Source organism: Stigmatopora argus, chromosome 21 (assembly GCF_051989625.1).
Source record: "Stigmatopora argus isolate UIUO_Sarg chromosome 21, RoL_Sarg_1.0, whole genome shotgun sequence".
Classification (NCBI taxonomy): Eukaryota; Metazoa; Chordata; class Actinopteri; order Syngnathiformes; family Syngnathidae; genus Stigmatopora; species Stigmatopora argus.
The window spans coordinates 12404538-12476626 of record NC_135407.1 but is presented as its reverse complement, the minus strand read 5'-3'; the positions used below and the strand labels follow the sequence as shown (position 1 = coordinate 12476626).

Genomic DNA, 72089 nt, shown 5'->3' with positions numbered 1-72089 from the left:
GCATTAACAAAGGCATGCACATTGTTTAAAGGTCAAAAGGTCACCGTTCATACAGACAGCCAATATGCACACTACACTCCACATGTATTTGCTGCACAATGGAAGAGAAGAGGGATGAAAACATCCACAGGCAAATCAGTAGAACACACCGAACTGCTGAAACAATTACTTGACGCAGTACTACTTCCCAGCCACAAAGCTGTATGCAAATGTAGAGCACATACTAAAGGCAACGACAGAATCAGTAGAGGAACTGCCAGAGCAGATGCAGCAGCTAAAGAAGCAGCACAAACACTTACTGCACAGTATACACAACAACAACAAAACAAGTCGATCCCAAAAACAGTCTTAATTGATATGTAAAACATTGCACCACAAAAAGAAAAAGATGCTTGGCTACATGAAGGCGCAGAACAGTCTGCAGACGGCCTGTACACAGTTAAAGGCCTACCGTGCTTACCGAAGAATTTATTCCAAATGGTAGCAAAATTGAGCAATGGAAAGTCTCCTGTCTCAACAGGGGGGGATGGTGGACATGGAACAGCGTGTGTTCCATGTGCCAACAGGTCTAAATATCTACTTTAAAAAAATTGTAGGAACTGTTTAACTTGTTGCAGACATAATGTGCAAGGTAACTTCAGGCCCAAACAAGGCCAATGCCTGGAATTATCTAGAAGCAAACAGTATAAATACTGTTTAGTCTTAATTGACTCATTCTCTAAATGGACTGAAATAGTCCCTGCAAAATCACCAGACGCATTAACGGTGGCTAAAGCCATCTGTAAACACATAATCCCAGAACATGGGATCCCCAGAATCATCTGGAGTGACAATGGAGCTCATTTTGTAAACAACATAGTACAACACATGGCAAAACACCTAGGAATAAGTCTAAAAACACTGCTCGTACCATCCGCAAAGCGCAGGACTGGTAGAGACAACGAATGGTACAATAAAACTAAGGCTTAAGAAAACCATGGAAGAGATAAAGAAGTCATGGCCAGAATGCCTATCACTGGTCAAAACATTTATGAGGATAGTACCTACTAGCTCGAGGTTAACACCTTTTGAGATAGTTCATGGAAGACCATTCCAACTACCCCTATGGGAAGGTGAACCATGGGAAGAGACTAAGGGTGAGGCAGATCCACTCACACAGTGGATGGTAAAAATGTTTAGAGAAAAGCTTGTCCAAAGTACATGTAAGCTGCCGTTATCCCATTTGTCTCCCTTACAGGAGGTGGTGAAGCCAGGTGACCAGATCCTGATCTGAGTCATAAAACGGAAGTCCTGGTCCTCTCCATGCTGGGAAGGCCCATTCGTGGTTCAACTCACCACCCCCACAGCAGTAAAGATCGCTGAAAGGTCAACATGGATTCACCAATCCCAGGTCAAGGTAGTTCGAGACATAGGTGACTCTGACTAGACTGGAAGTCGGATAGTTCCAAAATCTTTGTCCATGAAAAACTCATCTGACGTCTGCTCACCTGCCACAAGCAACCCTCACCTAACCTTGACCTCCCATAGACTTTGCACCCCCACACAGAAGCCAAAATGAAAGCTGTTGCCACCCTCATCAGAGTGACTATACTGTCAGTGGCAGCCTGGGTGTGGCTGAATGCCCCCCCACAGAGACTCGAGTTGGAAAACGAGATGGTGCCATGCTCCTGTCACAGATAAAAGTGAAGTGGTATGAGAAGAACAATCCAAATAACTACTATGAAGAAAATGTGTGGTATAATTTCATGGTGTTCCAGAAGAAACTGACTGGTGTGAATGGAAGTTGTGTGTAGTCGCATACCTATTTCCACAGGTACCCCACCAGTATATCCCAAGCCGATTGACCCCTATGCCAACGACCCCGACACACCTCCATGGTATCCCGACATCCTGAGATCACAGTACCTAGACACTACACTTAAAACTATAGTTTATGGATGGATGTGGGTGTGGGTGTATGTTAAGTTCTCTCGCAACATTTGTCCAAACTATGCATCGTAAAGAGTTGAAATTTGTATGGTGGCCAGAAAAGGCTGTCGGATCCTACTAGACCAGGGGTCACCAAACTACGGCCCGCGGGCCGGATACGGCCCGCGGGCCGGATACGGCCCGCGGGCACATTTGGACCGGCCCTCTGAACAATACCAGAGACGCTATAAGATTTTTTTCCTATTTGGCCTTGAAGACTGGGACGTTTTACTCTTGTGTTTGGTTCATTGCACCCCTGCTGAGCCCACAAATCATCCCAGTGAAGCGGGCCTTCGCATTGCTTCTTTGGTGACACGTGCGGGGAGAGTGTTTGCCTTTGATGCATGCGGGCACTTCCACCGTTGCATGCGTGAGCAGAGTGTTAGCGAGACATCTGGACGATCGCAGGTGAGGGCGGAGCCCTGGTACCATCGCTATTGCGATGCTATTCAAGCATATAAAAATTGTGCAACCTGAACCTGTTTGAGAACGGAATAATGGCGAAAAGGTTAGTTAAGAGAAAAATTGATTCAGAATGCAGGGTATTTAACCTGCAGTGGACAAACAATTATTTTTTTGTTCAATGCAAAGAAAAGGCTGTTTGTCTCATCTGTCAAGAGACGGTGGCAGTATTCAAAGAATACAATCTTCGCCGGCACTATGAATCCCGTCACAAAGACAAGTACGATAGCGTGCAAGGCCAAATACGAGCAGACAAACTCTCAAAGCGAAAAGTTGGACTAATATCTCAGCAGACTACATTTCTACGTCAAGCTCAGCTGAACCAGGCATCCGTTGGGGCCAGCTTTTGGGTTGCTAAACTGATAGCAAGCAACGGTAAGCCTTTCACTGACGGAGAGTTTTTTAAGAAATGTATGGATGTTGTCGTGGAGGAAGTGTGTCCCGAGAAGAAAGATCCATTTAATGCCGTAAGTCTGTCGGCGAGTACAATCACGAGACGCGTTGAAGAAATTGGGAGTAATGTATATGCCCAGCTGCAGCAGAAGACGAAAGAATTTGACTTTTTTTCATTAGCACTGGATGAAAGCACGGACGTGCAAGACACAGCGCAACTGCTCATTTTTATTCGTGGAGTTAGCGCAAACTTTGAGATATGCGAGGATCTGGCAGCCCTCCAAAGTCTCAAAGGGACCACAATGAGAGAGGATATTTTTGACAAAGTGTGCCAAACCATGGAGAAGTTGGACCTGGACTGGTCAAAGCTGGCTAGCATCACGACTGACGGGGCTCCTAGCATGGTGGGCGAAACTCGCGGTTTAATAGGACGCATGAACCGGGAGTTGGAAAAAAGGGGTCTCACCGCCCCGCTACGAGTCCACTGCCTAATTCACCAGCAAGCACTGTGCTGCAAAGTGTTGACGTGGGAGTCTGTAATGAAGGTTGTGGTGTCGTGCATAAACTTCATCAGGGCAAAGGGAGAAGAGTGTGCATGGCACAACAGAAATTTAATGTTACATGGTGTTAGGTTCATCCAATTGTAGGTTCCTTAGGTTTTTCCAATTCAGCTTTCAATAAAAAAGGCATCTGTAGTCACATCACATTTAATTCTTGCAAGAAGAGAATACATCCGGCAGCTCGGCCCACCCAAGATTATTCTAAAGAACGGCATTATGTCCTGCCCATTTAAGGCTTCAAATCAAAACAATTACAAGGTTATTGATTCCATTTGCGTAAGCAAGAAACAAAACAATTCCATTTGCGTAAGCAAGAAACAAAACAATTCCATAATCAAGCAACCCAAGCGTCAACCTAGCGTCACAAATTAAAACAATATGCTTGATAGTCATCCGCTGACCCAACAACAATTTAAGCGTCCTTCACCGATCTTCATTGTGAAACTCGCATCTGGGGAAAAGGTTGAGGTGTATCTCCCAGTACTCAGTCCTCGGAGCAAGGACTCGGTGTATTGTTTTATGTCTTTGCCTTGTATCTCTCGCTGGAAACCAGCTGTCCTGGAGAGCGACCTTGGCGTAAGCGTTTGTCTTCGTTGGAAGCGATCAACACATATTTTAATATAGTTACACATTTAGGATGAGCATTACTATTCCTAATAAGCAAATATATTGATTAATATAGTAAGCATAATATTATAAGGCTTTATATTCATTGCAAACACATTTATAATAATGATTATTCTATCATTCCCCCCTATATTATAAATTTGCTCATGATCTCCTTAATAAAACTTCCTTTCAGCTTTATTCCATTAATTCCAAATGAACATATAGTAACATCCCAGAATTAACCCAACATTCCCCCCTTTTTTATTATATGTTCGTTATTTATTTTATGGCAAATCCAAGAAGAGAGGGATATCTCCGTTGGCTGTTTTAATTTTACCCGCTTAGGCCCTACTCGTTCGGCAGGTCTGAAAGCAGAAAACAAAATCATTTTCGCCATATTTTTCATCCTCGAAATTACCATGCTCTTGAAATTCACTGCTTCCCTCAGTATGTCTCATCAACAGAGGATATAATTCATGCAATTTAGAATTTGTAGGGGCAATCGCAGTGGTTATAAGTCGGCTCATCAAAGATCTTAAGCAGGGAATAATACAACACCCACATAATGTCAAAATCGTAGCAAAAAGGGCTACGGAAAATGCAACAAATTTGGGCCAAAATCCAAAGGACATGCCACCAGCTTTCAAGGGCGGATTCTCTGACTCCAGAATGCTCCTTCATATTGCGGTTGAGGGTCTGCAGGCCACTAATGGCCTGGGTGAGGGACCCACCGGGTGACGTGTTGTTCGGTATGAAGGTGCAACATTGATCTCCAAACATTGCACACACGCCCCCTTGCTCCGCAAGCAGCATATCATCTGCTATGCGATCCTGGAACGCCATAAGACTGGTGGCTGCCAATTGTTCCTTTATCGCCACAAATCCCTGTTCAGTATAGTTTCCAAGTTTTTTTGACATTGTAATGCAGGTAATTTATCCAATCAACATTTTGTTTGGAGTAATTAAAAGAAAAAATATACTCCCAACCTGCTGCGATCTGATTAGCCAACTTATACTCATCTGGTACGCACCCTCTCTCCATGCCGATCGACGCCGTCGCGAGGGGCCCGCCATCATACCGGATTTCTGTGCAGCCAATTGTATCTCCTCTACTGTAGATGGAAAAACAGACACTGGTAATAGCAGTGAGACCAAGGCACAAAGTCCTGCTGTCATTTTGGCAGGAGTCGTATAATTTGTTTTGACCCCACCACCACCATAGGTCAGAACGTGGTACCAGGGTGTAGTCGGTTTTAGGACGTGGGCACACCACGTCTCATTTATCGCCTCCAGCTTCAGACCATGCCCTGTAAGGTTTTAAGCAGGTAAAATGATTTAAAAGCTTACATTTTCATTTGTCATTATCTCCGTTACACAATCAGGAGTAATTTGCGCGGGCACTACTCGTAAGAGAGAGCGGGGCCCCATACATGTTATGCAGGTTTGATTTATAGTAATAGCTGCATTTTCCATCAACAATAACCAATTTTTCTTACCGCCTCCCGTTTGGGAACTCCCCGTTGCAGAAATGAATTCTCTGGTCATTTCAGATTTTAATTTTACTATGGCGGATCCGGGTGTTTCCATCTCTGACGACTTTCCTACCGTCTCCATAGACATTGTTGTTGAGACACAATTGTAGATTTTTTGTAAAAAGAGTCTTCTCCACCTGCCCATGGACTTAGGAAAAACGTCAGACAAGGATCCACAAGTTAATTTGTCAGTCTGAATAATGATTTGTAATGCCCCCACCGTATGGTTTAATTTTATCGAAGGCCTGATGGTTTTTTGCACACGGGTGTGTCATCCAAGCTTGCCAATCTAGACCAGTTTCTGCAACAAGGTTTCCCCAATCTGTTTTAGGACTGTTATGTACCACACATATTCTATAAAATCCATGTGTATCCTTTGAAATGGATATGTAGTTTTTGTAGCTTGACATAAGGGGGAATCGCCCGTGTTTTGGCCATATATCTGCATATAGATTGAATATATATAACCTCCCCCTTTTTGAGGCATGAAATTTACCCTGACTCAAAATGGTAGCCCTCCTAGATAAGTCTTTTGTTTTTGTTTAGTCCCCCAGGTTCCCAAAATTTCGCATTGCAGATATCAAAAAATTTCATTTGGCGAAATTCTTTTCTTTTTGTTTCTGTCCTACTCTGCCACCACCGTCCTTGAAAGGCTTATCAGCGATTTCAGAAATATTCCACCTTGATATTAGAATATTGATATATCTTGGTGGCCAGCCAATTAAAACACAAAAAAACAGACACTCATCCACGCTCGCACTCATCAAGGAATTTAGAGTGCTCCCCCAATCATCCATAATTTTGGTTTGTTGGAGTAAAACTGGAGTACCCAGAGAAAACCTACGAATTCTTGAGAACACCAGGAATACTCCACACTCCGGAAGGTCTGGATCCACTCCGCATTAGTAGATCCTCGAACCGCAAGATTGATGCCTGAAGAAACTAGATAATTAATGTATTAGATTCACATGCAGTCAGCATGTAGACTGCCATGCAAGTGGCTGTGATTAACTATCTATTCGCCGATAATGCAATAACGGAAAAGTTGTGACACATTGAAACACACACACACCCCCTTTTTGTATTTTAACCGTTTGTAAAAAACTTTATCTCATTGTTCTGCATTAAGTTACCCCCCTTTCAATGTTATCGAATTTTGCCCATTCTAGTCAACCCATCTACTCAAAACATTTCTCCAAGGTTGATATTTTATAATTTGGAGATGTTATTTTTAAAACATAGACATTATTTCACTTGTTTCACACCATGGAAGGCCCTACCAGACTTTGTTGTAGATATTCCCCTTTATCTAAGCTTGTTATTGCCCATCGTTATCACCGTAACATTCAGTTGTATTAACCCCATAATTGCAATGCAGTAAGTTTTGGCTAAATTCTTAATGTGTATGCCTCTAAAGCAATAGACAGTAATAACGTCCCAATAGTCATCAATATGCCCTATACCAAAGCATACGCCCCCTTCAGGTCAAACAAGGAAAGTCTTTTGTGCACCTAAAGACGCTCCATGTTTCTTCTAGGGAAACTATGCCTATCCTTAACCAATTATCTTATCTACCCCAGCCAGGTTCAATTTACCTAATAATTTGGACGAATGCCACGAAATTTCTCATGCCATTTCTGCATTGTTAAATTCATGTCTGATCTCTTTAACAACCAAATAACTCTTAATACCTAAAAAATAATTTGTAAATCACCCCATACTATGTTTACTTAAGATAAGAGCTATTTTTTATAGCTCTCCGTTACCACAAGGAAAATCTACAATAATTAAATTAGAGAAATCAACCTTTTACTAGGCATTTCCTAATTACAATTTTTTTCAATGCTTAATAAAGGACCCACAAATTGTAACCAATATGCCATAATATTGTAAAAAAAACAAAAACAAAATTCCATTCATTTTTCTTTAAACCAGCCAATCACCTATATTGAAGTATTTTGAACAAACCAACCATTCAAAAACTGTAATAATATCGTTTTATCCTCCAAAACTAGCTCTCTTCAATCAAGAGCCCTTTGAACTTCACAAGACAAAAAAATAAAATAATAATAATAGTATTTATTCCCAATTCCAAAGCTTTTACCAAATCAATCTTTGCCAAACAGATTTTCTATCACCTCGAAAACTATTTCTTATTAAATCCCAAAAATAAATGCGAAGATAATTGCGGAACCATGCATCCCTTGCAGACCATGATTGTTCTTATTCTGAAATGTTTAAACGGAAGCGCGCCCTTAGCCGCTGACTGTGACCTTCACGCTCGCTGCAGAAGCAGCTTATCAATGTTGACATTCCTAAGCGACCTCTTTTTCTTTCTGCGCACAATGTTTCACCTCCTGTGTACAATTACAACGCACAATATGCTGCAAGCACAACTATATCATAGCAAAACCCATTTCTGCCCTCAAGTTTGCTTCAGCGCCCTCAAGGCCAATAATTGTAATATTCTCCACGGAAGGGGTCCCCCAAAATTTTTAGTCGCTTGTCCGGTCCGCGCGCATACTGTATTATAATGTCCAACACCATCAAATCAGCCGCACCAAAACAGAGCGCTTCCCCCCAATCAACACATTATTTGGCAAGTTTAGAGTATGACAAAAAACGCAGTTTTGGCAACCCCGCTAAACATTTAATTTGCTGTTTTGTATTTCTGTTAACCAAAATATTCCCGCTGACAGGATAAAACCAAGATAATCCGCAATAAGCCATTTCATTCCATTAAATTGACAGTACATTTAGGTACTATTAACAAAGTATGCCTAGGACTTGGAAATAACCATTTTAATTGCCGTTTTACAACTTTCAGCATCATACAAAAAAATTCCAATTGAATTCATTCACAAAGAATGTGATCTCTGGTTTAAAATTTAGCTCAACATCCTCATTCAAATCATTTTGAGCAGGCCCGTCTTGTTTTTAGAATAAAACAGCCCATCGCCTCGCTCCTATCAACCAGCCGAGGACCGCTATCATTTACAAAACAGCACGTTTTGCCTTTCCCCGCCTCGTCATCAAAAACAATAATTAGTATCTGTGGAACAAGCCGTATCGCTTGTGTCTCCCTTCACATATTATATATAGATTACTTCTATGCTTAGTGCGTATTTTATCCCGCAGGTTTTAATATTTCATGCATATTTAAGCTGGCCAGCAAACCCATATTTGTTTATCCATAAATTTAGGTGTTTAACCCTTGTAGCGCTTTGATTTTCAAATTTCTTTTCCGCGGAAGGACACACGTAACACACGCAACACGTAACACACGCAACACAAATGTATACCCTAGCTTGATATACTGTCAGAGTTATATTTGTACCTTTCCGGACCACAGTACAGGACACCCCGAACTGCCCCAAGTTTTATAGACTCATGCTCTGTCTCGTTACCTGGCAGCGACTAGTATACCCAGGGTTTGTAACGCAGTCCCCTGGACGCGTGTCGCAGTCCCCTGGACGCGAGTCGCAGTCCCCTGGACGCGAGTCACATTTAAAAAAAATGGACTTACCAGATATGACACCAGATGTCTCTTTTAGAGTGTTAGTCGTCAACCGTCGAGAACCCAAGTCGCCTCGTCGAGTAATCCAGCCCGGAAAGGGTATTTAAGCGCCGTGCACGGTCTTTCCAGATATCGAACGGAAGCGACCTGGATTCTGCTCCGGTATCTTGACCACAGGCTCGAAGGACCAAATGTTAGGTTCATCCAATTGTAGGTTCCTTAGGTTTTTCCAATTCAGCTTTCAATAAAAAAGGCATCTGTAGTCACATCACATTTAATTCTTGCAAGAAGAGAATACATCCGGCAGCTCGGCCCACCCAAGATTATTCTAAAGAACGGCATTATGTCCTGCCCATTTAAGGCTTCAAATCAAAACAATTACAAGGTTATTGATTCCATTTGCGTAAGCAAGAAACAAAACAATTCCATTTGCGTAAGCAAGAAACAAAACAATTCCATAATCAAGCAACCCAAGCGTCAACCTAGCGTCACAAATTAAAACAATATGCTTGATAGTCATCCGCTGACCCAACAACAATTTAAGCGTCCTTCACCGATCTTCATTGTGAAACTCGCATCTGGGGAAAAGGTTGAGGTGTATCTCCCAGTACTCAGTCCTCGGAGCAAGGACTCGGTGTATTGTTTTATGTCTTTGCCTTGTATCTCTCGCTGGAAACCAGCTGTCCTGGAGAGCGACCTTGGCGTAAGCGTTTGTCTTCGTTGGAAGCGATCAACACATATTTTAATATAGTTACACATTTAGGATGAGCATTACTATTCCTAATAAGCAAATATATTGATTAATATAGTAAGCATAATATTATAAGGCTTTATATTCATTGCAAACACATTTATAATAATGATTATTCTATCATTCCCCCCTATATTATAAATTTGCTCATGATCTCCTTAATAAAACTTCCTTTCAGCTTTATTCCATTAATTCCAAATGAACATATAGTAACATCCCAGAATTAACCCAACACATGGCTTTTTTTCTATGAAGAACCCAGAGAGAGTTATTTAGATATTATTTATTTCATAAATAGTGTTATTTATTTCCTGTTTTTTTCTGTGAAGAACTCAGAGAGGGTTATTTAGTTATTATTTATTTTTTAATAGTGTTATTAGGGTTTGTTTCCTGACTTTTTCTGTAAAGAACCTGGAAAGGGTTATTTGGTTATGTGTGGCTTTCTGGAAAACAATACATTTTTTAAGCTCCCCTACGATCGTCACACTTTTTCTGTTACAAACTGACACCGGCCCCCCATCAGAGAAGGGAAAAGTTATGTGGCCCTCACAGGAAAAAGTTTGGGGACCCCTGGGTTAAAGCAACAGTCTTATCGACGCTTGTTTAATGCAGCAGAGCCTGCAGAACTGATTGTGAAGGCCTTGAGGCAGATTTCTGACCCTGGCAACAAATAATGGCTGAAATCTGATTGGTTGAATGCTTCAATATGAAAACACATCTGGAAGCAGTGCAACCATGGGGAAAGCAATGAAAGGAAGCTAACAGACAATTTGGAATTATTTAATAAGTATTGATGGACAAAATATAATATATGATTCAGATATTTCTTAGGCCAGCATAGAAGGCATTGAAGGCCCTGACGGCCCGCCACTGCCTAAAAGGCATACTCCTGCTTCTGTATACGTGTACAGTGGTACCTTGACATACAAATGCCCCGTTATACGAGAAATTTGAGATACGAGTAAAATTTTGAGCAAATATTTATCTCAAGATACGAGACAAATTTTGATATACGAGCAGAAAGCGGGCGCGAGAGGCTGCTCATAAGAACATCATGGGCACTGTCTCTCTCCCCGCAACTCCCTCGTGTAATGTCTCTCTGGTCGCAACTCCCTCGTGTAATGTCTCTGCAAGCACTGGGCAGAGCGGTGCATTTTTTCAGTGTTTTTTTCCCGTTAGTCAGTGCAAATGCCGTATATACTACTTCTCGTTGGCAAGTGGTCGTGCGTTATCCTATTGTGAGGACATTTGTGTGCATCATTTTGGGAATATTTTGAAGGGAATACAAAAGCAAACATCTAGGTTGCATCTGATAGTCAGGGTGGAGCCATATAGAGCCAACGCGGACGGGAAAAGAAAGGTATCAAAATTTAAAACAAAATTCGAATTAAGTTTAGTGTAAAGTTAGATTAATCTTATTTTTGAGTGTGTCTGCATCGTAATCCAAGTTCATTTAAATTTGTTTATGTTATGTTACGAGCGCGTTGCCGTGCAAAAAGTCTCCTCCCCTCTCCCCTACCTTTCCCTCTGTCCGTCTCTCTCTCCCCTCCGCGAAATCCGTCTAATTTTAGTACTATTAAACACATTTTAGTACTATCAAACCAGTAATTATTTGTTACTTTTTAATAGATGGCGATTATAACAAAAAAAATGTTTTTCCAATCCAATATCCTGTTTTTGGTGTTTTTTTCAGAGGGTTGGAACAAATTAATTTGTTTTTAGTTCATTTTTACGGGAAACGTTCGTTTGAGTTACGAGGAAATCGACATACGAGCTCAGTCCTGGAACGCATTAAGCTCGTATCGCAATTATGTACCACTGTACATAATTGTATAGTTTGCTGTGCTATGCGTGTAACTGAAATTTTACTTTCTCATTTAACCCATTTTTCGGTCGCAGCTCGTGGCCATAAATGGATTGGATAACTTTACTCATCCCGTATTCGGGAAATTTCATTGTGACAGTAGCAAGAAAAGGCATAGTTATAAGTTCCACAGTACAGTCGCAAAGGCCGCAGAACAACCAAGCAAAAGCACAAAGTACAAAGCAAATCAAAGTCAATGGGATCATTAAGAATCACAAAATCAAATCATTAAGACAGAAAGGCAGCAAAAACACAAAATGAGCAAGAGTGGACGGAGCTACCGCCACCGGCTGTCATTTGAACGGCGCCATCTTGGCTTCGGTAGCAAAAACGGATAGACTCAAAAAGACGTTGTAAAGTTGGACAAAAACTGGAACCACACACAGGAAGTCTTCCACGAGATGGAGAACTTCTGCAGACTGTGACCGAGGTAGAGAATATGCAGAGTCACTCTTCCAAGCTTATCCGCACAGTTCCTCAGTAGTCTGGAGCTGAAGAAAACAGCAGCAGGGCAGAACTCCTCGACTTCGTTGCTGGTAAGCGCCGACAGCTCTTCCATCTTATCCCACGATGGAATGGTTGGTCAGAAGCGTTGCCTCTTTTCTCAGCACTTTTGTCCAGCTCCGAAACTTCGGCGGCACCGAGGTGTTGCTCCTTCTGCTGCGTATTGTAGCAGCTAGTCCCATGTGTGTGACAGCGAAGGCATGGCTGAATGGTTCCAAAAAAGAAGTAGCCGAAAGAAGCCAGGCTAACAGAACAAGGAAAGTTGTAAAAACATTAAAGTAAAAAGTATAAAGTACAAAGTAAAGTAAAAAGGAATGTATTAAGAAATATTACAATGTAATTTAAAAAAGATAGAAGGGCTGTAAAACACAAAAAACATAAGAGTGTACAGAGCTACTTTTCGGCTGAGCTTATTCTTCTCCACGACGGACCGATGCAGATTCCGCATTACTGCAGACGCTGCACCGATCCAACTGTCGATATCCCGCTCCATTCTTCCCTCACTCGCGAACAAGAACCCAAGATACTTAAATTCCTCTACCCTGAGAGGGCACGCCACCTTTTGTGCCTGTATGTTCGGGTTTAGAGTAGCATCCCACCGTCTTCGGGTAGGGGAACGGGACCTAATTGTTGTTTGTGCGTATGCACCAAAAGCAGTTCAGAGTACCCACCGTTTTTGGAGTCCTTGAAAGGGGTGCTGGAGAGTGCTCCTTCGGCTCCGATGGTGGGGACAGATTCCCGTGCGGCCCGGTTGACCCAAACGTTTTGTGAAGGTCTGCTGGGAACGCCTGGCGGAGTCCCCTGTCAGAAGGAGTTTTAATTCCCACCTACGACAGTTTCTCTCATGTCCGGGAAGAGGCGGGGGACATTGAGTCTGAGTGGACCATGTTCCGCACTTCTATTGCTGGGGCGGCAGACTGGAGCTGCGGCCGCAAGGTGGTCGGTGCCTGTCTTGGTGGCAATCCCAGAATGCAGAAGCAGTGCACCATCAACATAATGTATAGTGGGGATAGGGCACAGCTGATCTCAACTTGGGATGTTGACCTTCTAGTGGTGTCCCGGAAGGACTCCCGCAGGAGACCTTCCTATCTTTATCGACACACCCAGACTCGTGCCATGGGAGGCACTTTCTGTTTCCCTCAGTTTAGGCTCTTTTTGGTTTCTTTTTTCTCTCACTCTACCCAGTACTAACGGCAGCTGGGTCTCTCCTTCGGTGAACTTGCCAGAATCCCAATAGCGAGTCTAGCGCTTCTGAGGATTACCGTCAGGCGCTTTGGGTGACTTTACTATTACTACTACTTGGGATGTTGTGAATCGGTGGGCCGAATACTTTTAAGACCTCCTCACTTCCACCGACAAACCTTCCCATGAGGAAGCAGTGCCGGGGGACTCTAGGGTGGACTATCTTATCTCTGGAGTTGAAGTCACCAAGGTGGTTAAAAGGCTCCTCGGTGTATGAGATCCATCCGGAGTTTCTAAGGCTCTGGTTGTTGTTGACATGCCTCTGCAACATTGCGTGGACATCGGGGACAGTGCCTCTGGATTGGCAGACCGGGCTGGTGGTTCCCCTTTTTAAAAAGGAGGACCAGAGGGTGTGTTCCAATTATCGGGGAATCACACTCCTCAGCCTCCACGGGAAGGTCTATTCTCAGGTACTGGAGAGGAACGTCCGCCCGGAGGTCGAATCTCAGATTCATGAGGAGCAGTGTGGTTTTTGTCCTGCCCGTGGAAATGTGGATCAGCTCTACATCCTCAGCAGGGTCCTTGGGGGGCATGGGAATTCGCCCAAACAGTCCATTTGTGCTTTGTAGATATGCAGGGTCCGGTCTCTTTATGATCGGTGTTAGAGTCTTGTCCACGTACCCGGCAGTAAGTCGGATCCATTTCCAGTAGGAGTTGGACTCCGTCAGGGCTGCCCTATGTCACCGATTCTGTTCATCACTTTTATAGAAAGAATATCTAGGTGCATCCGTGGCGTTGAGGGGGTCCGGTGTGGTGGCCTCAGAATTGCATCCTTGCTTTTTGCAGATGATGTGATTCTTTTGGCTTCATCAAGCTGTGATCTCCAACTCTCACTGGAACGATTCGCAACTGAGTGTGAAGCGGTCAGGATGAGAATCAGCACCCCTTCAAATCTGAGACCATGGACCTCAGTCTGAAAGAGGTGGCATGCCCTCTCTGGGTTAGGGATCAGGTCCTTTTCCAGGTGGAGGTGTTTAACTACCTTGGAGTCTTGTTCACAAGTGAGGGAAGAATGGAACGGGAGATCGACAGGCAGATCGGTGCGGCGTCTGCAGTGATGCGAACTCTGCTCCGGTCTGTCGTGGTGAAGGAGCTGAGCCAAAAGGCGAGGCTCTCTATTTACTAGTCGATCTCTGGTCATGAGCTGTGGGCCGTGACTGAAAGAATGAGATCCTGGATACAAGTGGGTGAAATGAGTTTCCTCCGCAGGATGTCCGGACTCTCTCTTAGAGATCAGGTGAGAAGCTTGGTCATCCGGGAAGGGCTCGGAGTACAGCGCTGCTCCTCCAAATCCAGAGGATCCGGATGAGTTGGCTCTGGCATCTGATCAGGATGACCCCTGGACACCTCCCTCGGCAGGTGTTCCGGGCACGTCCCACCGGGAGGAGGCCACGGGGCCGACCTCGGACACGCTGGGAGGACTATGTCTCCCAGCTGGCCTGGGAACACTTTGAGATCCCCCCAAAGAGCTGGATGAAGTGGCTGGGGAAAGGGAAGTCTGTGCCTCCCTGCTAAAGCTGCTGCCCCCACGACCCGACTTTGGATAAAGCGGGAGAAGAGGAAATGAGATGAGAATCTTGTAGTGGAGGAGTAGCTTTGTGTTGGAAAATTTTGGAAACTAAGGTGGCATCTGAATATTTAACTGTATTGTCCCAGTTCAGATGTTTGTGTTTTTTTTAATATCTGACAGTGGTAGTGGGTTTTTTGCTTTCTGTCCAATACTTTCAGAGCTTGGTTATAATTGGCTTCAGTGTTATTTTGCAGGCCGATGACCAACTTGTTAGGTAATATAAGTCATGTGTGATATGATCATTGTGGCAAGGTACTATAGTTTTGCTGACTCAGGTGTTAGATTGTTTCTCATGAACCTAAAATTGGACAAATTGAATTTAATTTTATTCTTAGTGTTTTTTTGTCTGTCATTTTAAGACAGGTTGAGAATCTAGAGTGATTCCTAGGTATTTAAAATATTGGACAATATTGATTCATTTTCCTTGATCAAAAACGTTGGGGTCACTGTTATTTGTTGCTCTTTTTGAGAAGTACATACAAAAAGTCTTAGATAGGTTTAAGTGTAGTTGGGAATTTTCAAGCCTGTTATTCACGCTCGTCATTGCGTCTGTGAGTTCCTGTGCAGCATGTATTTTGTCTTTCGCGTGGACATATAGAACGGCCGTGACGTTTGGTCGCCGGACGTTTGGTCGCCCGGACGTTTGGTCGCCCGGGTGAATATAATTTTGAGAGCTGGTTTCAACAGTAGATATTTAGATATTAAACTCTCTCTCTCATGAATATAATTTTGAGAGCTGGTTTCAACAGTAGATATTTAGATATTAAACTATCTCTCTCTCTCATGTATATAATTTTGAGAGCTGGTTTCAACAGTAAACTCTCATGTTGTCAAACGTCCGGCGACCAAACGTCCGGCGACCAAACGTCTGGCGATCAAAAGTCGGAGTACCTAGAACGGCATCATCGGCATACATTTGGCAGGTGACAATTGAAGGACAACAGCTTGACAGATCATTTATGTAAAGACTGAAGAGCAGTGGACCTAACACTGGCCCCTGCAGAACCCTAAGACTGTTATTGAGCGAAGTAGATTTTGTGTTTTGTATTCTGACGCACTGTGATCTTACTATGGTTAAATGCAATTTTAGCGTGCTTGGTGAGAAATTAAATTTAACTGAGCACTTCCAGGGTTCAGAGAAGAATTTCTTGCCTATGGATCTGTTTACAATAGTGGTTAATGAAGCTATGAGAGATTCTGTCTGGTGTTTCAGAAATGTTACATCCATATTAAATGCATCTTTTGCTTTAGAGATTTTGAGACCAGATACCGCTTTCTCAACTTGTGACTGTAAAACTATGTTCAGATAAAGAATGCGTTCATTGGTGTTTAGTGGTTGTGGTCGGTGATATTCTATTTGAGGGATGCTAAGTGTCAGTTCTTTAGTGGAGTCTATAAAGTAATCATTTAAAGTTGTGTCCTTTGGGTCACGGATTGTTTTCTCCTTCAATTTTAGTTCCTTTATTTGTTTGTGCTTTGAAGTGTTTCCTGCCAGTTTTTTAAATATTTTTCCAGATCTCTTTTGTGTTCCCTTTTGCGATAATAATTGTGTTTTTAAAGAAATTTGATTTTGCGGTTCAATTTTATTTTGCAATGTTTCTTAGAGGAGTAAATGTCTGTCATTAATCATTTTTGTTTTAAGTGATGTTTTGAGAGCATGGTCTCGTTTTTTCATTAAAGCCTGTATGTCTTCATTTAACCATGGGAGGTGATTCTTTTTAGATGGTTTTGTTTTATTTTTTCTTGTGAATGCAGACACTGTATCTTGGATAATGTTCATGAACGTGTTGCAGCTGTCATTAGTATGGTTATGGTAGAGATAATCATCCCAATTGCATACCTGTCAACCTCTGCTGATAACTGCCCTTATAAATGATTATGATTCCCCTTACAAACCCCCAAAAAACCTTACAAACACCGTACGACTCGTACAGTGTTTGTAAGTTTTTTGGGGGGTTTGCAAGGGGAATCATAATCATTTATAAGGGCAGTTATCAGCAGAGGTTGACAGGTATGCAATTGATTTTGTTTAACGCCAGATCTCACTTTTTGGTTCTCTCATCTGCTCTGAAATGTTTTTTGGGCGCATGTATATCTATTTTTAGGAAGCTTTCTTGTGAATAGGATGAGGTTGTGGTAAGATACACCTGTAATCATATTGAACGTCTTTTGGATCCTCTCATACTTATTGGAAAAGAGTAGATCTATGCATGTTTCGGAAGAAGGAGTTAGTCTAGTAGGACTTTTGATTAGTTGCCTAAAGTTAAATATAGTAAATTGTGATTTCAACTGTCTCCAATTTGATTTATCGAGCCAGTTAGTATTTAAATCTCTAAGTAAGATTTTTTGTGTCGCATTCCCTAAGAAGGGCCCGAAATTCTGTGTAGAATGTATTAGAGGCAGATGGGGGTCTATATATGCCTATCAGAGTGATTGACATCTGTGGGGATAGTGTTATTTTAAGGCTGATGCATTCAAGATTGTGTATGTTGACCCATTCTATCTGCTTACATTTAAGGTGTTCCCTAACATAGAACATCACTCCCCCGCCACGGTTTCCCTCACGGTCCCTTCTGAAGATATTTTAACCCGGTATCTACAATCCTGCCATCAGTGAATTTGCATTTAGTCAGGTCTTGATTAAGCATAAAAAATCAAGGTTTGAGTTACTTAATAGATGATGAATTTGGTCACACTCTGCTTCTGATATTTAAATGAGCACCGATGAGTCCTTTTGGTTTATGTCGCGGGTCCCATGGCGCCTTTGCTTGGTCAAGGGTGCTGTATAGATGACCAGTTCTTTTTTTCTTAAATACAATGTTTCTTAGACATAAATCATTCTGGGATTTACCCACCGCTGGTTTGGCTTGAGGAGTTGAAAGCCCGGGTAACAAACGTTTAGGTCTGTCACCATACTCAACTCGAGTTCTGCATCTAGGATGTAATCGAGTCTATTACTACTTCCTATACTGCTTACCTAATATGTTGACCACTTATTTATCTATTACTATTTAGCGATTATTTATTCATCATTACTATATATTGACTATCTATGTGTTTGTTTGTTTGTTGTGGCGTCCATAGACTAGTGTGAATGGTGCGCTCTCGCTCTGCTGACTTCATTTGGACTACTTATTTATTTATTTGTTATTTATTTGCCTGTTTGTTGTTGTCAATTGTGAACTATGTGGTGAAAGCTTTAAATCTTATTATACCTGTATAATGACAATAAAAGCATTCAATTCAATTCAAACCACTTTGGGACTTACCAACCCCTGGTTCAGCTTGAAGAGTTGAAAGTCAGGCTAACGTACGCGTAGGTCATTCTGAGACTCACCCATTGCGGCGGCGGCCCGGTGGGGCGAGTGGTTAGCACGTTGGCCTCACAGCTCTGGGGTCCTGGGTTCAAATCCAGGTCAGTCCACCTGTGTGGAGTTTGCATGTTCTCCCCGTTCCAAAAACCATGCATGGTAGGCTGATTGGACACTCTTAATTGCCCCTAGGTATGGGTGTGAATCTTCTTGTGCCCTGCGATCGGCGGGCCACCGATTCCGGGTGTCCCCCACCTCTTGCCCGGAGTCAGCTAGGATAGGCTCCAGCACCCCCGTGACCCTAATGAGGATAAAGCGGTTAAGAAAATGAGATGAGATGAGACTAGAATGTCATCGATATAACGTCTCTATAGCTGTTCCATTAGGTTAAATTAGTAATTAGTAATAAAGTTTGTTCACAGTGCTTCGGCTCAGTTTTATGAAAGCACTAACAAGAGCTACTTCCCTTTTTTTAAAATTGTAAACATAGTGCCTTGAACTTATTTGATTTTTATTTTTTGAAGTAACCTTTTTGTGGACAGACACCTTAGTACACTAACCTTTTGTTAGCCTCTGGCCGGAATCAGCTGGGATAGGCTACAGCACCCCCGCGACCCTAATGAGGATAAAGCGGTTCAGAAAATGAGATGAGGTTCATCTTGATTGGATTGGCGCCGCGATCTGGTCTCCTGACCTTTAATTTAAATTTATATTCGTTTTTAAGATGAAAATGTACAAAAGTTAAACAATTCCTATATTTGCAGCTGGAAAAGTACCTTAAATAAGATGTCAACATGTTACACTAAGACCATATAGAAAAATGTTTTCTGCTAGATCAACTTCTTAAACAAAGTTATCAATTTGTGATTTCAGTCCATGTAGCAATTGTATTATTTTATGTTGAAAAATATCGTGATTTTATGCTCAACTGACTAATTAACCCCAGGCATATTTTTTTAGAGTGCAGTAAACAAGTGTGCATTTATCTGTAAAAAAAAAATGCTGAAAGGAACTAAAATGTGACTTAGCTGTTCGATATATGGTGTCACCTACAAGTTCATAATACGTCTATTAGACCCAAGGATGCAAAAGGGAAATGAAGGAGGACAATAATTGGCTTGTATCACAAAGAGTGTACACGTCTAACGTGCACGTGTGCACAGATCGCTATAAAGTCGGCTGCTTTTTGTGGAGGGGGCGCATCAACAGGACAGATCTCTGAAGGGTTAGTGTAGCAGACTTAAAATGGACCACTGAGGACGACGCAGTACCTGTAGTAACACCGCGCGCGGCTTCTACATTTCATCCAAACATTTTTAGATTGGCTCCGTAGCTAGAAAATCTAATCATATATTACGGCGGTCAAACAGAGTATCTTAGTCTCGTTTGGCATCATGAACTTGCGGTTTTTGCCACTTTTTATGCTTTTCATTGCCGTATCCCAGTTTTTTTGTGAGGACAACGACCATCAAGAAATCGATGACTACTGGACGAACAACAACCAAATCCAGGTAATCATTTTTCAACCCACATACAGTATTTTAGTATTTACTCTAAAATATGTTACACAAAAATAAGGTGTATTAAATTAGATAGTATTACATTAGATAGTATTACCATAGATACAACAATTAGGGAGAGGGTGAAGGCGAAGGAGAGGGAGAGGTAGATCGTTCAGGGCTAGGGTTCTCCCCGTGCATGTATGGGTTTTCCTTGGGACCGCATTTTCCTCCCACCACATCCCAAAAGCATGAATACTAGCTGGTTTAACTCCTAAAATAGTCCCTAGGTATGAGTGTGAGTGGGAATGGTTGTTCGTCTCTTTGTGCACAGCGATTGGCTGGTTACCGACTCAGGGAGTCCCCATGCCTACTGCCCCAGGTGGCAGGGAGAGGCTCCAGCACCCCCGTGAACCTTGTGAGGATAAGCAATACGAAAATTGAATAAATGAATGAATTATTACATGTAGTAGTAAGAGCAGTAATATATCTAGAACAAGTTTAAGTATGACATATAATTATATTTCATGTAGATATGATTCTTAGTTTAAAAAAAAAGGATTGGCACATAAAAAACATTACTTTATCCCACTGTGGTTTACATCTGCTCTCTACAGGAAGGCTGGATGTCCAGTGGCCCATTGAGAGAAATACTTTTAAGAAGGACAAGAAAGCCACGGCCACATCAATTTATCGGCCTGATGGGGAAGCGATCAATGGGTAACAAGTCTTAACCATACATTTTTAGTGTTGTGTGCAGCCTGACACTGAATGCCTTTTCCCTGTTTTCAACTAAAGCAAAGGCAGAGATTCCACGCAAAAGTAAGTACTGATCAGACTAAGTGAAGGAAAAAAAAGATTCGATTATAAACGTCTCAAAAAATAATCAAACCTTAATACCCTCCAGTAATAGTAACTATCAGGTCAAACATATACACTTTCTAACCACGATTATTTGTGAGAATGCGCATGTATGTAATGCAAATGGACGCACAACCAAATAGGTTGTGACAGCACATTTTAAGGAGATAGACAACCAACAGTTACATGGTTTTATGCAGCGGGGAAATATTGTCTTTATTGATGACCAATAGTTCTACGGCTACTTTTCTCTCCTCCTTTGAATAGGTTAGCATTTTAAAACTACACAGAAGAAAATATGCAAACAGGCCCCTCTAACATTATATTTGTTTTTCTGTTAATGGTGACCAATGTTCCCTCTAATTTTTCGTTGATCTGAGCAGAAAGTCAACCTCCCTGAGCGCACCGAGTACCAGTGTGAGCGACATCATCGGTACTCGGATGATTCGCCTAAAGACGTTTCGCCGACGGACGTTTGACAGACGGGCAGGTCGCCGAATGAACGTTCGGCGGAACGTCCATTCGGCGACCTGTCCGTCTGTCAAACGTCCGTCGGCGAAACGTCTTTAGGCGAATCATCCGGTCACGACATCATCATTGCTCGCTATGGGCACACCAGTATCACACCTGCCACAAGCAGGTGCATGTCAATGTTCCCTCTCAAAATGGTCGCCGCCCGCTCCTCTCTCTTTGTTCTTGGCTAGCCCCCTTGGCTAGCCCCCACCCTTCCTAAGAAGGGGGCAAGCGGACGGACAGCTAGCGTCCACATCGAGGTCTCCCAACCAGATACGCCGTCCGTTCGGTCGGTGATGGTATTTAATAGAAGTTTAGGCGGAGACAAACTTTAGGCGGGAACACGAAAGGGGTGGGTTATATACAAAGTGATGACAGGCCTTGACCTGTAGGTGTCAGTAAAAATTATATTCTAGTTACTCAATTCATAAGAGTGCCGAAAGGTCCAAGATTAAATATAAGAATACAGTTCATATTTCACACACAAAAGGGGCGGGGGGCTTTGGTTTTTTTTCCACACAACGCACTCGTAAACGGAACAAACACTCCACCCTCACGTTCGCTATCAATGGGCTGTTTGCTGTTGTACTATTCCCTTCAAAATATTCCGAAAATGATGCACACAAATGTCCTCACAATCGGATAACGCACGACCACTTGCCAACGAGCAGCAGTCTTTTATCAGCGATCGCTCCGCTGCTCATGGGAGCTTCGGGGGCGCTGGCTAGCGGCTCCTTTTAGCTTGTAGCATCTGTGGTCGCATCCCCTCGAACGGCGCCTATGATAGAGTTGCTACCGGGGATGCTGTTGCGAGCCAGTGCCCCTGATGTTCTTATGAGCAGCCAACGAGCAGCAGTCTTTTATCAGCGATCGCTCCGCTGCTCATGGGAGCTTCGGGGGCGCTGGCTAGCGGCTCCTTTTAGCTTGTAGCATCTGTGGTCGCATCCCCTCGAACGGCGCCTATGATAGAGTTGCTACCGTGGTTGCTATTGCGGGGAGTTGCGAGCCAGTGCCCCTGATGTTCTTATGAGCAGCCAACGAGCAGCAGTCTTTTATCAGCGATCGCTCCGCTGCTCATGGGAGCTTCGGGGGCGCTGGCTAGCGGCTCCTTTTAGCTTGGAGCATCTGTGTTCGCATTCCCTCGAACGGCGCCTATGATAGAGTTGCTACCGGGGATGCTGTTGCGAGCCAATGCCCCTGATGTTCTTATGAGCAGCCAACGAGAAGTAATATAATACTCCTCGTATTAGATAAAAATAACAGGAAATGCAGCAGCTGAGCTTACCCACGTAATGATTGTGGGTAAAGTTTTATTCTGAGAACGAGTGCCATTGCCTGTTGGCGTTGTGTGCACGAGTATACTTCATTACCCAGAAAGCCCTCTTTTCCCCGCGCATGCGCGTTGTGCGTTTCCCGGTCTGAATAACTCATCCGGTGCTCGTAAATATTGTTATACACGAAAGATATGCAAAAAAGACAGTTCCATGGCCACCTGGCTTGGTCGCATCACGAAATTTTGATCGCATGACGGGCGAATTATTCGATCGAAATTTCCGTCGTAAGACGAGAATTTTGTATGACGAGCGGTCGTGTGACGAGTTACCACTGTAATTTGTATTTAGTTCATTTCTATGGGAAACGTTGATTTGAGATACGAGTAAATCGACATACTCAGCTCAGTCCCGGAACGCATTAAGCTCGTATCTTAAGGTACCACTGTATAGGGTTTTAAAAATAAAATTAAGTGTCTCCAGGGAAACGAGTCTGCTCAGGGAGCGCTATCCTTGCTCAAGAAGAATGGAATCAATTGTTTGGTGAATCTAATGATGATCAATCAGACTTTGAATTTTTTAAAATATTATGATGAAGAATTGGACTTTCAGGATTTAAAATTGTCAATTCCATTTGAGAATTGTGTTCATATTGGTAATAGTTAGTTTTACCAGGTTTCCATACAATATGTCGTGAATAAATGTTTTGTCATGGCGACATGTGTTCAGCATTTGCCAGTTACCAGTACTGGTGCAATCCTTGGTGTGAGCTGAAAAAAACTTTACAAAAAATGTATGCCAATTTTTAGTCACAAATCATGGATGTGTGTTGTACACGGGTGCACGTTAGACTCGATTAAATACTGTATCTACCTACATACCTAACCACATACCTACCCACATACCTACTCACATACCTACCCACATATCTACTACCTACATACCTACATAAATATATAATAATTGTTATTTCCAGATTTGGCTGTTGTCATGTGTGCAATTTTGCCATTTCTTTTTATTGCCTCTAATCATTTCATTTTTTTCCTAAGGGCATAAAGTCAACTCTTTTGTTGGTTTGATGGGGAAGAGAGACCAAGAAGAGCGAGGTAAATAATTGTGCCAAGAAATGATGTTAAACACAGAAATGCTAATACCAAAAAACATGTCTGGTTATGGATATAAACGCAACATCAATTTTACATCTGTCTATAGAGAATCAATCAAAGGATTGGAGAATCTCTATTTCAAGATTCTGAACTATTATTTTAATGCAAATGTGGGAAACTTGAGTTGAAACCATTGGAAACAGCAGTGGTTCAATCAGTTTACCTTCAGTTCCTCTGCTACCAGTAGTTTACCAACATTCAGGGACATGCATACAGTGGGGCAAATAAGTATTCACTTCCAATATTATTTGACCTCACAACAAAGCCGTGTTTTTCTTGATGCCAGCTGCCTGGTTCTTCCTTCTTTTTGGATTGACTAGGTTCCGTGTCTTAATTCATGGAGTAATGGAGACCAAAGATTTTTGGTTGTAAATACTTATCGTGTTTAAAATCTAATTAGTCAGCCTGACCTGTTTTAAATGATATCATTGGAACATTAATGTCAAAACACCTAAATCCCAGGACAAAAATGGCTACCTTTATATATACCATTACTACTTTAATCAAATGGGGTGTGATCATGGCAACATTGTAAAATAGAAATGTAAAAAGATTAATTTAGCTAGAATGCGTGTTGCAAATGGATCAATGTACAGTGGTACCTCGAAATACGAGCTTAATTCGTTCCGGGACTGAGCTCGTATGTCAATTCTCTTGTAACTCAAACGAACATTTCCCATTGAAATGAACTAAAAACTAATTAATTCGTTCCAACCCTCTGAAAAAACACCAAAAAAAGGATATTGGATTGGAAAAAATGTTTCATTTGTTCTAATTCGCCATCTATTTACAAAGTAACACATAACTAGGGGTTCAATAGTATACTAAAATGTGTTTAATAGAACTAAAATTAGACGGATTTCGTGGAGGGTACTGAGAGAGGGACAGAGGGGCGGGGGGACTTTTTGCACGGCAACGCGCTCGTAACATAACATAAACAAATTTAAATGAACTTGGATTACGATGCAGACACACTCAAAAATAAATTTAATCTAACCTTACACTGAACTTAATTCTAATTTTGTTTTAAATTTTGATACCTTTCTTCTCCCGGGTTGGCTCTATTTGCCCCGCATCCACCCTGACTTTCACATGCAAGAGGGGCTGTTTGCTTTTGTATTCCCTTCAAAATATTCCAAAAACGATGCACACAAATGTCCTCACAATAGGATAACGCACGACCACTTGCAGTGCTCGCAGAGACATTACACGAGGGAGTTGCGACCAGAGAGACATTACACGAGGGAGATGCGGGGAGAGAGACAGTGCCCATGATGTTCTTATGATCAGCCTCTCTCGCATCCGCTGTCTGCTCGTATATCAAAATTTGTCTCGTATCTCAAGATAAATATTTGCCTGAAATTTTACTCGTATCTCGAAGTGCACGTATGTCGGGCCACTCGTATGTCGAGGTACCACTGTATTTTCAGCCCACTAATTTTTTAAAGTCTGTCCTATTCACATGCTCAGGCAGGGAGAATGGGAATCTGAGTATATTAATAGGCTTAAGAGTTTTTATGAGCCACATAGAAGTTATTTGTACCCTGATTGTCGTTGTTTATTATCTGTTCATTATTAAGAGAATGCAAAGGTAATAGTTTTGGGGGACAGAGAGAATGAAAGACCAAAAGATTAAAATACATCACTGGATAAATACAGATGGTATCTATTCTAAAAAGTGGTGTTATTGTGATATGATTGTAGTTACGTCCACCTTTCAAGTTTTACCAAATGTGTGTTAAGCTTTCCTGTTTATCAAATGTTTCTTACAGATTCTTATGACTGGAGCATATGTCAACCGTACCACAAGCGCCGCTAAAAAAAAATCAACTCCTCACCTGGCTGTTTCTAATTTTGACATATATCACCTGTGATGAGGTTGTTCAATCCTTGTTTTTATAGTCTATATATTTTTAAGTTCTTCATTGTTGTTTAAAATAAAATACTATCTTTATTATCTTAAGTTTTTGTGGTGTTAATGTGCCTATGTACATATCCACCACCATTGATTTTAGAAAACATGTTTGGTCAGGTTTATTTATGTTGCGCTTTCACATTAGACTTAAGTATTGCAGCACACATGAAACAAAATATACAAAAAAAACACATGAAATAAAATAATCAAAAACAACATACAATCGATGAAATACATTGTGCAACACTTTCTGTCAATTCCTACATCAACTTTAATGATTAAGCATGCACTAAATGTTACATGTAGAAATTAATTTGGTGCTGAAATAGAGCTGTTTTTTGTTATTGTTGTTTTTGAAAGCATTTCATAGATATCCCACCCAAAACAATGCATCAGGGAATGGCCACTTTTTTCAGCAATTCTGGTTTTAATGTCAAAACCAGGATTGATGATCATGCAACCTTTTTAGCGCAGCGCTAGCATGTACATGCTATAAAAATGACAGAATGGCTGCATTGCAAGAAGAGGCGAGAAACCCAATGGATAACATGCTAGCAGACTGTGAAAATATGCATCGCCTTCTGTGCCTGACATCATCATCATCTGTTGGGAAATGTGTTTATTGGGTGAGGCCAGAGAAGGTGAGAAAGGACGATTAATTGACCTTTTTTCAAACTCTGCCCCCAAGCAGCAATTGACAAATCATACTCCTGTTGATTGAGCATGAACTGTCAAACTCTTGGATGAGCTGTTTGCTAATTGATTCATTTGGTTGAGATGGTGTACTCCCATAAAACTTTATGGAAGAAGACGAAAAGCTTAATCAAGTTGCGTTCGTCCAAAATGGTAAAATCAGACCGCATCAGTTTATAAGTAGGAATGTGGTTCTTTCCCTTTCCAAAGACAAACAAACAAGTGGGTTCCAACTGATTGAGCAGTGTGGAGGTACTCATAACTAGAAGGCACTAATAACAGACGATCCAGCAATGTGGTGGTGGGGGCAGCTGGCTTAAGTAGGCATCTGATGTTGAATGACACCCCCTGCCGCTGGTCCACCCATTTCATGTTGGTCCTGAAATTGGATGGCATGGGGCCTAACAAACGTACTGTACATATTCTTTAAAGTAAGAATTAGCTTACACGAAAGGCTAACTAGCTAGCTACTGCTTGCTTAACTTACTTTAGTGGAGGAAAAATAAAATTCATCATAAAACTGGATATCAAAGTTATAGTTACTGTTATTGAATATTATATCATACTAGAATGTCATCGCTATACCGATGACATTCTAGTATTCTAGCCCGGTGGCGCGAGTATTTAGCGTGTCGGCCTCACAGCTCTGGGGTCCTGGGTTCAAATCCAGGTCATGTCCATCTGTGTGGAGTTTGCATGTTCTCCCGGGCCTGCGTGGGTTTCCTCGAGGTATTCCGGTTTCCTCCCACATTCCAAAAACATGCATGGTAGGCTGATTGGACACTCTAAATTGCCCCTAGGTATGGGTGTGAGTGTGCATGGTTGTCCGTCTCCTTGTGCCCTGCGATCAGCTGGCCACTGATTCAGGGTGTCCCCCGGCTCTTGCCCGGAGTCAGCTGGGATAGGCTCCAGACCCTAATGAGGATAGTAAAGCGGTTCAGAAAACGATGAGATGAGACTAAAATGTCATCGCTATAACGTCTCTATAGCTGTTAGTTTAAATTAGTAATGACTCTTGCTTTGGCTCAGTTTCATTAATGCACTAACAAGAGTTACTTCGCTTTTTTTAAATCGTGAACATGGTCCTAATAAGTGCCTCGAACTTATCTTATTTTTATTTTTTGAACTAACATTTTTGTGGACAGACACCTTAGTACACTAACCTTTTGCCTGTCTTAGGGGTTGAACCTGTATGCTTTTGAATTGTATTGAATGCTTTTATTGTCATGATAGTATAATGAGAGTTAAAGCTTTACCTTGAAGTGCACAAATACATAATAATACACACACGCACACACAAACATACATACAGTAGAAGATAGCTATTTTTGTGTGTGCTGTAATGTACAGCTACTTTTTGCATTTTTTTGTATTCTCTCAGGTGGACAGAAGAAGGTACAAACTTGATTCCAAGACAATAACACAGTGAAAACAGAACATAGAACAATAACACAAATTAAAACACACAGACAGAACATTTGGACAATACATACTAGTATGGGCCCCCTCTCCTTCCACCCTTCAATGGCTTCCGGCCATGCTCTCAAGGCACGTCCACTTTAAAAGACTATATGCAAATGAACAAGTGGGTGTAACTCAAGTCATGTCCTGTTATAAAGAGATGAGTTGAGAAGAAAAAGTGTGAACTTCCCTTTCTCATCACAATAGCCAGGAACGTCTCCTTTCCGCCATCTTACCTAGGTCGGGGTGTGGCCATCTTACCTAGGGCTCTGCCGTCTAAACCTAGTTAACCGTGCTCTGACTGCCCAAACGCGAGAAGCCTTGATTTTGAAATAAAACAATTCCAATTGGATTTTTTTCCGTTTTATTTCTTGTTCGAAAGTGACAACTAATAGAGTAATACGAACCATTGAAAGAACTGAGATATATATTTTGACATTAGAAGCAATATGGCTGCCACAACATCTTAAAGTTCAGGTAAGAAAATAGTAATTTCTGTAATTAAAAAGCATCAGGTTCTCATCAAGACACATTTCTTTGTTCAAATTGAAGAATTTGATATTTTGCATTTACAAAGACAGGCATATTAACTTCTTTATGATATTGACCATAATGATGTGCTTTTGATTCTACAGTATTTCATAAATACTACGTGTGATGATTTTTCTTAAGATTTGCCCTTCAAAGTAACACATTTGTACTCCCAATTAAAAGCTACTGCCACTGGCTGCTGCGTGACAGCGCCATCTTGGAAACATTTTTTGCTACTACTTTGACATTGTGTGGACGTTGTCTTATCCCCTGCTCACGCTCTTTGTTCCTGGTGAGAGCATTGATATCCGTGGCTATGATCGATATGAAAATGAATTGGAGGAGATTGATTTTGTTCTTCCTTTTTCATACCTGACCGGCAGATAAGGGGATTTGGGGTAAAGAGCAGGCCTGCAAATTCCCCCAGATGGAATTATATTTGTCATAAAAATGAATTATTAACAGTGATACCTCGAGATATGGGGTTAATTCGTTCCGGGACTGAGCTCGTATGTCGATTTACTCGTAACCCAAATGATCGTTTCCCATAGAAATGAACTAAAAACAAATTAATTCGTTCCAACCCTCTGAAAAAACACCAAAAACAGGATATTGGATTGGAAAAACATTTTTATTTGTTCTAATTCGCCATCTATTAACAAAGTAACAAATAACTAGTGGTTTAATAGTACTAAAATGTGTTTAATAGAGCTAAAATTAGACGGATTTCGCGGAAGGCAGAGAGAGAGTGACATAGAGAGCGGGGAGAGAGAGACTTTTTGCACGGCAATGCGCTCGTAACATAACAAACAAATTTAAATGAACTTGGATTATGATGCAGACACTCAAAAATAAATTACAACTAACTTTATGTGACATACTAGAGTGTTTGATCTATTAGTGTGACATGCTAGAGTGTTTGATTTATTAACGATTGCATGTAAAGAAGGTATAACGAGTTTGGATTGAATGGGTGTATCAGTGTTCGATTGTTGATCCTTGGATCCACATGGCAAGTGTGGGGCATGTTAAAGAAGATCGGTATTCGATTATTGATGTCTTAGCAAATAGCTTGAGGCACGGGAGACGGGTTGAATCATTACAGTAAAAGTTGGATTGAAGAAATAACAACATCTCACTGTTCTGATTATTTCCCCGTGTGTCAAGGTATGCTGTTTGTTGTAAAGGCTGGTTGAGTTTGGGGTTTGTAATATACACTGTTTAGCGTGTGAGAAAAGAGATAATGGTTATTAATGTTTATTTACTTTTGAATTACGGGCGTGAATGTGAGAGTCTCGGGTCACGCACATGGAATAGCATTTAGCACGCTACCTTCGGCCACCATTATCCTGGACAGTGTCTATAACGGTCATAGAAAGGATGTTATATTATTGATATTGCATTGTTTGCCCTGTTGAATAGATGAGAAGTTGTAAAAGGAAAAGATATAACAAGTTATGACCGTGTGTTGAACGAGTGTGTGTGTACATTATGTTTTGGGTTCTAACGTGTTGATAATGTATATATATATATGGGTGTAATTGTATGTTATGGGTAGATGTGTTGAATCATGCCCCACAAGGCACAGTGCTCTCTCCACTCCTCTTCTCCCTCTACACTTCGGACTTTAAACATAATACAGACCTCCAGAAGTTCTCTGACGGCACCGCTATTGTTGGACGAGTGACGGACGGGAACGACCTGGAGTACAGGGGAGTCATCACAGCCTTTGTTGACTGGTGTAGGCAAAACCACCTCTACATCAACACCAGTAAGACAAAGGAAATGGTCATCGATTTTCGGAGGAATCCTCATATGTGCAAATATATAATTAAAAAGGGGGAGTGTCAGGATTTTATTTCATATATTACATTCATTTGCTTACAACTGTTTTAGGCGAAGGACACCAAAGCAGGCATAAAGACAGCTTTACTGGTGAGGGTGTCTCTTTATTGCAATTCACCCTGACAGATCGAAGGCATGAGGGAGTAGTGTAGGCAGGCCAGGGAGGCTGATGTGAGGGTCAAGAGCCGTGGCGTCTGTGGGAAAGGTCCAAGGCGGAGGTACGAGATCCGTGAGGTGAGAAACGTGGTCGTGGTCGGGATCTTACTCGTGGTCCTAGGGCAAAAACAAGAGGTCGAAGATCAGAGAAGGCAGAAACAAGGAGGTAACGCGAGAGGGTACTTTACAGTGAACTGATAAAGACGATCCAGCACCATGGTTCAGCTCTGGGTGGTTTAAATAGCTTCCTGGTTGTGATGAGCCGCACCTGCTGCTGCTTAGCCTATTAGGTGCTGGAATTGGATGACAGGCGCAACTGCCCACTTGTCTGGCCCTGACAGCAACGAAGAATATGCTTTGCTTTAACATTAAACTTACTTTGCTATATTTGCTTGCAATGAAGAAAATGTTTTGCTCCTGACAACCTTAGTTATAATAAACAAAGAGAAGCCAAAACACATTGGACTGCTTGGAGTGGACAAAATAAAGAAGATCTTGTCATTGTCGGATCGTCTGCTTCACTTCCCTTGCCATGTGTCTGCGTTACCTCGTTCCTCGATTCCCCGTGTTTTCCCTGGTCAGGTTTGGTTTTGTGATTTGATTTCTAAGTCCTGGTTATTTTCTAAGATCCTGCCTAAGTTATTAAAGTTTTGGTACGAGTACTACTTCCCTCGTCCTCGCCTGCTTCCCTGCGATTGGGTCCTATTCCTCGCATCCTTGCCCCGACTCTCACCAGAGACGTAACACGTGTTTAAAGATGAGCTAGGCAGCCTGCGAAGGACAACAGTGAAACTGTGGATCCCAACGCACAGCCACGCTTTTTCAAACCACATTCAGTACCTTTCGCCATGAAAGCCAAAGTAGAGGCAGAGTTGGAGAGACTGTGCGACGCCTGTGCGACGAGGAAACGGAGTCGTCTGAACACTTATGGCTCCGCTGTCCGGCCTTAATGACCGAACGCTACCATCGCGGCTTGGGCAACTCCCTGGATGAACTTATCCGTGTTCCAGTGGCAGCTCTAGCGCTGCTGAGGGTAATCCTCAGGCGCCTGAGGTGAAAAAGAAGAAGAAGAAGAACTGCAGCAGATAGGCGTCATCGAGCCTATCGAGTTCTCTGACTAGGCTCATTGTGCCAGTGCTGAAAAGTAATGGTGAAGTGCGCATATGTGGTGACTACAAATTGACAATAAATCCAGCCACTGAGCTCGACACCTATCCACTGCCCCGAGTGGAGGACCTGTTTGCTACGCTAGCAGGTGGTCAAACATTTACAAAGCTAGACATGAGTCATGCTTATCAACAACTGCTTCTGGATGAAGAGTCTAAGAAATATATGTGACAATCAACACACATAAGGGACTGTTTAAATACAACCGCCTAGTTTTTGGCGTTGCTTCCAGTCCAGCTAATTTCCAGCGTAAAATGGACAATCTTCTGCAAAACATTCCACATGTACGGTGGGACAAATTAGTATTTAGTCAACCACCAATTGTGCAAGTTATCCTACTTGAAACGATTAGAGAGGCCTGTAATTGTCAACATGGGTAAACCTCAACCATGAGAGACAGAATGTCAAAAAAAAGAAAATCACATTGTTTGATTTTTAAAGAATTTATTTGCAAATCATGGTGGAAAATAAGTATTTGGACAATACCAAAAGTTCATCACAATACTTTGTTATGTACCCTTTGTTGGCAATAACGGGGGCCAAACTTTTCTGTAACTCTTCACAAGCTTTTCACACACTTGCGGGTATTTTGGCCCATTCCTCCATACAGATCTCTAGAGCAGTGATGTTTTGGGGCTGTCGTATGGCAATACGTACTTTCAACTCCCTCCACAGATTTTCTATGGGGTTGAGATCTGGAGACTGGCTAGGCCACTCCAGGACCTTAAAATGCTTCTTACAAAGCCACTCCTTTGTTGCCCTGGACGTGTGTTTGGGATCATTGTCATGCTGAAAGACCCAGCCACGTCTCATCTTCAATGTCCTTGCTGATGGAAGGAGATTTTAACTCAAAATCTCTCGATACATGGCCCCATTCATTCTTTCCTTTACACAGATCAGTCGTCCTGGTCCCTTTGCAAAAAAACCAGCCCCAAAGCATGATGTTTCCACCCCATCCTTCACAGTGGATATGGTGTTCTTCGGATGCAATTCTGTATTCTTTCACCTCCAAACACGAGAACCTGTGCTTCTACCTAAAAGTTCTATTTTGGTTTCATCTGACCATAACACATTCTCCCAGTCCTCTTCTGGATCATCCAAATGCTCTCTGGCAAACCGCAGACGGGCCTGGATGTGTACTGGCTTCAGCAGGGTGACACGTCTGGCAGTGCAGGATTTAAGTCCCTGGTGGCGCATTGTGTTACTGATAGTAGCCTTTGTTACTGTGGTCCCAGCTCTCTGTAGGTCATTCACTAGGTCCCCCTGTGTGGTTCTGGGATTTTTGCTCACCATACTTGTTATCATTTTGATGCCACAGGGTGAGATCTTGCATGGAGCCCCAGATTTTTCTAATAATTGCTCTCACAGGTGATTTCTTTACACCAAGCATTTTACCTATTGCAGATTCAGTCGTTCCAGCCTGGTGCAAGTCTACAATTTTATCTGTGGTGTCCTTGACAGCTCTTTGGTCTTGGCCATAGTGGAGTTTGGAGTGTGAGAGACAGGTTGTGGACAGGTGTCTTTTATACCGATAATGAGTTAAAACAGATGCTATTAATACAGCTAACGAGTGGAGACCACGCTAGACCTCGTTAGAAGTTAGACCTATTTGACAGCCAGAAATTTTGCTTGTTTGTAGGTGACCAAATACTTATTTTCCACTCTAATTTGGAAATAAATTCTTTAAAAATCAAACAATGTGATTTTCAGTTGTTTTTTTCTCCACATTCTGTCTCTCATGGATGAGGTTTACCCATGTTGACAATTACAGGCCTCTAATCTTTTCAAGTAGGAGAACTTGCACAACTGTTGGTTGACTAAATACTTACCGTATTTTCACGACTATATGGCGCATCGTATTTTTAGCCGCAGTGTCAGTAACGAGTGCTATTTCTGTATTTTAAACACAAAGGACGCACCGTTTTTTTAGACGCATATATATTATATATGAACATCGAACCGCAGCGCTGGCTACCGGAAGCAGCCCCAGACTCTCTTTCCGGTTTCCAGTGCGCAGTGACTGCTGGGATGTATAGTTCTTGCACGCTAAACCCACACGCTAAAAACACGTTTTTAAAAAGGCAACGGAAGCAAAACTAATTTCGGTTGTACTTTATTTAGCCATTTTACAACTTACTCACGTCATCATCACCCACAAATCCATCAAAGTTTTCTGTGTCCGAATTGAACAATTGTCCAAATTAGTCATCAAAAACGCTGAGTTTTATACGATCGTCCAGGCGGCCATAATCCATTCGCAAATAGTAGCTAGCTAGTAGCTAGCGTAACTGGCCCGGGGCTGTGTTCCATGCTTCGCAAGGCTGTGTTGATGCCGATCGCCAGGCCACAATCTATTCGCAAATAGTAGCTAGCGTAACTAGCCTGGGGCTGCGTTCCATGCTTCGCAAGGCTGTGTTGATGCCGATCGCCAGGCCACAATCCATTCACAAATACTAGCTAGCTAGTAGCTAGCTAGTAGCTAGCTAATAGCTAGCTAGTAGCTAGCTAGTAGCTAGCTAGTAGCTAGCAGCTAGCTAGTAGCTAGCGTAACTAGCCCGGTCTGTGTTCCATGCTTCGCAAGGCTGTGTTGATGCCGATCGCCAGGCCACAATCCATTCGCAAATAGTAGCTAGCTAGTAGCTAGCGTAATTAGCCCGGCGCTGCCTGCCACCCTTCGTCAAGCTGTGCTGATGTCGATGTATACAGGCCACAATCCATTGGGTGTATTGACAAAAGAACTACATATCCCAGCAGTTACTGCGCAGTACTTTTTCCACGGGGAAAATTGTAGAGTCGGGGGCTGCTTTCCGTAGTTGTGAGAGATGGTGTACCCTATCGACTGATTTATTTTATTTTATCGTGATAACAATTTTAGTATTGGTCCATATATAAAGCGCACTGGATTATAAGGCGCACTGCACTTTGTTTTTTATGTCCTCATGCTTAAGCGTTTTTTGTTTGACCTCGTGTCAATTTTCGCACCTTTTTGTTGTGTGAAAAAAAATTTTACGGTGAGGGCTTTTCCTCGTTTTTCTCTCTCAATTTTGTTGTTACTTTTATTTTTAAATCCTGCAGATCATCTTCCTTCTTTTTAAACCACTTTCTTATCTCCCTACTGAGTCTCTCTTTCTTTGTTTTCAACAATATCCTGTTTTTTGGTGTTTTTTCAGAGGGTTTGAACAAATTAATTTGTTTTTAGTTCATTTCTATGGGAAACGTTCATTTGAGTTACGAGTAAATCGACATACGAGCTCAGTCCCGTCAAATTGCTTTTTTTGCAAGTCGTGGTTTTATGCGCATATAAGCTGTACCCTCGATTCAGTCATCATTTTTTGTCCGACAAAAGCGGCTTATATGAGAGTAAATACGGTACTTCACTTATTCCCTCAACCTCTCCAATTTCCAATATTGTCTTATTCATTAATAAAATACATTATTGTTGGTAACATGTTATGAAATAGTGTCTTTTCCTAGTAAAGTGAATGCCGTGTGGCAAATTCTAAAATTTTGATGTTTGTGTAAATTGTGCAGAACGCAAAATCTACTTACCTTTCTGGCGTGTGAAGAGTCTGCTGAGCTAATCTTCGTTGCGTTCTAGACTTTCAGAACAAATCACGTCGGGGTCGCCAATTTGTTAGTGTTCTTTTCTTTGCTCTGAAAGATTTTTGGACAGAACGCAGACAAGACACGGAGTTCAGTGGTCACTTCTCAATGGTTTATCGAAATGGGTTTTACAGTCAGTAATTCCAACATGTGTCACGCTGAAGTCGAACTTGCATGTTGTGCAATGTGCAAATGTCGGTCCTTTTGGCGATGGCTTCAACATGGGATATTTCGTCGAATATGAACCAATAAACTTCTGCGAGTGTCTGGGTTTCTTATTAGAAGTTTCATCCAAATTGCCATCCATCTTGCAATTAAACCGAGCAGGCATATTGATAAGACTTACCAGTGCTGTGTATGCCTACTTCCTTTAGAACAGTGGTTCCCAAACTATCTTACCTGACGCCCCCTTCTTGCTTCCAGTAGACCCGCACGCCCCCCCCCCCCCTCCCACTTCCTCTTTTGCTCATGTGAACTTATTTTATTTTATTGCATTTATTTCTTAGCATTGTTCAGGAAAACAGATCTCTGTTTGTATTAAATTTTAATAATGAAAGCCACTCAAACAAATAATACTACATTCCAGAGAGACATTTTTTCTAAGTAAACTAAACACATTTGGTTGAAAGGGAGCGAAAAAAAACTTTAGCAAACTGGCAAAATTGACTGGCAATTTTAAGAATCTAAATAAATTGAAAACATTACATATAATATTTGGAAAGACTCATGAGACTTAGGCACAATTTTATGAACTAATTTAATGAGATGGATGTTGTTGCTTCTTCCTCACGAGATCAGAAATCGCACAACGCAAGTCATTTGCTACATCAAGTCGGTTCCGCTGTTTTGTTTTCAGGACAACAAGAGCCGAAAACCCTGCTTCACAAAGATAAGTTGAAGAAAAGGGAAGAATCACACGAAGTGCTTCTTCACCTACTTTTGGGTACATGGGAAGATATTTCAACCAAAACTCTTCTAACTTCATTGTTTCAAAGTCCCTTTTCGCGCTCGAGTCACATTTCAAATCGATGGCTTCCTCTTGCAGTGAGTCCAGTAACAACTCCACATCAGTGTTAAATGGATTCTGCACCAAAGTCCAAAGAGAATTCTCCATTGTGACCTCTGGAAAATAGCGCATACATTCCTCAGCAAGGGAATCGAGATGAGATAAAACCTCTTTTGTGAAGTCATACTGCTCAAGTTTTCTCTTCTCAGATAAGAGCTCATTGAGATGTGAGAATATTGAAAAGTTCCCAACTTGTACTTTTCGTTTCCAAAGATGAATTTTTTCAGTGAAAGCTCTGATTACATCAGTGTGCAATGATGTTTGTACTTTTTCCTTGTAAATTCAAATTGAGGTTGTTGATAGCCTCAAAAAAGTCCACAAGGTATGCTAGTGAAAGCTGAAAGTTTTCCTCTGTGAATGCTTCATACAGTTTGTCTTGTTTCTGCCTCTGCAAGAAAATTTCCACTTCATCCTTGAGCTCGTAAAGACGACTCAGCATGTTTCCCTTGGAAAGCCAGCGGACTTCCGTGTGAAACAGGAGAGTCTTGTAATCAGTGCCCAGACCTGAGCAAAGAGCTTCGAAAAGCCTAGAATTCAAAGAGCTATTCTTTACAAAATTCACCACTTTTATTGACAAATTCAGAGCACTGCGTAGATTACCTTGCAGAGTTTTGCTTGCTAGTGCTTGTCTGTGGATAACACAATGAGTCCCAGTTACAGCAGGATTTTTTTCCTTCACCAGCTTTACGAATCCAGAGCAAGATCCAATCATTGATGGGGCACCATCAGTACAAACACCGACTACTTGTTCCCATGAAAGACCATGCTCTTGGAAAAACTCATACTTTTGAAAAAACATCGATATCGTAAATAAAATTTAATCACTAAAAGAAAGGTATGTGATCCAGAATTGAAGAGCGAAACAAATCTTTACCGTGGACAGGGTGAACATGTGCTCGGGTTGACGGGTTGCGAGATTGTGACGAGTCGCTCAGTAGCGTCAGTGTGGTTAGTATCAGTGACACGTTCAAAACGTGTAACAAAAACTAGCTTAATAGAAAACGGGTTGGACCGTTGGAGTGACTGGTATAATCATATTTTGCATGTATTTAATGGCAGATATTTGTTCTTTGATTTTATTATTCTTATAATCTATTTAAACATTTTTTTAGCAGATGACTTCACGCCCCCCTTGAATTCTCTTTACGCCTCCCTAGGGGGGCGTGCCCCCCAGTTTGGGAACCACTGCTTTAGAACAACCCGGGAAATTATAGGATTTGTTTCAAAACAAAAGACTGGTGGTTTAGTAAAATGAAAATGTTAAAACGATAGAGGCTACCTATGCAATCAATTCTGAATCAATTGCCACGCTGAAGTCGCACAAGACGAATGATTCATCAGAACTTGTAACTCGGATGATTCACAATGCACTAGTGTTACCGAATTCTTCCGGTTTACAGTGCAGTTGAATCAAGATGGTGGAAGCCGTAGCGATGGTGTGAATTTCGAGGCATTTAAATTGGAAATTTGGTACTTTTCCAAAATGGTTGCTTCAAAAAAAATGTATGTGGAAATTTTTGGGGATTTCCGGAGTTTAGGGACGTTGTCCAGAGTCTTGTAGTTTGCGTTGCATTTCCGAAGAAACTCCTGAAATTCCGGAGTAGTTGGCAGCCCTGCTAAACATTTGTTGAGGTAAAAGATTCTCAAGATGTAACACCTTTCTTTCAACCAAAGGGACATGATGTCTCGGCAAGCCAGGAATGATCAAATTATTAAAAGCTTCACAACTGCCAGAACACAGCTAAATTGTTTATACACCAAACACCCAGAACTACTTGCTGTTTTTCAAACATTGTTGTGAAGACTCTGCCCAGACACAATAATCAGATAGAAGCAATCACTTTAGTCTGCAAGCATGAAGCATCCTACATTCTGGCGGGAAAATATCTTTTGAATATGACCCAAACCTTTAAGTTAATTTTTATAGCAAATAATTCATAACAGTACGTAGATTATTTACTTGTGGCTTCACCTGATTTGGAGACTTGTAAAACAGACACTATAGCAATGTTGAATCATTTAGCCGAGGAAGGTCACAAACTGAACAAAATGAAATAACAAATGTGTAAAGAACATCTGAAATATTTGGGGCATGATCTCTGTAAAGGGGGTAGAACAATTTTGGAAGATATAAAATTGGCGATATCACAGGCTTCAAGACCTCAAACAAAGAGATGTTGTTGAAAGATGTTGTTTTTTTGGTTTGATAAATAACTAGGTCATGGATCCCAAATTACGTATACTAAAACAGTAGCTCCACTTTCAAAAATAATGAAAGTGTGAATCATCTGGAGTGACAATGGAGCTCATTTTGCAAACAGCATAGTGCAAAACACCTAAGTAGAGCGAACAAATGGTACGATAAAACCAAGGCTTAAGAAAACCATGGGGGAGATAAATAAGCCATGGCCAGAATGCCTAACACTGGCCAAAATGTATATGAAGATAGTACCAACTAGCTCGGGATTAACACCTTTTTGAGATAGTTCATGGAAGACCATTCCAACTTCCTCTATGGGAAGATGAACCATGACGAGAGACTAAGGAAAGAGAGAAACCTATCTAAAGAACATGTAAGCTGCCGTGATCCTTTTGTCTATCTTGCAGGAGGTGGTGAAGCCAGGTGACTGGATCCTGATCCGAGTCATAAAAGGAAGTCCTGGTTCTCCACGATGGGAAGACCCATTCGTGGCCCAACTCACCAACCTCCAGAGCAGCAAAGATCACTGAAAAGTCAAAGTCGATTCACCAACCTCAGGTCTAGGTAGTTCGAGACACAGGTGACTCTTGAGTAGACTAAGTTGGACGGTGTCAAAACCCTTGTCCGTGAAAAACTCATCTGATGTCTACTCACCTGCCACAAGCACCCCTCACTTAACCCTGACCTCCCATAGACTTTGCACCTCTATACAGAAGCCACAGTGAAAGCTGTTGCCACCCACATCACAGTGACTGGACTGTCAGTGACTGCACTGTCAGTGACAACCTGGGCGTGTCTGAACGCCCCACCCACAGACACTCAAGCTGGAAAACAAGATGATGACATACTCCTATCACAGAGGAGAGTGAAGTGGTATGGAAAGAACAATCTGGAGAACTACTATGAAGAAGACCTGTGGTATAATTTCATGGTGTTCCAGAAAAAAACTGATTGTTGCGAATGAAAGTTGTTATGTGTGTAGCCGTATACCTATTTCCACAGGTATCCCGATATCCTGAATTCACTGGGTCTAGGCGTCACATTTAAATCTGCAGTGGTGCAGATGGTCTAAGATGCATTCCTTTTAAGGAGAGTGAACATAACAGTAAGAGATCAAAATCAGTGCAAAATCAGTGCAATTCAAACCACGTGATTCAATCTGGGGCGATGATGTTCCTGTTGACCAAAAGTTGTGGTCCACCCCCCCAGAAAATCATACTGTCACTGCTTCCCCAACTTGGGGTGGATAAAGTTATGCTCCGTGTGAAGACATTGAACTGTTACACGAGTGTTCATTAACCAAACTGTCAAGGCCCTACAGGGTATAGCAGATTATTTAAAAGCCCTAAGGGAAATGGAGTTGCAGGACCAGATGATGGGAGAACACTGCTGCACCTTCACCCCAGATGAAACCAGTACATTATTCGTGCTGTAGCTGAAATAAAGGCCCTAGCCAACACCATGGCCCAGGATCATTCAGCCGTAGGTGTATCACTGTGGTCGTGGTTAATAACCGGGTCATGATTCTCAATTCTGTTTAAATTTGCAACCTTGCGGTTTTGTTACTGTTCTGTATTTTTTCTGTGTGTAATCCCCTGTATGAAAGTTATGATTCAAAACACAATCCAGCACACACTAGTAGCTTATAGTGACATACAGTATCACCGCATGACAGACCATACTGGAGATTCTCGCATTCTTTCAAAGTGTGTGACGAGTCCTCTATGCAAATGTACTTCTCTTGATTTAAAAATTAGGTTCGCTCATTAAGAGAGACAGAGGAATTTTTACCACTGAATACATCATTTCTCGCCTCTGCCTTGACATGTGATTTTGTAATTTTCCATACCCTGTTGAGTAACTCATACCTGTCAACCTCTGCTGATAACTGCCCTTATAAATGATTATGATTCCCCTTACAAACCCCCAAAAAACCTTACAAACACTGTATGACTCGCTTCATCCGAAGCATAAAAAAGAAACACTGGCACGACCCCAAGTGGGAATATCATTGCCAAGTGCTGCTTACCACACCGACATCCGTGAAAATATCAGAAAGAGGGACTTGGATACATCGTTCACATTGTAAGAAGGTTATCTCAAGTGAAACGCTTCAAGGCACAGAAGACAAAAACAATACCAAAATCACTGACCAAAATGGTTGCACCAGCATGGCTGAAAAGTTCCATAGCTTGTTGGGTAGTGTCATTGGGTATAGTGATACTATTTCTATTCATGTGGTTTTTGTGGTCTCAATATTCATAGGAAGAAAAAAAAGCGTTTTGGGGGAGTCTCAGCCTTCTTACATGTTGAAACGATCAACACGACTAAGACGATGGAAACTATCAACTGAAATTACATTCCCTACGAGAAATGACTTCTCAGCATGCATACAAGATGACAAGGCAATGAGTACTCAGACAATGATTTGTCTGCCGCACAATGTTACCACTTCATTTACTATCCCTTGGGAAAGAGTGAAGTTGGAAAATTCTACTGCAGTGGGTCCTAAATCCAACTAAAGCATCGGGGAGACAACAGTTGGAACCTTCACGAGGTGTCTCCCGAGAGGCCGCCCGTCGCGGCCTGCGAATCCAACAAAACCACCCAGAGCTGCCACCCAGGAACGTGGCGCCCTACGTTTTTCATCCAGCCGGAGATATTCGCACTGCCCCACACCTCCGGCTACCCCCTGGATGAACTAATCCGCGTTCCAGTGACAGCTCTAGCGCTGCTGAGGGTAATCCTCAGGCGCCTGGGTGGCCTAACAACAACAACTAAAGCATCAGACTATGGTAGAGATTTTTTTTCCAAGATGCCTGCACGAACAGCGGTCAGAGGCTCGCTCTACTTGTGCACTCTTTTCATGTGTTTTGTTTGTCTTGTCACCAGTTGTTTGTCAATTGTCGCCAGTTGTTCGTCAAAACCGGACTTTAAATTCAGCTATAACCATTTAGACTTATTAAACATCGGTTACCAGCAGCGAAATATGATTTCTAGCGTCTTTCACCGGGAAGATAGCATCCCAGAAGAGATCCCGACACTAGAGAGGTTTTATTGGTTTTACTATCGGGACTGGTTGGCGAAAGAGAAGGCTTCGGTAAAGAAAACAAGCGAGGCTGTTAAGCGGGCGTGGTGTGTAAGCTCAGGAAACAACCACTCAAACCTCCGCTCCCGAGCATATATCTCTCCCATGTCAGATCCATTGTTAACAAAAAGGACGATTAGGAATTAGAGCTTGCTGCCAATCACTACGTTCGCGAATGCTCCATGATAATAATCACAGAGACGTGGCTTCACCCACAAATATGCGACGTTACAGTGCAGCTAGCAGGATGCACGCTACTCAGATCAGACAGGATGTTCGACTCAGGTAAAAAAATAGGTGGTGGGCTTTGCATGTTCTGATTAGACAGTGTTCCCAATACATAGAATTCATGTCGGTGAAATGCAGACCGTTCTTTCTGCCCAGAGAGATAGCCGTTGTTATCATCACTGCTGTCTCCATCCCACCGGACGCTAAGGTAAGTACTGCTGTCTTCCTACTAATGTACTCAATAAACAATCACTAGAACGCCTACCCAAATGCCGCACACATAATTGCAGATTTTAATCAGACAAATCGCAAAAGTGTTCTGCCGAAATTTTACCAACTGGAATGTTTACTCGAACATCAAAGATGCATACAGAGCCATACCACGCACACACTTGGAACAGTCAGATCACGCCTCTTTGTTCATGGCCCCAACTTACACACCCTTTAGCCGACAATCAAAGCCACAGAGATGAACCATTATCACATGGCCTGACGACGCCCTCCCCCGACTCCAAGACTGCTTTGAACAGACAAAGTGGGAAACTTTCCACCATGAGGACCTGGGAACCTTCACAGACACAGTACGTGTCTTACGTCAAGTATTTCATGGCTACGGTCACTGTGGAGAAGACCATCCAGGTGTACCCAAATCGGAAACCGTGGATGACCAGCCAGGTCCGATTGCTCCTCTGGGCCCGAGATGCAGCCTTCAGATGACAGATGACAGTGCACTCTACAGCTCAGCTCACGCCAACCTAAAGAGAGGCATTAAGACTGCCAAAGCAGACTACAAGGAGAAGATAGAAGGGCAACTTGACGACCCCATACGGACCCTCACGAACTACAAGGGCCGAGCTGCGACTCTTGCGGACTCAGATGCGGCACTCGCAGAGGACCTAAACAACTTTTTTTCCCGCTTTGAGTCCCAAACCCACCACCCAGTCACACCACATAAACCTCGAGTACATCCCACACAAAGCTTGGGAAGAAGCCCTAACCCACTCATTGTGGAGGTAGTGGATGTGAGCAGTCAACCCCCGAAAGCCCACAGGACTAGATGGACTACCAGGCAAAATACTTAAGGCCTGTGCTGACCAACTAGCACCAATCTTCACGAACATTTTCAACCTTTCACTGGAACAAGCCTCCGCCCCAGCCTGTCTGAAATTGGCCACCATCATCCCAGTACCCAACAAGTCACCCGCTAACAATCTGGACGACTACCGCCCAGTACCTCTCACACCAATCATTACTAAGTGCTTTGAAAAATTGGTACTAAAAAACATCTGTCTTCCCCTCATCCATGACCCACATCAGTTTGCATCCAAAGATGCAATAATCACCACCCTCCACGCTGCACTGAGTCACCTTGAGAATAGAGGGTGCTATGTCAGGATGCTTTTCATCGACTACAGCTCAGCCTTTAATACCTTAAGACCAGACTTTCTTATCCCCAAGTTGGCCAACCTGGGGCTCCCACCTTCCACATGCTCCTGGATTGAGGACTTTCTAATCAAACGACCCCAGCACGTGAAGCTGGGTCGCCACCTCTCATCTGCCCGAACGCTCAGCACCGGCTCACCACAAGTACTGAGTCCACTACTCTACTCGCTCTACACACACAACTGCAGACCCACGCTCCCTGAGAACATCATTGTGAAATTTGTGGATGATACAACAGTGGTGGGGATGATCACAGGGGAGAATGAGACGGCCTTCAGAGATGAGGTCCTTAGACTCAGCAAGTGGTGCGCTCTCAACAACTTGGCGCTGAACGTCTCCAAAACCAGAGAACTCATCCTGGACTTCCAACGGAACAAGGCTGCTCCCTCGCCCCTTGATATTAATGGCTTTTTAGGAAAAAGTAAGGAAAACTGACGGTCAATTTAAAAAGTAAGGATTACGAATTTTACCTATTTAAGCAATATTTCGGTGTTATTTTTATTTAAAACATTGTAAACCAAAGGGAAAATATGACAAAAATAAAAACTCTCAAAATAGCGGTGCTGTTGCGTAGTTCACGCAACTAACTTCAAGCGGAAATGACTAAGCGGAAACACTGCAGTGTGCACTGAAGAAGGTATGGTTTTTCAAATCTGCAGAATGTAATGGTTAAAACTACCACAAGAGAACAGCAAGTTAACATATTTCTGGTCAGGCATACTCATCGATAATCCTTGCAAATGCTCAAATCTTGAGTTTACACACTTAGAGAAGGTAAAGAAATTCAACTTGTCTATTAGAATCCGACAGCCGTTTCTGGCCACCATAAAAAATATCAAGTCTACGATGCACGGTTTGGAAAAACGTAGCGTGAAAATGTTAACATAAAACATCCACCCATCAATAAATCACGCTTTATCTATACTATAATCCCTATAAATTGTGATTTTATGGTTGGATGTGTGGGTGTGCGCGTGTGCACCTGGAAACTCGCCGGCGGAAATTCTTCTGAAAATGACCTTTGTAAATGCCGTGGAAAGGCGTCCTACCTTACAACTGAATTGGGTCAGCGCAGCCATCACCATCATGTCTCGCAGAGTCTTCCCGGAACGAAAGGGTTTCAGGAAGCACCTGAAAACTTGCTGGCGGTAATTCTTCCGAAAATTACGTTTGTAACTGACGTGGAAAGGCGTCCTACCTTATGATGTGCGTTTAGGCCAGGGGTGGGCAAACTTTTTGACTTGCGGGCCAGAATGGATACTAAAATTTGACAGACGGGCCGGGCCAGGAGCATTTGGACACGCAATGTAATTTATCAAACCTGGGGATTGAAATATAAGAAAAAAGACACAATTGAAGGTGAAAATTTATTTTCAAATTTACTTTCAACATTAAGAACATATTATTATTCAACCAAAGAAAGCAGTCTTTAAATTGAGAGTGATGAGCGGCATGTTAATTAAGCTACTGTACTGCTGCTGTGCGTACATGTGCAAGTTGCTATTTTTAACACAGTAGAGAAACCAGTGGCGGGCGGTGCATTTTCTGGTAGCGCCTTCAACGTATCAATCCAACCCTCAAAAACTATTTTATGGCTATAAAACCTCAACTGCAGCTACAGCTGCGACACATAAAAATAATCAATAAATTAATGCACAAAAACGTGGTAAAATCCACTTCCTAGCAGCATTTCATGATTAAATACAAATACTGGAGCTTTTCAGACATTAAAACCAGGCCAGGGGGTGATTTTCCTGGGAAAAGACAGCGATGAACGTCAATGGCGTATGGGCGAACATTGCCCGAAAATGGGGCAAAATCCAGCCCAAAACAGCATTTATTGATTAAATACAAATACTGGAGCTTTTTAGACATCAGAACCGGGCCCGGAGTATTATTTCCCCGGTAAAAAGACAGCGATGAACGTCGATACGTCCATACGTGAAATGACAAAAAAATGCACTAAAATTAGGTAAAATCCACTTCCTAGCATCATTTATTGATTGAATACAAATACTGGAGCTTTTGAGACATTACAACCAGGCCAGGGGGGTGATTTTTCCCGGGAAAAGACAGCGATGGACGTCAATGGCGAAACGCCAAAAATTAAACTGGGGTAAAATCCACTTCCTAGCAGCATTTTGTGATTAAATACAAACACTGGAGCTTTTCAGATATCAGAACTTGGCACACAATTGAAATATTATTTAGGAATATAGCCATATTTGTAATTTTACTCACCAAAAATACTTTTTACACAATATCCATCCTCCTTTCTTTCTTCCTTCTTTCCTATCGCCATCGAAGCTAATGATGAAAGTCGAGCCTGTCCTGTCATATTTCCGGCATAGTCCGTTTTGAAAATGGCATTAAATCAACACAACAATATACTATTTGCTTGTGGAGCTAAGTTAGCGCGCTGGAAGTGCCCCACACACCATTTTCCCGGCTGTAACAGGCTTGCTAGCTTCGGAGTTGACCGCCCTTTCTTAATGATGTCCATTTTTTTCGTGAAAAAGTCCGTCTAGAAAATAGCTTTGTGAGCAAACAGAATCTATTTGTTTTTGCTTCTGTCGGCCATAGTGGGTGGAGTTTGCGATCTCGGCTGCCTCGGTACTGCTTTGGCCCGCCTACTAGCCAATCATAGTTTGTGAAAGCAATGACATGTCCCAGCCAGCAAAATGCTAACGCCTATGAAAAATCATTGTGGGGTTGCCAACTCGAAATCTGATTGGTTAAAAGCAACAGTCTAGTTTAATGCAGCAGAGCCCGCAAGAACTGATTGTGCAGGCTTTGAGGCAGATCTGATCTGGCAACAAATAATGGCTGAAATGTGATTGGTTAAATGCTTCAATATGAAAACACACATCTGGAAGCAGTGCAAACAGGGGGAAAAGCAATGAAAGGAAGCTAACAGACCATTTGGAATAATAAGTACGTATTGATGGACAAAATATAATATGATTCAGATATTTCTTAGGCCAGCAGAGAAGGCCTTGAAGGCCCTGATGGCCCGCCACTGAGAGAAACACATTTCAGTGGGAACTGTGTTATTGTTCTCCTTTTTTGCCAGTGCATCAAAATCTGGAGTTAGTGCGCCATCTATCGGGTAAACAAGGGTATTGCAGGGAAAAGGGAATGAGGTCATTGATTTTTACTATAATTTGGACAACGTCGGCGGGCCGGATTAAAAAGCCTAACGGGCCGTAGTTTGCCCATGACTGGTTTAGGCACATCATGTAAAAACAATGCTTCATACATCAACTCTGCTTTCAGCTTTAACAAATAAAAGATTGAGTTTGGACACTTAGAGAAGGCGAAGAAATTGCAACTAGGCGCTGAACGTCTCCAGAACTGTGGAACTCATCCTGGACTTCAGACGGAACAAGCTCGCTCCCCTCTGCTGACCTCACTTGGACTACTTATTTATTGATTATCTAGTGATTATTTGTCTCTACTATCTATTGATTTTCTATGTGTCTGCTTATTTGTTGTTGTGTCCATAAACTCAGCAAGTGGGTGACTTGGCGCGGAACGTCTCCAAAAACAATGGAGCTCATCCTGGAACAAGCCCGCTTCACTCTGCTGACCTCACTTGGACTACTTATTTATTGATTATTTATTTGTCTGTCTGTTGTTATTTGTGCACTATGTGGTGAAAGTTTAAAATCTCATTATACTTGTATAATGACAGTAAAAGCATTCAATTCTATTCAATTCAATAATTGTCAATTGAGTTCACCTGCCATTTCCTTGACCCTGGTGTCTCTCCTGCTCACTCCCGCTTGTGTCATACCAGGTGTTTTTGATTGTGTAGTCGACCCTGGTCTATTTTATCCCTGTGTAAATAAATAAAATCAGACTTAGGCTTGTCATCATCATTGACTAGACGAAAGCCTAATTGTCATACCCAGCTGCGTATGACGAAATTGATAGTGCTTCTCCACAAAGTGCGCATCACCTCCCGAGCGCAACCAAATCCCGGCGACTGCGAAAAGGTTTGCCTCACCGATGCCAACAAAGAATAAAATGGATCACTTACCTCCCACTGTCTTCTTACTAACCTTCAGTCAGCCAGCAGGAGGCAGATCACCGCCCAAGGTCCTTCATGTTTCCTCACCCCGAAGTTGTTACACAGAGGGGATTGTGTGTCGTGCTACAGCAAATTCAGAGTCCTGATGGCTGTGGGAAAGAAGCTGTCCTTAATCCTCTTTGTCCGTGCTTTGAGAGACCGGTAGCGCCTGCCAGAGGGAAGCAGCTGGAACAGGTTGTGACCAGGGTGGTCCGGGTCCCCAACAATGTTCCCGGCTCTGCTGAGGTAACGAGGGCTGGCAATATCCTCCAGTGAGGGCAGAGAGCAGCCGACGATCTTCTGGGCAGTGTTAATCACTCTGCATGGCCTTCTTGTCTGCTGCCATGCCGTATTTGTCTGTTCTTGTTGGAGCGGCGATTCAGTCCTGTCTGCGTTAACTGCCCATCTTCTGTTCTGTTCATGGTTGTACTCCGTGCTCCTCGGGCCCCTGGTGTTTTCACCGTAAGTTTAGTTTCTTTGTTTAGTTGTTAATTTGCCACTTTCTCTGTTGTTTTTATGAATTCCAAAGAAACAGTCCAATTCAAAAGCATCGCCCTGCTGAACGTAGCCGGGAAGATCTTCTTCATGGTGATAGCGAGAAGGATGTCCACCTACCTTCTAGAGAATGGCTATATCGATCCCAACTGCCAAAACGCAGGAATCCCGAGTTTTCCAGGGTGAGTAGAGCATTCTGCCATTATCTGGGACCAGATCCAGAAGGCCAAGCGGGAGAAGACCGACCTGCACGTCATTTGCCTCCATCTTGTCAATGCGTATGGATCTGTCCCACACCTGCTGATCAGTACGCCTTGGAGTGCTTCCATATGCATCCCTGCATCAAGAAGCTGGTAGGACTGTACTTCAGTGACCTGCAGATGAGGTTTGCCCTCCAGGAATTTACCACCGGGTGGCAGCATCTAGAAGTGGGAATTGCAATGAGGTGCGCCATATCTCCAATACTCTTTGTGGCAGCCTTTGAGGTAATCCTCATTGGAGCAAGACAAATGGTTGGATGAATCAAATTACCCTCTGGCCAGAGATTACCCCATTGAGGAGCTACATAGACGATGTCACCAGCCTCCTTCAGACAGCAGCATGCACATCTCGACTGCTGAAGAGGATGAATGAGTTGACATCGAGGGCCAGGATGAAGATCAAACCCTCCAAATCCCTTAGTCTGTCACTCAGAAGAGGAGTCAGAAACGACAACACCACCTTTATCGTCGGGGGAGAAAGAATCCACCTCCTCTCTGAGCAACCCATCAAAAGTCTAGGGAGGCAGCACACCGCAGAGCTGTCTGATAAACAGATGGAGAGGACCACCGTGAGACAATTTACTGATGGCCTGTCAAGGATTGACCAGAGCCAAGTCCCGGAAACTTCAAGGTCTGGTGCTACCAGTTCATACTCTACAGAAGGGTAATGTGACCTGTGAAATTGAGCAAGATCTCTGCATCCATTGTGAGTAAGATGTATGGAAAAGCCAATTCATTGATCAGAAAGTAGCTAGGTCTACCACGGTGCCTTTCCGAAACGGGCCTCTTTGGAAGGAATGCACTGCAACTGCCACTGTAGTCTATCAGTCTGGGCTACAGGCAAGAGAAGTCTAGGCTGGTTCTCGAGCTAAAAGAGTCCACTGACCAGTCAGTAAGGAATGCCAACATCAAGGTTCCCACTGGCGGGAGGTGGAACGCTCAGACCGAGGTTGACCAAGCCATCAATAGACTGCAGCATCAGGAGATCATGGGCAGAGTGCAGGCAGAAAGAGTAGGGCTAGGATGGGGAGAAGCACCATGATTCTGGTCGAGAGCTAACTGTAAGGAGAGGAAGGAGATGGTGGTGGTGGAGGTGACAAGGATGGGGAAGAGCACTACAAGATGAAGGCCATGTCGCAGGGCCAACAAGGAAGCTGGACAACCTAGGAGGGAGTTATCAACCGAAACATCAGTTGGTCCGACCTTTGGAAAAACCCGCAGGCAAGGATCAGCTTCCTCATCCGCGCAACCTACGACACGCTTCCCTGTCCTCGTAACCGCCACCAAAGGTTCGGGAATGAGGAATGCTGCGCACTTTGCAACGCTCTCAACACTAGCCTCCAGCACATCTTGTGAGGCTGCAAGACTGCAATTCTCGGGCGCTACAGATGGCGCCATGACCAGGACCTGAGGAAACTAGCTGAAGTGCTGGAGGGACGCCGACAGAGCAGTAAAGAAATCATCACCAGCAGTGAACCACGCCAACTTCGTCACGGAAGGAGGGGAAAAGAAATACAGACGCTCCCCTACTTACGAACATTCAACTTACGAACAACGGTACATACGAACATGTCTGCAAATTGCGTTTAAGTCCAAAAATGTTCGCAAGTCCAATTTTGTATTTCGCGTCTTTTTTGGAGTAGTACTTCTTTCCGCCGCTAATACGACGCCTGGCGCTGTGAGAGCTCAGCTCACCCAGCATCTACCTTCTTCGTTGCAATGCGGAAGTGCGTGAATGTATCTCCAGTGTGCAAAGAACCTTTTTCATTTGTATCATTAAATATCTCATGCATCCAATATTGAATATGGTTGGTAAAAAGCTAAAGGCTTCTATTGAGGGAGTTGGAAGGAAGAGGCAAGCCATTTCATTTGAAACGAGTGGCAATAATAACGAAGCTTGATGCGCGTCAGAAAGTGGTGAGCGTTGCACATTCAGTACCATTTATAAACAGAAAGATCGAGCAGCAGGACCCAAATATTGAACGTTGCACAAAGTTTGCAAATCAATTGAATGATGCCATACAGTGCTACTGCATCATTTATGATGAAAAAAAGAAGAAAACTGTGCAATCGTCATTAGGTCGCTTCTTTTGGCCAGTTTCTAATACATAAATCTCTCTCTCTCTCTACAGTACTGTACATATTCTCTCCATTTTATTAAATGTTTTTTTTTTCAGTACAAACCAATGCGTGTTACTTATACAAGCCTTAAACATACAAATGCACTTATATAAACCTTCAATATACTTATATAGGCCTTAAACATAAATTATAATACAAAATATAGCACTAAATCAACTTACAAACAAATTCAACTTATGAACAATCGCTCGGAACCAATTGCGTTCGTAAGTTGAGGAGTGTCTGTACACCAGGCCAAGCGAGACACGAAGACCCTTTTCCCATGGTCAGGAGTGGGACATGAGTGTTGACCTCAACAGGCATCTCCGATTCCCCACGGAGGTCATCACCACGTCACTCTGCCCAGACATTGTGGTATGGTCCTCCAAGGCAAGAGCAGTGTACCTCATAGAATTAACAGTACCATCAGAGGAGGGGATTGAGGCCACCTTCGAGCGCAAGAAGGCCAGATACTTGGATCTGGCATCTGAGTGCCAGGAAATTGGCTCAAAGTGCACCATCTACCCAGTCGAGGTTGGGTGCCGAGGCTACGTCGGGCTGTCAACAACACGCCTCCTGAGGGTGACAAGAGGCAACCTGAGGAAAGCCATAAAAGAGGTGGCAGAGGAGGCAGAGAAAAGCAGCTTTTGGCTCTGGCTTAGGAGGAAGGCCAGGAGCTGGAGAAACAACAGCTAACCCCAACAACGGCTGCAGGAGACAACAGCTATCAGCTGCAGGGAGTGACAGGGAGACATCGCTGTCACTGCTCCGCCACCAGGATATGTTCCAGGATTAAAGGAGCAAAACAGCAATGAATGATGGTTCCTGGCTGATGACCCTGGCGCTGACCCGTGGACACTGGAGGAGGTGCGACAGGCAGCAATGCCAAGCAGGAAAAACACCTACCTGTACATCAACTGTCAAGGTTGTATTTTTGTGAACATTTTTTCTATTAATAAGTATACGCTCTCCGCAATGCCTCAAACCTAACAACTCACTTCATTTTTATTATATACACGGTAATCCCTCAAATGTTGCGGTTATTGTAGACCAGACATGGCCGCAATAAACGAAAAACTGCAAAGTAGGATCATCCCCTTTATTACTACCACAGTACATGTTTTTGTGCCTATACAGAAATACAAGTACAATTATCAAAAAGTGTATATTTATCAAATATTACATCTATAAGCAAATCAAAAGACTATATATATACCGTATTTTCACGACTATTCGGCGCATCGTATTTTAAGCCGCAGTGTCAGTAACGAGTGCTATTTCTGTATTTTAGACACACAAAGCATGCACCGTTTCATTAGACGCATATACAAAACATCATAGGCGCCGTTCAAAGTGGCTGCTAGTTGCAGTGGCTCCCTAAACCCTCACTCGTATTCTGTGTTTTTAGGGCTTTTTTAGAGCTTTTTTATCCTTTATTTTTACATTTTATTGTCTCTTAAGATTTTACTTGTTACTTTGCTTTATATATTATATTCCAAACTTTAATGTTTTAAAACTTTACTTTCAAGACTCTACTCCGAGACTCAAGTTGTGCGAGAGGCAGTCTTTGAGCTATTAGTTTAGTTTATCTTTGGGAATTCTGGACATTATATTTTGACCCACTCAGCCATGCCTCAGCTGTCTTACACAAAGGATCAGCTGTTAGTGCTACGCAACACCTGGATTCCCCTGGACCTGGACCTCCCCGCTGAGTTAAAGAGGAAGAGAAGAGGATGCAGAGCTGGACGAAAATGTCAGGAGAGAAAGCAAAGCTTCAGACCCAGCATTCCATCTATTATTATGGGGAACGTAAGATCTCTCCCCAATAAGATGGAAGAGCTAACGGCGCTTACCAAACAACAACGACAATATCAGAAAACCTGCATTATGTGCTTCACAGAGACCTGGCGGAATGACCTAATTCCGGACTCTCTCGTCTCCTTGGATGGTTTTCAGCTGGTGAGGGCGGACAGAGATGCTGAGGAGAGCGGTAGGAAGAAAGGTGGGGGACTAGCTGTTTTTATTAATAGTAGATGGTGCAGCCCCGGGCATATTACTGTGAAGGAGCAACTCTGCACTCGAGATATCGAGCTAGTAGCTGTTAGCATCAGGCCGTTTTACATCCCCCGGGAATTCTCGCACGTTATCGTAATAACTGCGTATATACGTCCCTCGGCCGATGCGGCAGTCGCCCGCGAGCTGCTTCACGCCACTGTGTCCCGGCTGCAAACGTCACACCCCCAGTCTCTCCTTCTTATCTCTGGTGATTTTAACCATGCTCCCTTGGCTTCTACTCTCCCCACCTTCACTCAGTATGTGAAGTGCCACACCAGGGAACAAAAAACTCTGGACCTGCTGTATGCCAACACAAAGGAGGCATACAGCTCAGTCCCCCTCCCCCCACTGGGCCGCTCAGACCACAACCTGGTCCATCTGATCCCCACCTACATCCCTATGGTGAGGAAAATAAAACCTACCACAAGGATCATACAAAGATGGACCGAGGAGACCAGCATGGTACTGAGGGACTGTTTTGAGACCACTGACTGGGAGGTGCTGTGCAATTCACATGGTAAAGACATTGACAGCTTGACCCACTGCATTACAGATTATATTAACTTCTGTGTTGAGAACATTGTACCCTCCAAGAAGGTCCTGTTGTTTCTCCAACAATAAGCCGTGGGTCACCAGGGATCTAAGGGCCCTCCTGAACAAGAAGAGGGCTTTTAGGTCTGGGGAGAAAGAGAGCCTGAAAATGGTCCAGAAGGAGCTGAAGAGAGAGATAAGGAAGGGAAAGACCATCTACAGGAGGAAGCTGGAGAACCAACTCCAGAGAGGAAACACCAAAGAGGTCTGGAGGAGCTAGAGGACCATTTCGGGCCATGGAGGCAACAGCGAGAGAGACCCGGAGTCCGGCGGCAGGGAGTGGGCCAATGAACTGAATCAGTTCTTTAACAGATTCAGTCCTGCCCCCACTCCCCTGAGCCCCCAGACCAGAAGCAACGCTCCCCCTCGTTCTCCTCCTCCTCTTCCTCCCCCTCTTCCACCGGTCTCTGCATTACTGTCGATCAGGTGATAAAACAGCTAAAGAAGATTGAGGCAAGGAAGGCTACCGGTCCAGACGGCCTCAGCTCCAGACTACTGAGAGAGTGTGCGGATCAGCTTGGTAAAGTGATTCTGCATATTTTCAACCTCAGCCTCAGTCTGCAGAAGGTCCCCACCTTGTGGAAAACTTCCTGTGTGGTCCCAGTTCCTAAGACTGCGTACCCCAGGGAGCCAAACCACTTCAGGCCGGTAGCATTAACCTCTCACCTGATCAAGACATTGGAGAGAATCATCCTCAATCACCTCAGCCCCCTAATGAATGCAGAGCTGGAGCCTCTGCAGTTCGCCTATCGTCCAGGCATTGGTGTGGAAGATGCTACCATCTACCTGATGCACAGGTCTCTTTCACACCTGGAGAACGCGGGAAGCACGCTGAGAATGATGTTTTTTGACCTCTCCAGTGCGTTCAACACCATTCAGCCGGTCCTACTGAGAGGGAAACTGGAAGAGGCTGGAGTAAGGAACCACCTAGCCGCATGGATCATCGACTTCCTCACTGACTGACCACAATATGTGAGACTCCAGGACTGTACGTCTGATGTGGTAGCTTGCAGCACGGTGGCCCCACAAGGCACAGTGCTCTCTCCACTCCTCCCTCTACACATCGGACTTTAAACATAATACAGACACCTGCCACCTCCAGAAGTTCTCTGACGACACCGCTATTGTTGGACGAGTGACGGACGGGAACGACCTGGAGTACAGGGGAGTCATCACAGCCTTTGTTGACTGGTGTAGGCAAAACCACCTCTACATCAACACCAGTAAGACAAAGGAAATGGTCATCGATTTTCCGAGGAATCCTCAACAGACCACTCAGGTGAACATCCAGGGTACAGACATTGAAATCGTGGAGAATTTTAAGTACCTGGGTGTTCACCTCAACAACAAACTAGACTGGTCCACAAACATAGATGCCCTGTACAAAGGGCCAGAGCCGCCTCTACCTACTGAGGAGTCTACGGTCCTTTGGAGTGTGCAGGACACTGCTGAGGACTTTCTACGACACTGTGGTGGCATCTACAGTGTTTTATGCAGTGCTCTGTTGGGGATGCAGGAGCACGGAGAGGGACAGGAACAGGCTGAAAAGGCTGGTCAGGAGGGCCAGCTCTATTCTGGGCTGTCCTCTGGACTCTGTGGAGGAAGTGGGAGAGCGGAGACTGCTGACCAGGATGATGTCCATCATGGACAGCACCTCCCACCCCCTGCATGAGTCTGTGGAGTCCCTCCGAAGCTCCTTTAGCAATAGACTGCGGCACCCTCATTGCAGGAAGGAGCGCTTCCGCAGATCCTTCCTCCCATCAGCTGTCTGGCTCTTTAACAAAAAAAATGGCTGAGTGTTAAGACCTACCGTATGCATGCATGTACATTTATGTGTATGTATGTATATATGTGCTAAGCAACACGCTTATTTATTTATATATTTATTCATGTATTTATTTATTAACTTACTTATTACCTATCTATTTATGTCTAAAATGCCTTTTACTATTCCTGCATCCTCACCCTCTTGCTACTGTGACAACGAAATTTCCAGAATACGGGATGAATAAAGTTATCCAATCCAATCCAATATATATTATATATGAATGAACATCGAAACGCAATAGCGCTGGCTACTGGAAGCAGCCTATTTCCAGGTTCCGGTGCGCAGTGACTGCTGGGAAATATAGTTCTTGCACGCTACACCCACACGCTAAAAACATGTTTTAAAAAGGCAACGGAAGCAAAACTGAGTCCGGTTGTACTTTATTTAGACATTTTACAACTCACTCACGTCATCATCACCCACAAATCCCTCAAAGTCCTCATTTTCTGTGTCCGAATTAAACAATTGCCCAAACGAGCCTTCCAAAAAGCCGGGTCCCCTCTCTTCATTCTCAGAGTCACCGTCATTTCCATCAATCCATTCACAAATCGTAGCGTAAGAGGCCCGGCGCTGCATGCCACTTTTCGTGAAGCCAGGCATGGCATATACATATTATTTATGGGTGATTATCGAACCGTAATAGCGCTGTCTACGAAAGCAGCCACAGACGCTATTTCCGGTGCGCAGTGACTGCTGGGATAAATAGTCCTTTTGTCAATACACCCAGGTTAACGGCTGTGATAACTTTGCACTAATAATATCAATATACTACAATGGCGAACACACTAATTTGGTGCTACATGTACCAAATGCACACTACACCCGCACGCTAAAAACATGTTTTTAAAAAGGCAACGGAAGCAAGACTGAGTTCGGTTGTACTTTTTTTAGCCATTTTACAATGTACTCACGTCATCATCAGCCACAAAACCATCAAAGTCCTCATTTTCTGTGTCCGAATTGAACAATTGTCCATCGAAAACGCTGAGTTTAATACGTTTGTCTAGGCGGCCACAATTCATTCCCAAATGGTAGCCAGCTAGTAGCTAGCGTAACTATTCCAAGGCTGTCTTCCATGGTTCGCAACTGTGATGATGCCGATTGCCAGACCACAATCCATTCACAAATAGTAACTAGCTAGTCTTGATGCCGATCGGCAGGCCACAATCCATTGGGTGTATTGACAACAACAACAAAACTACATATCCCAGCAGTCACTGCGCAGTACTTTATCTACGGGGAAATAGTAGAGTTGGGGGCTGCTTGCCATAGTTGTCCGATCGGCGGATTTATTTTATTTTATCGTGATAAAATTTTTAGTATTGGTCCATCTATAAAGCGCACTGGATTATAAGGCACCCTGTCTATTTTGGAGAAAATTTCAGACTTTTATGTGCCCCTTATAGTCGTGAAAATACGGTGTATATATATATATATATATATATATATATATATACATACAGTGGTACCTCGTCATACGACCGCTCATCATACAAAATGCTCGTCTTACGGGGGAAATTTCGATCGAATAATTCGCCCGTGATGCGGTCAAAATTTCGTGATGCGACCAAGCCAGGTGGCCATGGCATTTTTTTTGCATATCTTTCGTGTATAACAATATTTACGAGCACCGGATGAGTTATTCAGACCAGGAAACGCACAACGCGCATGCGCGGGGAAAAGAGGGCTTTCTGGGTAATGAAGTATACTCGTGCACAGCTCAGCTGCTGCATTTCCTGTTATTTTTATCTAATACGAGGAGTATTATATTACTTCTCGTTGGCTGTTCATAAGAACATCAGGGGCACTGGCTCGCAACAGCATCCCCGGTAGCAACTCTATCATAGGCGCCGTTCGAGGGGATGCGAACACAGATGCTACAAGCAAAAGGAGCCGCTAGCCAGCGCACCCGAAGCTCCCATGAGCAGCGGCGCGATCGCTGATAAAAGACTGCTGCTCGTTGGCAAGTGGTCGTGCGTTATCCGATTGTGAGGACATTTGTGTGCATCATTTTCGGAATATTTTGAAAGGAATAGTACGACAGCAAACAGCCCATCGATAGCGAACGTGAGGGTGGAGTGTTTGATCCGTTTACGAGTGCGTTGTGTGGAAAAAAAACCCGAAGCTGATATCCGTTGTCAGGGTCTTCTCTAATGGCCTAAGAAATATCTGAATCATATATTATATTTTGTCCATCAATACTTATTAAATAATTCCAAATTGTCTGTTAGCTTCCTTTCATTGCTTTTCCCCCTGGTTGCACTGCTTCCAGGTGTGTTTTCATATTGAAGCATTTCACCAATCACATTTCAGCCATTATTTGTTGCCAGGGTCAGAAATCTGCCTCAAAGCCTTCACAATCAGTTCTGCGGGCTCTGCTGCTTTAAACAAGCGTCGACAAGACTGTTGCTTTAACCAATCAGATTTCGAGTTGGCAACACCACAATGTATTGTCGCGGGCTTGGGGATACGCCATTGCCTTCTCGCAGGCGTAGGGATACGTCATCGCTTTCACAAACTATGATTAGCTACCAAACTGTATCTGGAGCTAGCTGCACAAGCAAATATATTGTTGTGTTGATTTAAAGCCATTTTCGAGACGGACTATGCCAGAAATACGACAGGACAGGCTTGACTTTCAGCATTTGCTTCGATGCCGATAAAAAAGAAGGAAGAAAGAAAGGAGGATGGATATTGTGTACAGTTAAAAAGGATTTTTGGTGAGTAAAATATGGCTATATTCCTAAATATTTCAATTGTGGCCCAGTTCTGATATCTGAAAAGCTCCAGTGTTTGTATTTAATCTCTAAATGCTGCAAGGAAGTGGATTTTACCCCATTTTAGTGCAATTTTTGCCGTTTTGCCATTGACGTCCATCGCTGTCTTTTCCCTGGGAAATCACCTCCCTGGCCCGGTTGTAATGTCTGAAAAGCTCCAGTATTTGTATTTAATCAATAAATGCTGCTAGGAAGTGGATTTTACCCCATTTTAGTGCAATTTTTGCCGTTTCGCGTTGGACGTATCGCCGTTCATCGCTGTCGTTTTCCCGGGGAAATGATACTCCGGGCATGGTTCTGATATCTAAAAAGCTCCAGTATTTGTATTTAATCGATAAATGCTGCTAGAAAGTGGATTTTACCCCATTTTAGTGCAATTTTTGCCGTTTCGCGTTGGACGTATCGCCGTTCATCACTGTCGTTTTCCCGGGGGAAATGATACTCCGGGCCTGGTTCTGATGTCTAAAAAGCTCCAGTATTTGTATTTAATCATATATATATATATATATATATATATATATATATATATATATATATATATATATATATATATATATATATATATATATATATATATATATGTATATGTAGATATAGATAGATATATCTATCTATATCTAGATATAGATCGATATATCGATATATCGATCTATATCTAGATATAGATCGATATATCTATAAAGTATCCCTTAAAACAAGTGAAGAGTAGATATGAAAATAAAAAAGGAAAAATGCACTGTTTGTTCTGATCGAATTCTACTGCAGATGCAGCTCACCATCTTACCCAACCGGGGAGGTAGGTGTCAGGGATGATCCTCCTTGGAGTAAGGAAGGAGTCAGGGTCCATCGATATCAAGGGTGGCTCGTGTTACCTCGTACTCACAATACCATGTGCTCTTTTATTGTCCTGGAGGATTTCTTTAATAAAGACACGGAAAACAGAAATGGGATCCCAGGTCAGTTCTCATTACATTGCTTATTTGCAAGAGAAAACATGACCTCTCGAACTCTGACTCCAGTTTTAAACTCTCCCGCAGCCCAAAGTGGGCATTAGTTTTTAACATTAGTGGGTGTGTTTCTGTACCTATATAGACCACCAGAGTGTAGCGCTGAATAAACTATGTGTTTCAAGACAAGTGTGGAGTGTGTAACAAATACAAGACTTGAGTGATAATAGAAAAATAATATATAATTACTGTGAATAATGTCAATAGGGTTATAGGCTGGTGAGAATAGTCCAAAGCAGGGGAGAGTCCAGCATGTAACAAAAGTCCACATTTAAAAGCAACAATATTCAAAAGCTAGTACAGTCGTACCTCGTCATACGACCGCTCGTAATACAAAATTCTCGTCTTACGAGGGAAATTTCGATCGAATAATTCGCCCGTCATGCGATCAAAATTTTGTGATGCGACCAAGCCAGGTCTTTTTTGCATATCTTTCGTATATAAAAATATCTACGAGCACGGAACGATTAATTCAGACGAGTTTCTCATACGACCAGGAAACGCACAACGCGCGGCCAAAAAGACGACTTTCTGGGTAATGAAGTATACTCGTGCACAAAACACCCATAGGCAATGGCAACCTTTCTCAGAATAAAACTTCATTACCCACAATCAATTCGTGGGTAAGCTCAACTATTGTATTTCCTGTTATTCTTTCTAAGGAAAGAAAGTCCCGCGATCGTTCTTTAAAGACTATTTCTCGTTGGCAAGTCAAGTGGTCGTGCGTTATCCTATTGTGATGACATTTGTATGCGACATTATCGAAATATTTTGAAGGGTAGACCAAAAGAAACAACTCTTGATGCGTTCATTTTGAAGACTTCGGCGGAGCGGCCAGGTGGTGTCAACCCGTAGAACTACGTAATAAATCTCCTAATCATAGCTTTTCACACTGACAATACAGCAACTAAGAAGTTAAAATAAGTAGAATAGAGTAATAAGAGAAGTGATGATTGTTCTTTTAATTGTGTAGACAAATCTTTTAGGCCTTTTGAAGCATCAGTAACTTTAGGAGCTGTTATTGGGAATAAAAGTACAACATTGATCACCAAACATAGAACACACACCAACTTGTTCAGCCATTAACATGTCCAAGGCCATCTGGTTTTGTAAGGCGGTTAAGGAGGTACTACTAAGTTTTTCAGATATCCCTACTATGGCATCAGTTGTAAGGTTAACAGTATGTTGTGAATGGTAGTGAATGTAATTAATCCTATCAACATTTTTGTTAACAGTAGTAGGGGAAAGTGCTGATAGGTTCACCAATAGGCATTCCCCAAATGCACGCACAAATAAAGAGGAAAAGACAGTCTTCTGGAATTTTCACTTGCAAGGAGAACGAACAGTACGAACGGGTACTTCAGTTTCCTCTCACAATCCAAAAACATGCCAAGTCCCAACTTCGTTCTGACCTTACACATAAATTCTATTGTTTATTACATTTGAGGGCCCTGATTACAATATACGTCTCAACTCACTCTCAGGGGAGGGGTGGAAACAGAAGTGAGACGTCAATAGTCAAAACAAATGAAGTCTGGAAGTCTTGTGGCGTCGGTGGACGCAAGTGCTGTGTTCCCAAATCAGATTTACAGCACAGCAAGGCGTTCTGGATCGTCTTTGTTTAGACTAACTGAGGTTAGGAGCAAAGCATTTACTTCGTAGCAAGCAAACATACAATAATATGAAACTAATAGCAAAGTAAGTTTAATAGTAAAGCAACGCATTTCTTCATTGCAAGCAAATATATAATGATAATATAAAATAAAATCCTGACAAGTGCACTAAAAATTGGAAAATTTTCAATTCCTGCCAGGACTGGATTAACCAATTTATACTCATCCGGTACACCACGTGGATGTCCAATTGAATCCATATATGTGGGATCATTCATTTCAAATGTATTACAGATGTTTCACATTTCTCTAGATTTGGACACAATGTCTATTTCAGATCGATGATAGGTAATCACTGTAATAATGTAAGTGGCGATAGCGCATTGCCCCTCCCATTTTTTCGGGAGGGCTGAATAAAGTTCAAAGATTTCAGTGCCACAAATGAAAACAATATCTGCAATATTAGGCCACGTTGTTACATCAACAATGAGTACAACGAGGAAAGAATCCAAGAGAATCGGCACAAGGATGAAAAGCTTTTCAGGCGAGATCAGTGTTATTTTTACGGACAAGTGTAATTACCGGGCCAATTTATAGCACACATGGGTTGAGGCGACTTTTGATTAGGCTTTAACGATGTTAATTTTGAAACCACTTAGTTAGTTGGTACATCATCCCAACGCATTTCCATCAAACATTCTACTGAGTCACTCGATACCACCGGACCTGGAGCCGTACAGGGTTTGGGTTTTCCAGCTCCGCAGGCAATACATTCACCTATTTGATAAAGGTTAGTCATTTCTGTATGCATGCTAACCATAGGTTATCACCCAAAACCCTGATCGCAGATGTTAAGGCTTTAAACGAGTCCAGAGAAGTTGTATCAAAAACTTTAACTGTTTTTTTTGTTTTCTGGTCGACTCCAATTCGCTTATGACATGAGTTGAAGTTTTTTCTCAACAAAATTTATTTCTATTACCATACCAGGATCGTAACCAGAAACTTCCAGCTTTAATGTAAAATAAATGGAGGGTATGTTGCTATCTCCATGTGAAAAGAATTCAGATCTCTTCATTCGTGTGATGGTCAATAAAATTGGATAGATACCTTTACCTTGATCTAACTGACCTCTAGCCCATGATATCCGATTCAGTAGTTGTGGATACAATTTTCTCCATCTGTAATTTGGTTGCCAATTAACTGTGTACTTAAAAACATCAGGATGATGACAAAATTCAGGCTAGGAAACATTGTTGAAACAACAATCCAATGTATATTTCGAGATACAGTTATTGAGAGGTAATTTTGGAAAATCTTGATCATTTCCAGGACATATTGTTATACATAGATCAAATTGGAAAGTAGTTACCAGTTTTTCCAGATTCATATGTCAATATACGTGTTGTTTATCACATATGGTTGGATCTGGATTGTATTGAATTACATCAGGGGTTTGTATGTCATATAGTGCTCTTTTGGATCTTTTGGTAAATCTTTTGCCTGCATGCATGTCATTTTCAGGAGCATATTTAGCCGTAGAGGTTGTGTTGGTTGTCGTGGCCATTGCTTGTGAACTTTCATCTAGGGGGCGACCTATGACATGGCTGCCAGACACCCTCTGTAGCTCGGTGAAATACAGAGTTAACACAAAAAGGCATGAAAGAAAATGCAAGAGATAGGAAATGCATGACGCCACAAGAAACAAGGTTCTTTGGGTCAACATTAATCATGAGGCTTCTCACTCTCTGGTCTCGACTGCCGGTTGGCATTGAGACTTGTGGTACCATGTGGTACCTTTGCTTTCAAATTGGTATGCATGTGTGGTACTTGCAGTCACCACAAATGGACCATTCCAGCGGGGTTCAGACCACTTACGCTTGGTCACTTTCAGGTACACCTTCTCAGGAGGGTCCTCTCCAGTCAGAGCCTGTGTGAAACTAGCGAGAAAAGCTTTCAATTGATCATAGTAACTTCTTTGAGAAAGTGATGCAAGTGTGTAGGAGGACGCTCCTCCAATAGAACCAGGGAATGGAAGTCCCCTAGGAATTTCAAATGGACTTAGTTTGTGTGTGGAATTAATGGAAGCACGAATTATGATCAAAACAATTGGAAGAGCTCTTCCCCAATTTAATTTGGTCTATGCACAGCATTTAGCCAAATTTAGTTTAAGAGACGTGGAATGTACGAGACGCTCACAGTGAGAGGCGCCGAGCGAGTGTGGGCATACTTGCCCCCCAGCTCATTGCCTATATGTTGGGGTTTAGAATAGCATCCATATCCATATCCCTATATATCTATATCTATATACATATATATATATATATATATATATATATATATATATATATATATATATATATATATATATATATATATATATATCTATCTATATCTATCTATATATATCTATCTATATATATCTATATATATATATAGATCTATATATATATATATAGATCTATATATATATATATATATAGATCTATATATATATATAGATCTATATATATATATTTATATATATATATATATATATATATATATATATATATATATATATATATATATATATATATATATCTATATATATATAAATATATATATATATATAAATATATATATATATATATAAATATTACAAAGAGGGAATTGCGAGCCAGTGCCGCTAATGTTCTTAGGAGCAGCGAACGAGAAGTAATATAATACTCCTCGTATTAGATAATAAAAATAACAGGAAATGCAACAGCTCAGCTTACCCACGTATTGATTGTGGGTAATGAAGTTACATTCTGAGAAAGAGTGCCATTGCCTATCGGCGTTGTGTGCACGAGTATACTTCATTACCCAGAAAGCACTCTTTCGCATTACGGGCGAATTATTCGATCGAAATTTCCGTCGTAAGACGAGAATATTGTATGACGAGCGGTTGTGTGACGAGGTACCACTGTACTATACTCGCAGTGAAAACGTTCATCTCCGCTTGATTTAAATAATTATTTTTTTAAAAAAAGGTTATTGGGAGCTTCAGTCTAAGTCCTCTTCGTCAGATTCGAGAGGCATTGGATGATTGATGGAATCTTCAGGGGGCGCCGGAAGGTAGCTCTTCAGGAGCTGCTTTCTGCGAGGTTTTCCACGCACAAGGAACATGGCGACCGCTGTTTGTTTTCTTGTACAGATATGTTGTTGTACAAGTAGATGACACTGGCAAAACAACTGCAGAAGGGCTCTAGTTTTTTTTGCATTTTATTTCACAAATAACATTAAATTAATTTTAAAAATATGTCAGCAGTGTTTCTCCTATTGGACTAATATTTTGGATGAAAAAAAAAACCTCATATGAGCTGCCATGTGAGGCACCTTACCATTACCTTTTTTCCCAAGCTCATTTCATTTAATATATTCAAACATCACCTTTTTTTAAATCATCAGAAAATTGGTTGTTTCTAATTGCATTACACCGTATGCTGCAGAAATTTTATTCATTTCCATATGCATATTAAGGTCAAACAACTGTGAAACTTATGAAGGCTTAATATGAAATATTTTCAGCATTATTCACCCCAACAACACAACCCCCCAAAATACACCTATAAAAGCTCATACACTTGAAGACACGACAAAAGGGTAGTGCTGGGGAAAATCATGGATGACCTTTAAAGCTTCATTGTAGAGTTCCAGGTCTGTGGGACAGATTCACAGAATATAATCTTGATGTCAGCGTAAAGGTTAGGGGTGGGTTAGGATTATACATACATGCATGCATGCATACATACATACAAACACACATACACACGTGCGCAGTACGTACGTGCGTGTGCGCGTGTCCGTACGTACGTGCGTGTACGCGTGTCCGTACGTACGTGTGCGTGCGTGTCCGTACGTACGTGCGCGTGTCCGTACGTACGTACGTGCGTTCGTGCGCGTGTCCGTACGTACGTACGTGCGTGCGTGCGCGTGTCCGTACGTACGTACGTGCGTACGTACGTACGCGCGTGTCCGTACGTGCGTGCGCGTGTCCGTACGTACGTACGTGCGTACGTACGTACGCGCGTGTCCGTACGTGCGTGCGCGTGTCCGTACGTGCGTGCGCGTGTCCGTACGTACGTACGTGCGTGCGCGTGTCCGTACGTACGTACGTGCGTGCGCGTGTCCGTACGTACGTACGTGCGTGTGTCCGTACGTACGTACGCGCGTGCGCGTGTCCGTACGTGCGTACGCGCGTGCGCGTGTCCGTACGTGCGTACGCGCGTGCGCGTGTCCGTACGTGCGTACGCGCGTGCGCGTGTCCGTACGTGCGTACGCGCGTCCGTACGTACGTACGTGCGTGCGCGCGTCCGTACGTACGTACGTGCGTGCGTGCGCGCGTCCGTACGTACGTACGTGCGTGCGCGCGTCCGTACGTACGTACGTGCGTGCGCGCGTCCGTACGTACGTACGTGCGTGCGCGCGTCCGTACGTACGTACGTGCGTGCGCGCGTCCGTACGTACGTACGTGCGTGCGCGCGTCCGTACGTACGTACGTGCGTGCGCGCGTCCGTACGTACGTACGTGCGTGCGCGCGTCCGTACGTACGTACGTGCGTGCGCGCGTCCGTACGTACGTACGTGCGTGCGCGCGTCCGTACGTACGTACGTGCGTGCGCGCGTCCGTACGTACGTACGTGCGTGCGCGCGTCCGTACGTACGTACGTGCGTGCGCGCGTCCGTGCGTACGTACGTGCGTGCGTGCGTGCGCGCGTCCGTACGTACGTGCGTGCGCGCGTCCGTACGTACGTACGTGCGTGCGTGTGTCCGTACGTACGTACGCGCGTGCGCGTGTCCGTACGTGCGTACGCGCGTGCGCGTGTCCGTACGTGCGTACGCGCGTGCGCGTGTCCGTACGTGCGTACGCGCGTCCGTACGTACGTACGTGCGTGCGCGCGTCCGTACGTACGTACGTGCGTGCGTGCGCGCGTCCGTACGTACGTACGTGCGTGCGCGCGTCCGTACGTACGTACGTGCGTGCGCGCGTCCGTACGTACGTACGTGCGTGCGCGCGTCCGTACGTACGTACGTGCGTGCGCGCGTCCGTACGTACGTACGTGCGTGCGCGCGTCCGTACGTACGTACGTGCGTGCGCGCGTCCGTACGTACGTACGTGCGTGCGCGCGTCCGTACGTACGTACGTGCGTGCGCGCGTCCGTACGTACGTACGTGCGTGCGCGCGTCCGTACGTACGTACGTGCGTGCGCGCGTCCGTACGTACGTACGTGCGTGCGCGCGTCCGTGCGTACGTACGTGCGTGCGTGCGTGCGCGCGTCCGTACGTACGTGCGTGCGCGCGTCCGTACGTACGTACGTGCGTGCGCGCGTCCGTACGTACGTACGTGCGTGCGCGCGTCCGTACGTACGTACGTGCGTGCGCGCGCACGCACACACACATGTTCATTTACATATATAATTACAAGATATGACTTACCAAATGGAATTCCTTTCTCGTCTCTGAGCATGCTGAATGTGGTAGCCATGAGAGCTCCCTTATTCGACACTATACCAATGACTTCAACAATTCCAGACAGCTCTTCTTCAACCTAGAAGAAGAAAAGGAACTGTTAATTTTAACTGGTAAAATGCAGGTGACAAATGACCTTAGCTTCTATAAAGTTTTTTGAAAAAAATTTGAAGTAAATTTTGGGTTAAAAATAGTTGTTAAAATTGAATTATTGAAAAAATTATTTAAAAAAAATCTAATAACAGCTGATCCATAGCTTTCTCTACCAGGTATGCTTTGTCACCTTTGATACGAATGAATGAATGAAATTCTCTTAAAGTCAATTTACAGGAATCAGAAATGAAATGAGCCGAATACATGACCATCAAAAAATGCTGTAAACACAAAATATTATTTTTTTTCTAATGAAATCTGTTTGAAAATAGTAATTACTCGAATATAACGCGCACTCGAAAATAACACGCAGGTAATTTTGGGCCAAAAAAATCTGGAAAAACGCAGTACTCGAATATAGTGCGCACCTAAAATTTCCCGCTGACGAAAATCAGAAATCTTACCTTTTTTTCTTCGTTTCACGATTGTTTTGTTCAAACAAATTTATTCATTAGAATCCTTCAAATGAAGAGTTCCTCTCTCTCTTTGTCTGTCCTCTCATACATCTCTTCGTTGAGAATCCTATCAACGTCCACGCTTCCTTCATCCACTTCCTCTTCCTCCCACAACACATCATCCGATTGGCTTTACGAGATGACGTAAAATCCGTGCGTCAAAGTGAGTTTGACAATGCTTTTTTCGATCGAAAATTTGTAATTTATTTTAGTTATTGATTATAACACTGAACTGAGAGAGGGTGAACTGAGACGGGTACGAGGCTAGAGGGGGGCAGTGGTGGTCTCGGCTTTACGAGATGACGTAAAATCCGTGCGTCGGCTTCACGAGATGACGTAAAATCCGTGCGTCGGCTCTACGAGATGACGTAAAATCCGTGCGTCGGCTTCACGAGATGACGTAAAATCCGTACGTCGGCTCTACGAGATGACGTAAAATCCGTGCGTCAAAGTGAGTTTGACAATGCTTTTTTCGATCGAAAATTTGTAATTTATTTTATTCAATTCAATTTCAATTCAATTTATTTGGCAAGAAAAAGCACCAGGCTAAGGGCCATGTAACAAGACACAAAAAAAAAAAAAAAAAATTAAAAAAATAAAATAAAAATAAAAAAAAAAATAGTTATTGATTATAACACGCACCCCCAACTATTGGAATTAATTATATAGCAAAAATATGCGTGTTATATTCGAGTAATTACGGTAAATGCTGATGAATGGAACAAGGTAAGAATGAGTGTTGAATTGTTGAGGTACAGGCATATAAACTCTTTAGGTCTGTAATTTGAAATATTGTTATGGATGGGGTATGAAACGTCAAGTGTTGTCGTCACAACTTGAAGCCCAGTGTCTTCACTGCTTTCTGGCCCACGCCTACCACTATATACGTCAGTCGGGTTTTCATTTCAGCAAAGAACAATAACAAAATGCCTTTTAATATGAATATTTCCTGGATCCCAGAATACACTAAACAACATTTGATTTAAAATACCCCAAAAATAGGAGAGGAAGACTTCATTAGCTTGCTCGCTCGCTTACTCTCTATTGTCAGCAGCCTGCCCAAGGCCAAGTCCAGGTAGCCATCCCGCTGTTGATGGACGGTGTGTTCCACTTTTGGGTTCAGTTCAAGTTCAGCTAAACTTTAGTTTGTGTGTGCATTAATTAGGTATGGTGGTCGTTTTACAGTAATCCCTCGAATATCGCAGATATTGTAGACCAGATAGTCATACCTCTACTTACGAATGCCTCTAGGTGCGAAATTTCCAGGTAACGAAAGCTTTTTATATGCAAATGTGTGCCTCTAAATAAGAAACATTTCCAAGTTACGAAAAACCTCAAAAAGTACATGCATTCCTTATATTTTATTTTGAAAATATTGTTGCGGATGCATTGCATTGATTCTCGCTTTAAAAGCTCACTCCACCATATACTGGGCTCTCATTGGCTGTCTCACAACAACCGTCCATTTTCTTTAACCCATTGTCTGCTTAAACTTATTTATGCTTGGGGAAGCTGTAGTCGACTACCTCGACCTGAACGGCATCCTTCGCCGGGTTAAATTGTGCTGCGGGGGCAAGCGATGGGCCGTGTTGTCAGTAATAAGGACGTTGACGACTTAGTTGGTCGATGTGCACCAAAACGGACGCATGACTAAATGCAACGCTCGGCAATACACGAGGAATTCAACGAGGAGGCAGCCATTGCAACTGCACAGATCTGGGAAAAAAACGGGGGAGAAACATACTTTCCGACTTAGTGAACAAAAACATCATGAAAAAGTTTTCACCAGTCTTGCCCACCTTGACAATGTTCGTCTTGTGCATTTTAGAAACATTATTAAAAGTCCTCAAAGCCAATCGTCTTTGTAGTTTTTCTTTTGTTCGTCCTCCTCCACCGCTGCACACACCGCCGTTAGCCGCTACTGTCTATCTCAAAGGTAAAAACTCCATACAGTACTGTACATAATAATGTCACATTTTATTGCAGAGCATCACCACCAGAGTGGCTCTCGAGAAGTATGTTCATCTCCTCCACCGTCATGTCTGAAAATCTTTCGGTGGCTACGAAACGTGCCAGCATCACTGCCTGATCAACAGGAGTCCTTAATCTCCTCAAGAGTGAACCCCTTAAAGTCCTCAGTGACTTTATGTGGCCACAAACTTTTCCAGCTGGAAATTATGGTCTGCTCCTTCATGTCCCCAATCGCACTCAGGATGTTCGCCAGACATGCATGCAACAATGTTGTATATACTCGTGCACACAGCCGATAGGCAATGGCACTCTTTCTCAGAATAAAACTTCATTACCCACAATCAATACGTGGGTAAGCTCAGCTGTTGCATTTCCTGTTATTATTATCTAATACGAGGAGTATTATAGTACTTCTTGTTCACTGCTCATAAGAACATCAGCGGAACTGGCTCGCAATTCCCTCTTTGTAAAATTTCTGGTCGCAACTCTCTCTCATAGGCGCCGTTCAAAGCGGTTGCGACCAGAGATATTACAAAGGGGGAGTTGCGAGCCACTGATGTTCTTATGAGCAGCGGAGCGATAGCTAATATTACAAGACTACTTCTTGTTGGCAAGTGGTCGTGCGTTATCCTATTGTGAGGACATTTGTGTGCATCATTTTCGGAATATTTTGAAGGGAATAAGTAGTACAACAGCAAACAGCCCATTGATAGCGAACGTGAGGGTGGAGGCGTGGCAAACAACTAACCCGGCCAGAACGAAGGTAAAAAAAAAGATTAAAACAAAATATGAATTCAGTTTTGTGTAAAGTTACATTAAACGTATGTTTGAGTGTCTGTATATATTAATCCAAGTTAATTTAAATTTGTTTTTTCCGTTTACGAGTGCAATGTCGTGGAAAAAAAATGAAATCCCCCCCACCCCCTCTGTGCGTCTGTCTCCCGTCTGCGAAATCCGCCCAATTTTAGTTAGAGTAAACACATTTTATTACTATTAAACCACAAGTTATGTGTTACTTTGTTAATAGATGGCGAATTAGAAGAAATAAAACATTTTTTCCAATCCAATATCCTGTTTTTGGTGTTTTATCAGAGGGTTGGAACGAATTAATTTGTTGATTTTGAATTTGAAACGTCCGCTCGAGTTACGAAAAGCTCGTCATACGATCTCAGTCTCGGAACGGATTACGATCGTATGTCGAGGTACCACTGTATATAAAAATGTAAATACTTAAAATATTGCACCTAGTCAAATACCCGTAATCATTCGAGTATATCGCGAAAAATGTTGTACCAAAAAACTGAAACAAAGATTGGGAGCGCGCTATACATGGTCTCCGCTTTTATGACCAATCGCCATTTAGAATTTTCCTTTCTCAACCCAACTCTCGTCAAGCCCGAGATTTCAGGCGAGAAGAGAAGATGCCGGACTACACACACACACCGGCAGTTCTGTGAAAGGAGACGGACAACCATGCACACTCACACCCATACCTAGGGGTAATTTAGAGTGTCCAATCAGCCTAACATGCATGTTTTTTGGAATGTGGGAGGAAACCGGAGTACCCGGAGGAAACCCACGCAGCACATGCAAACTCCACACAGATGGACGTGACGTGGATTTGAACCCAGGACCCTAGAGCTGTGAGGCCGGCGCACTAACCACTCACATCACCGGGCCACCCACTTTTCACCAATTATTCCAAAAAATATCGAGTTGGGAAAGGCGTAAACAATTGAAGCGCACCAAGATGGCAGCACAATCTTCTGCATTCCAAAGTGGTGGTGAGGCTTCGACCTGGGCTGTCATCTATAATCCTTTTTAAGCGTAATTTAAGGATGGGTGTGTGTGTATGTTAAGATTCTCTCACTACGTTTGTCCAAACCGTGCAACGTAGAGAGTTGAATTTTTTTATGGTGGCCAGAAAAGGCGGTCGGATCCTAACAGATGAGTGATTGCATTTCTTCACCGTCTCCAAGTGTGTAAACTCAATCTTTTATTTGTTAAACACCCATATTTCAAAAGAGAATAGGCTTGGCATAGCCTTCCTCCACGAGGTGATGTCCGCGATGCAATTTTTTTTATTTAAATCATGCGGAGGAACTATTTTCAAGGTGAGTAAAGTATTTACATTTTTATAATTCATAGATTATATTTAGGTATTAATACATTTAAGTCTTCCTACACCTATAACTGTCAAATTTAATAAATGCACAATGTGATATTTGTACTTGTATATTTGTACAGGCACAGAAACGTATACGGTAATAATAGGGGTGATCCTACTTTGCGTTTTTTCGAATATAGCGCCCATGTCTGGTCAACATTATCCGCGAAAAACGAGGGATTAGTGCAGGGGTCACCAAACTACGGCCCGCCGGCACATTTGGACCGGCCCTCTGAACAATACCAGAGACGCTATCGGATTTTTTTTCCTATTTGGCCTTGAAGACTGGGACGTTTTAATCTTGTGTTTGGTTCATTGCACCCCTGCTGAACCCACAAATCATCCCAGTGAAGCGGGGCTTCGCATTGCTTCTTTGGTGACACGCGCGGGGAGAGTGTTTCCCTTTGATGCATGCGGGCACGTCCACCGTTGCTTGCACGAGCAGTGTTACCGAGACATCTGGACGATCGCAGGTGAGGGCGGAGCCCTGGGACCATCGCGGACTATTCAAGCATATTAAAACTGCAACCTGTTTGAGAACGGAATAATGGCGAAAAAGTTAGGTGAGAGAAAAATTGATTCAGAATGCAGGGTATTTAACCTGGAGTGGACAAACGATTATTTTTTTGTTCAATGCAAAGAAAAGGCTGTTTGTCTCATTTGTCAAGAGACGGTGGCGGTATTCAAAGAATACAATCTTTGCCGACACTATGAATCCCGTCACAAAGACAAGTATGATAGATTGCAAGGCCAAATACGAGCAGACAAACTCTCAAAGCGAAAAAGTGGACTACTATCTCAGCAGAACCAGGCATCCGTTCGGGCCAGCTTTTGGGTTGCTAAATTGATAGCAAGCAGCGGTAAGCCTTTCACTGACGGAGAGTTTGTTAAGAAATGTATGGATACTGTCGCGGAGGAGGTGTGTCCCGAGAAGAAAGATGCATTTAATGCCGTAAGTCTGTCGGTGAGTACAATGACCAGACGCGTTGAAGAAATCGGGAGTAATGTATATGCCCAGCTGCAGCAGAAGACGAAATAATTTGACTTTTTTTCATTAGCACTGGATGAAAGCACGGACGTGCAAGACACAGCGCAACTGCTCATTTTTATTCGTGGAGTTAGCGCAAACTTTGAGATTTGCGAGGATCTGGCAGCCCTCTAAAGTCTCAAAGGGACTACAACGGGAGAGGATATTTTTGACAAAGTGTGCCAAACCATGGAGAAGTTGGACCTGGACTGGTCAAAGCTAGCTAGCATCACGACTGACGGGGCTCCTAGCATGGTGGCCGAAACTCGCGGTCTAATAATGGGACGCATGAACCGGGAGTTGGAAAAAAGGGGTCTCACCGCCCCGCTACGAGTCCACTGCCAAATTCACCAGCAAGCACTGTGCTGCAAAATGTTGACGTGGGATTCTGTAATGACGGTTGTGGTGTCGTGCATAAACTTCAGAGCAAAGGGAGAAGATTGTGCATGGCACAACAGAAAGTTAATGTTCCATGGCTTTTTTTTCTATGAAGAACCCAGAGAGAGTTATTTAGTTATTATTTATTTCATAAATAGTGTTATTTATTTCCTGTTTTTTCTGTGAAGAACTCAGAGAGGGTTATTTAGTTATTATTTATTTCATTAATAGTGTTATTATATGTTTCCTGACTTTTTTTCTGTAAAGAACCTGGAAAGGGTTATTTGGTTATGTGTGGCTTTCTGGAAAACAATTTAAAAAAATTAAGCTCCCCTACGATCGTCACACTTTTTCTGTTACAAACTGACACCGGCCCCCCATCAGAGAAGGGAAAAGTTATGTGGCCCTCACAAGAAAAAGTTTGGGGACCCCTGGATTAGTGGATCAGTATCTTTGTTATCATATTGTCATCGCAAATTTCCTTGAATTGTCATTACATAATTTTGAGGTAATACCGCCTTCCCTTACTTGTAAATCTATTATATAGCAAGAGTTCGAACATTGATGACCTGTTGCACTTGAGAGATAGGCAGGGTGAGGATAAAAATACTCACAGGGTCATTCAATTCGACACATACACT

General features: G+C 42.8%; 2 protein-coding genes and 2 long non-coding RNA genes across 7 annotated transcripts in view; 2 read left to right on the top strand and 2 right to left on the bottom strand.

Moving 5' to 3' along the window:
- The first annotated feature begins 19370 nt into the window (after positions 1 to 19370).
- On the top strand, positions 19371 to 25832 carry tac1 (tachykinin precursor 1). The gene is made up of 5 exons (XM_077591412.1): positions 19371 to 19794; positions 20400 to 20502; positions 20581 to 20604; positions 23477 to 23533; positions 25366 to 25832. The coding sequence occupies exons 1-5, from the start codon at positions 19678 to 19680 to the stop codon at positions 25410 to 25412; spliced, it is 348 nt and encodes a 115-aa protein (XP_077447538.1). The 5' UTR covers positions 19371 to 19677; the 3' UTR covers positions 25413 to 25832.
- Positions 25833 to 26823: 991 nt separating this feature from the next.
- LOC144067573 (uncharacterized) lies at positions 26824 to 40054 on the top strand. The gene is made up of 2 exons (XR_013297984.1): positions 26824 to 28139; positions 35821 to 40054. It is a non-coding gene; the product is annotated as an uncharacterized LOC144067573 (long non-coding RNA).
- LOC144067572 (uncharacterized) lies at positions 28806 to 57996 on the bottom strand. 3 transcript variants are annotated; one of them, XR_013297983.1, is made up of 8 exons: positions 46732 to 48333; positions 44188 to 44310; positions 44039 to 44120; positions 34911 to 35015; positions 31035 to 31242; positions 30383 to 30965; positions 30079 to 30311; positions 28806 to 29950 (listed from the first exon to the last, which is right to left on the bottom strand). It is a non-coding gene; the product is annotated as an uncharacterized LOC144067572 (long non-coding RNA). The 3 variants fall into 3 exon arrangements; XR_013297982.1 differs by lacking the exon at positions 46732 to 48333 and adding an exon at positions 57965 to 57996 and having other exon boundaries at positions 28806 to 30311; XR_013297981.1 differs by having other exon boundaries at positions 28806 to 30311.
- A 5037-nt stretch (positions 57997 to 63033) lies between these two features.
- rpa3 (replication protein A3) overlaps positions 63034 to 72089 on the bottom strand; it is a 9520-nt gene continuing 464 nt past the window's right edge. For both annotated transcript variants that reach the window (XM_077591411.1, XM_077591410.1), the window contains 3 exons: positions 72063 to 72089; positions 65265 to 65376; positions 63034 to 63488 (listed from right to left, as the gene is read on the bottom strand). The exon at positions 72063 to 72089 is cut by the window's right edge and continues 48 nt beyond it. In XM_077591411.1, the coding sequence (XP_077447537.1) occupies positions 63406 to 63488; positions 65265 to 65376; positions 72063 to 72089 (222 nt within the window). In that variant the 3' untranslated portion in view covers positions 63034 to 63405. The remainder of the gene's footprint in view (positions 63489 to 65264; positions 65377 to 72062) is intronic.

Excerpts from the sequence above, each read along its gene's own strand:
- tac1 (XM_077591412.1), top strand. The coding sequence starts at position 19,678 with ATGAACTTGCGGTTTTTGCCACTTTTTATGCTTTTCATTGCCGTATCC. Across the intron at positions 20,503-20,580 it reads GATGGGGAAGCGATCAATGG|CAAAGGCAGAGATTCCACGC; the intron begins GTAACAAGTCTT and ends TTTCAACTAAAG. Across the intron at positions 23,534-25,365 it reads GAGAGACCAAGAAGAGCGAG|ATTCTTATGACTGGAGCATA; the intron begins GTAAATAATTGT and ends TGTTTCTTACAG.